The 72,089-nt window shown below is 42.9% G+C and overlaps 1 long non-coding RNA gene across 1 annotated transcript; it reads left to right on the forward strand.

Annotated features, from left to right (window-relative positions):
• The first annotated feature begins 18,903 nt into the window (after window positions 1–18,903).
• Window positions 18,904–28,404, forward strand: LOC141095913 (uncharacterized). The gene is made up of 3 exons (XR_012233496.1): window positions 18,904–19,252; window positions 20,588–20,678; window positions 28,327–28,404. It is a non-coding gene; the product is annotated as an uncharacterized lncRNA (long non-coding RNA).
• Window positions 28,405–72,089: the final 43,685 nt, after the last annotated feature.

Here is a 72,089-nt window from a genome sequence, read left to right on the forward strand (position 1 = left end):
CACCCTGACACTATGTTAGAAATAGGAGCGATAACCACTTACATATCTGCAAATGTGTTCAATGAGGAAGACAGAGGCATTTCCCTTGTAAGGAGCAGAGAAGCTGTCGACACTTCCCCCCCAAACCCTTGAAGTTCTCTTTGTAATATAATGCATTGCCTTGTTTTGAATATTGTTTTATATAGTTTGAGGCCTGCAGCAAAGAACTACCATTGAACAGGGTTAGCTACTGGGCGCCAGTCCATGGTGTGAGCAGCTAAGTCGGCAATAGGAACAAGGTTCCTGTTTGTGAAGCAGAGAGGGAAGAGTACTGTAAAGAGAAGGACTTATGATCTTAATGTTAGAAGATCTGCATTGGAAAGGGTGTTGTGTGCCAAGAAGGGAGACCATACTTGGATAGCACATTCTGAAATAATCACGGATTAAGTGGCAGAAGGATCCTTATGTCAGGCAAGTGGAAGCCTCCAGCAAGCATTATCTATACTAGATAAGGAGACGTGTAGACAAACCTTAAGGTACTGTCACACTTAGCGATGTACCAGCGATCCCGACCAGCGATATGACGCGGTCAGGATCGCTGGTACATCGCTAAGTGGTCGCTAGTGAGCTGCCACACAGGCAGATCTCACCAGCGACATCGCTGGGGACGGGGATCGCTACTTATCTGTCACACCAGGCGATCCTGCGTCCTCCCGCCCGGCTCCACGCGTCGCTCGTCCTCACAGCAGGAAGCGCCACAGGAAGCTGATGACGAGAAACAGTCCTGAACGTTCTCGCGCGATCAGCGATAACCAGCGGGGGAGCGGGTCGTAGGTAAGTATCACACACAGAGATATCGCTAGCAATATCGCTATAACGTCACTAGTTATAGCGATATTGCTAGCAATATCTCTTAGTGTGACATACCCTTTAGTGTCATAGAGGAGAAGATGGCCAGGCTGAGACAGGTGTTATCCCCTATGGTAAGCTGAAGATGCAGTGCCACAACAAAGAGCATGTGGATCACATCAAATGAGCTTTGGGAATAACTGTGAGAAGTAGTAGTGACGCATCTCAGGCGGGAAGGTCCTCACATGAAGGAAAGATAGATATCCCCATTGTGATCTGGTTGTTCATTTTACATGTAACAGAAGTAATGTACCATCATGTGTAACTGTGAAGTTCCTACCCTGACATATAGTTTATATGGTGGCTGTGATGGATGTCTAACAGTCACATCTCTCATACATAGAGTATACTAGCAACCATTTAACTCATACAGTATAAGACATTTATGAGCTTTTCCATACAATAGATGCCATTAGAGTAGGGGTTTCAAACAAGCGACCCGGCCATTAGGCTGTCATCTGTGGTCCACAGTACACCGGATCCACCGAGACAGTCTCAGGATAGCATAAAGGCAACCCGAGGCCAAGTAATGGCCTCAGGGTCAGCCTGCTGCGGTGGCCTGTAAGGCTTTGCAATAAGCAAGGTCTAACAGGCAAAGTATCAGTGTAACACTGACAGATCTAATATCGTGCAGTACAGAAGTATTCCAGAATATTAGATCAGTGATCAGGCAGGTAAATGTTAACAGTCCATATATACACTAGTCAAAAGGAAAAGAAAAAAAAAATAATAAAAAGTATGTAAAAAATAACAGTAAAATATTTTGCAAGTAAAAATGCTGTTTTATGCAACAAAGAAAGTAAGCAAAAAAGTACAGGTTTGGTATCACCGGGTCCAGAACTATCCAATCTGTAAAACTGTAACACAACCCATACAATGAACACCATAAAAAAGAAATAAAAACATGCAAAAAATGTACCTTTTTCATTAAACAAGGCCAAAAAAAAGTTATAAAAATTTATCAAAATGCCGAACAGAAAAAAATAGCACCACTAAAATCAATATCATTATGCAAGGAATGCAGCCCAACAAATTCAAATTATTTTGATTTGTGGCCCAGTTATCGGACCAAGTTTGAGACCCCTGTATTAGAGCATATGGGTATAAGACGCCACGTATCAACCATAGACTATAATGGAAAGTATATAATGCATGCATCATGAAAAGCTCATGAAATATATGTTTAACAGATGCCTTTGGTGGATGCTGTTTAGTGGCGATGGTATCTTTTTTTTTTTTTTTTTTACGGGACTCCAGTGGATGAAATAGTATAGTCTAAATGCTGTTACTTGTTTGTTTTTTTTGCTAATTTGTTTTATACTAGCCAGTCTGAGCCTCAAGAAAACACACTCTTTTTCCTCACATGTGACTAATTAATCCTTATGAATTACATTAGCATGTACATTGGAACTACACATTTTTACCTGTCGCATGCAGAGGCCGCTTTTCCTCTGCAGTATTAGGGTACCGTTACACCTAGCAATGCACCAGTGATCCCGACCAGCGATATGACGCGGTCAGGATCGCTGGTGCATCGCTAGGTGGTCGCTAGTGAGCTGCCACTCAGGCAGATCTCACCAGCGACATCGCTGGGGACGGGGATCGCTACTTACCTGTCAGACGCGGCGATCCTGCGTCCTCCCGCCCGGCTCCACACGTCGCTCGTCGGCACCACAGGAAGCGCCGCAGGAAGTGGCCGACGAGGAATGATCCAGGAGCTTCTTGCGCGATCAGCGATAACCAGCGGGGGAGCCGGTCGGAGGTAAGTATCACATGCAGCGATATCGCTAGCAATATCGCTGCAACGTCACAAAATCGATGACTTTACAGCGATATTGCTAGCGATATCGCAGTGTGTAACGGGGGCTTTAGAGTAGCATGGAGAGACCAACGAACGCTAGATCTAGAGATCTGGACAACTTCAAAGCTGTACTTGCAGGGTCTAAAGCAAATGAAGCCCAATTCACTTTGCAACTTTACCCATTCATGTTGAGATGAAAATAATATTATAATCGAGTTACATAGAACTGATTGGCTGACAGTAGGTCATGTCGTTAACTAATAAACATGATGTCACCATTTCAAGCTTGTCTTATTTGCGTTAATTTACTATTGATTTACTTATCCTGCTACATTTACCTATGTACAGCCATTATAGGTTCCTTTATGCTAAATAGAGAACCCAAGGAGGCAGAAGTCCCATCTTGGCTTGGATTCCTCTGAATTTGGAATCTAGCCAAATAACATCATGCCCTCAAATCAGCACCCAATCTGGGACACTTATAATAGCCATTAGGGAATTTTGATCACCATGAATGATAACTGAATCCATGTCTAAATATTTTGAGGCACAAGTTTTATTAAATAATTAGGCTTGCGTTATGGAATTTGCTAGGTTTATTTTTAACCTTCCAGATGTAAGAGCAATGCATGGAAATGTTAGAATATTTATTAATATATTGTAAAATGGAGCAAACACTGACATCAAGAATAAGGAAACAGAAAATTGGAAATTATAATAAAGATCCGGTACTGTTGACACCATAAATCTCGCTCCTCGGGCTCACAGCTGATTGAGATGCCAGCTTGCAGAATTCATTAGTGTTCTACATGCAAATTGATATTATGTAAACAACATACTCAGTTTAGATTACTTTCTAGAAATGTGCTTGGGATTTAAATAGCCAAAAGCAGATGTAGCTTGTAGGGATTTGGACACAAATTTTTTAAGTAAATGAAAAAAAAAAAAAGATTCCACCCATGCTAAATATTTAACTCTGACTAAATTTAGATGGTGTTAGTTAGATGAAAAATCAAATGCGTCAATGTACTCCCCCAACCTCAATCTAATACGTCCCATGCTGCCGTTAAATAGACCAAGCAGGAATTCTTTATGACCAAGGATGTTGATACTAGAAATGGATCTCAACAGGAGAAACCTTGACAATTGCAGACACATGAAGATACAATTGTATTTATATGTTATTGGCTGGTGTTAGCAAAAATGAAGAACAGTATAGAAGCAAAACCTGATGTAAAAGTGTAATGGGGAGGTTCAACTGAGCAAAAGGACCTCTAACTCCAAAGGGTTCCCCAGCCTTTACCAAGGAAGAAACTGCAGAAATACTTCTAGTCCTGCAATATCAGTGCAGTTTGCAAGGTTAGAAATGTAAAAGGAAACTCTATGACACCATGTTCATGTGACTAAAGGTAGCAAAACAAAGTTTTCTGCTTTTTTTTTGTACTGATTTTGACACGCTTTTTACCTATGGGGCATTAATTGTCATTCAGAGTTTTTTAATATGCATTTTTCTGGCTGAAAACCCAATGGCTAAAAGCAGTATGAGTATTTGAAATGGGTTTTAAAGTGTCTTTCCATTAAGTCTGCACACTATTTTTGGGGTATGCATTGTGAAAACTCTAAATGTATTCGTAGACCCTTTCAAACCGACGCATAGTATGCTAAATCAGTGTCCATTTTGCTGGCAAGTTTTTTTGTTTTCTTTTTTACTGTATGTAGTAGCATAGTAGACTATACTATAGTGTATTATTACTGTACCACTTATTGAGAAAGGACCCTAAGGACATATGACTCTATGTGTTTGGTGTGTAATTCAGGTGTGACAGCCAACTTATCACTCTTCTGTTTGTAACATAATTATGTCTCATTGTCAAGAATTCGAGTAATGGACACTTATTTGCCAATCTCTCTGGCTGTGTCCTTAGTGCCCATGAATGTTGACCTGTGCTAACTCATTCAAGACTCATTTTGGCTCAGGAAATAAAAAGTTCCTGATTTTGGTTGAAACATGTAATTTCCTTGAAGAAGAAATATAAAAGAAGAAGCAACAACCTGCAAATACATACCTAAAAGCATCGTCTACTGCTGAGCCTGAGAAACAACTAAGACTGCTGTCTAGGTTTCATTAGACACAGGTCAAAGAATACTTTTATTATAATGGCCCCTCATGACAGAGCAATGTAGATTATTGAGAATTCAGTGTGGAATTAACTGTACTTAAAATAATATACGGATATTGAAAAAATAATTTCATTAAAAGTGAAAGAATAAAACTGTGGATCATTTGTGACCACTGTGCAACAGTCAATGTCTAAATGGATGATTGCTTTGGTTACAGTTTATGAAAAGTTTTTAACAAAACACTGAAGATTAGTAGAAATAAATCCATCTGGAATAGTATTATTCTACTGAACACATTAATTACTAATATATTGGGTAGATACTAAATCCATAACCCCTTTACTCTCAAGGGTGGTTTGCATGTTAATGTTCAGGCCAATTTTTACAATTCTGACCACTGTCCCTTTATGAGGTAATAACTCTGGAACGCTTCCATGGATCCTGGGGATTCTGACATTGTTTTCTCGTGACATAATGTGCTTCATGAAAGTGGTAAAATTTATTTGATATGGCTTGCGTTTATTTGTGAAAAAAAATGGAAATTTGGCAAAAAAAAGTAGAAATTTTCGCAATTTTCCAACTTTGAGTTTTCATGCCCTTAATTCACAGAGATATGTCACACTAAATACTTAATAAGTAACATTTCCCACATGTCTACTTTACATCAGTACAATTTTGGAACCAAACTCTTCGACCGCTTACGTGGAGCCCGCATCTTCTCGAAGTTTGATCTACGCGGAGCCTACAACCTCGTCCGCATCCGCTCTGGCGACGAATGGAAAACAGCCTTTAACACCCGGGATGGGCATTATGAATATCTTGTTATGCCCTTCGGTCTCTGCAATGCTCCCGCAGTGTTTCAGGAGTTCGTTAATGACATCTTCCGAGATCTGCTGTACTCCTGCGTGGTCGTGTACCTAGATGACATCCTTATTTTTTCCCCGGATCTGGCATCCCACAGGAGGAGTGTTCGTCTGGTACTGCAGCGCCTGTGGGAGAATCACCTCTACGCGAAGCTTGAGAAGTGCCTCTTTGAGCAGTCATCATTGCCCTTCTTAGGCTACATTGTTTCGGATTCTGGGCTGGAGATGGATCCTGAGAAATTGTCGGCAATTCTTCAATGGCCTCGTCCGGTAGGGGTCAAGGCGATTCAACGGTTTCTCGGCTTCGCCAATTATTATCGGCAGTTTGTGCCACACTTTTCATCTCTCATCAAACCCATTTCCAGTCTTACTCGCAAGGGCACCAACTCCTCGTCCTGGCCTTCCGAGGCTGAAGAGGCCTTTTCCAGGTTAAAACAAGCCTTTGCAACAGCCCCTGTGCTCCACCGACCCGAGGCCAACAAGCCATTCGTTTTGGAGGTCGATGCCTCATCCACAGGAGCGGGTGCAGTTCTCTCTCAGAGATCTTCCTCCGGACGACTGGTTTCCTGTGGGTTTTTCTTGAAGGCCTTCTCCCCTGCCGAGTGTAATTACTCCATCGGGGACCGCGAGTTGTTAGCCATAAAATTGGCCATGGAGTGGCGCTATCTTCTTGAGGGAGCGGTCCACCCGTTTACCATCTTTACCGATCACAAGAATTTGGCATACCTCCAGTCAGCCTACAGACTGAATCCCCGACAAGCCCGATGGTCTCTCTTTTTTGGCCGGTTCGATTTTGAGCTGCGTTTTCGTCCCGGACCTAAAAACGTCAAGGCTGATGCATTGTCCCGCTCTCTGCAGTCTCCTGATTTGGTAGAGGAACCAACTCACATCATCGATCCGGCCAAGATCATCACGGTGGCCCCTGTGAGTCTAATCACTCCTCCTCCAGGCAAGACCTACGTTTCTGAGGCAGACAGAAGAGAGGTGCTGCATTGGGGACATTCCTCTAAACTTTCCGGGCATGTCGGAATCAAGAAGACACTGGACTTCATTGCTCGTTTTTATTGGTGGCCTTCACTTCGTCAGGATGTAACTGACTTCACGGCGTCTTGTTCCTCGTGTGCCAAGTTCAAAGTTCCTAGACGGCCACCCTCCGGTCTTCTGCTTCCTTTGCCGATCCCCTTGGTTCCGTGGCAACATATAGCATTGGATTTCGTTACCGATTTGCCTAACTCTTCCGGATGTACGACTATCCTGGTGGCAGTCGATCGCTTCTCTAAGATGGCCCATTTTGTTCCTCTTCCAGCACTGCCCTCTGCTCCAGAGTTGGCGAAGATTTTTATGCAGCATATCTTCCGCCTTCACGGCTTCCCACAGTATATTGTCTCGGATCGTGGTGTACAATTCACTTCTCGATTTTGGAGAGCCTTATGCAAACTTCTGGAGGTCAGATTGGACTTTTCTTCCACCTACCACCCTCAGTCCAACGGGCAAGTGGAACGTGTCAATCAGGTGCTAGCATCATATTTATGCCTGTTCTCAAATGCGCACCAGGATAACTGGGTCCATCTCCTCCCCTGGGCAGAATTCTCCTACAATAATCATTCCAGCGAGTCCTCAGCTAAGTCTCCATTTTTTGTAGTGTTTGGGATGCATCCCGGTATTCCACTGCCGATATCCACTGCTTCAGGTGTGCCTGCAGCGGATTCCCTGGCCATAGAATTCTCCAAGGTCTGGTCCGAGACTAAAGAAGCTCTCAAGAAGTCCGGGGAGCGTATGAAGAGACATGCTGACAAGAGGCGCTTGGACTCCCCGACTTACCTCCCGGGACAACAAGTTTGGCTGTCGGCCAAGTATATTAGGCTAAAGCTCCCGTCTTACAAGCTTGGACCCCGCTACATTGGGCCTTTCAAGATTCTCAGACGCATCAACAACGTGTCCTACCGGCTGGAGTTACCCGCCTCGCTCCGAGTTCCCAACACCTTCCATGTCTCTCTCCTTAAGCCAGTTGTCCTGAATCGTTTCCACCCAGCTCCAAACTCTTCTCCTCCACCAGTCAGCTCTGATGATGTTTTTGAGGTGAGAGATATTTTGGCCTCGAGAAGGGTAAGAGGTAAAACATTTTTTCTCATCGACTGGGAGGGTTTCGGTCCCGAGGAGAGGTCTTGGGAACCATCCGAGAACATCAATGCTCCACGTGTTCTTAAGAGTTTCCTTTCCAGACACAGTAGAGGGGGGTGTAAGGGAGGAGGTACTGTTAGCATCGCCACAATGGGTCCCGCTGTCCCTGCCGTCCCCATACTCACCGCCGCTGCTTCAGCCTCCGGTCCGGGTCCCTCCTGCCTCTCGCTTCCAGCGCGCACCTCCAGTCATCCTCCGTTCCGGCAGGCGGCCTCCCGGCGCGCTCCTCCTCTGCCCTCGGCCGCGCGCACTGTGCCTCTGCGCACGCGCCGGGGGCCTGACCGCGCGTCCCTGCTGTATGGACGCCCGCTGGCCTGACCTGATCCAGACCCACCGCCTGGCCAATCGGGGGATACCATCAGGTATTTCAGGCCGCCCTCCCTTAGGGGAGGCGCCTGACTATCGAGTTCTCCTCGCTGCATTCTGGCCCTGCTTGCTCTTGCTGGTCCCAAGCTCTCGCTCGCTCTCCTGGCTCCCGTAGCTGCTTCAGTCTATGTCTCCCTGCTAACCCTCCAGTGTCTTCCTTTTACAGCTCCCTGTGCCCTGCTTCCGTCTGGTTCCCGCTGCTCTCCTTCACCCTTCCGCAACAACCTCCATTCCCTGGACCCTGGTTACCCTGGATCTCTCATCCTCCTCTCTGCTGCTCACCCTCTTGAGCCGACCCCTGGTCCTGGCCGCCGTGACGTTTGAGCTTCCTGAGCCTGCTCCCAAACGGTCCCTGTATAGGGGTCGGTCCACCTGGTGCGCTCGCTCGGGGAGAGTTCGGCGTCACGGTCCAGTGGGTCCACTCTTGCCCTCATAACCAGCATCGTGACACAAACCTTTTATAGCCACGAGCGTCCGGGACCTTCCTGGCTTCTCGGATGGGCCAGTCCGAACACGAGCAGGACCTGAGCACGTGACCCTTGATCTCCAATGGGAGATAACTCCACAGGCATGCTCAGTGGCCCGACATGGGGACTTAGTCCCTGGAGAATCTCGCTGCTGAGCAGCATGCATGGTCATAGCTGTGCCAGAGATGGCAGCAGCAAGCAAACCCACGGAGCTGGTCTGGGCAGGGCGCCGGGACCGCCGAGTTTGCTGAGCAACCTCCTCTGAGGCTGGAGAGGAATGGGAGACCGCCGGAAGTAAGGCTCGGGATTCCCACTGTTCAGCGACAGGAACCCGACGCCTAACACGGCAGAGCTCGGAAGGGAAGGAGCGCCATTTGACATTTCAATGCAAAATTGCCTGGAATTGAGATCAGAAGCCATGTCGCATTTGGAGAGCCCCTGATGTGCCTAAACAGTGGAAACCCCCCCAATTCTAACTCCACCCCTAATCCCAACCGTAATGTAATCTTAACTTTATCCCCAACCCTAACCCTAACTTTAGCCCCAACCCTAACCCTAACCTTAACGGGAAAATGGAAATAAATCCTTTTTTTATTTTATTATTTTTCCCTAACTAAGGGGGTGATAAAGGGGGTTTGAATTAATATTTATAGCAGGTTTTTATTGCAGGTTTTTATGTTTGGCAACTGTTACACACTAAAAGTCGCTTTTTATTGCAAAAAATAGCTTTTGCATCACCACATTTTGAGAGCCATAATTTTTCCATATTTTGGCCCACAGAGTCATGTGAGTTCTTGTTTTTTTATGGGATGAGTTGAGGCTTTTATTATTACCATTTTCGGGCACGTGATATTTTTTGATCGCTTTTTATTCCGATGTTTGGGTGGCAGAATGAACAAAAAACAGAAATTCATGAGTTTCTTTTGGGGGGGTGTTTATACCGTTCCGCGTGTGGTAAAATTGATAAAGCGGTTTTATTCTTCGGGTCAGTATGATCACAGTGATACCTCATTTATATAATTTTTTATGTTTTGGCGCTTTTATATAATAAGAACTATTTTATATAAAAAATAATTATTTTTGCCTCACTTTATTCTGAGAGCTATAACTTTTTTATGTTTCTGGTGATGGAGCTATATGGTGGATTGCTTTTTGCGGGACAAGATGACGTTTTCAGCAGTACCACGTTTATATCCATCTTTTTGATGGCGCGTTATTCCACCTTTTGGTCGGCAGTATGATGATAAAGCATTGGGGTTTTTTTGCCTTCTTTTTTTTTAATGGTGTTCACTAAAGGGGTTAACTAGTGGAACAGTTTTATAGTTCAGTTCATCACGGACGCAGCGATAAATATGTGCAATTTTATTGTTTAGATTTTTTTATTTAAATATTTATTTATTGATGGAATAAATATTGATTTTTTATTATTTTTATTATTATTTTATTATTTTTTAAAATATTCTTACAATTATTTAAAAAAAAAATTATTTAATTCTTACTTTTACACTTTGTCCCACTTTGGGCCACTCATTTTATGCAGGCTGATCGCTTCTATAGCATGCAGATTTGCATGCTATAGAAGCCGTCAGCACTACAGCTTCTATGCACTTACCTGAGAGACTTGCTGACTTGCACTTAACATGACAGGAAGTCTCTCAGCTTTGGAGACCCATATGTCAGCCCCTCTGCCGGCTGCGGAACGCTACGATCATGTTTGATTGCAGTCTTCCGGGGACTAAAGTGCCCAGCAGAAACCCAGCTGCAATCAGCCGCGCTCGCCCCATGAGTGTGGTTGATCACTCATGATGCACTATCCCATCCATGGGTATTAAGGGCCAAGGCACATGGACAGGATGATACGTCAAATGTCAGAAAGGGGTTAAAGGGGATTTTCGGGACTTTAAAGAAAAATAATGTGCCTAAGAACTAACCGGCAGGTAATTGCTACGGACCTGCGGTCACAGACTTCTGCTGACATCATGTCAATAGAGCTGCTGTTACTTTTTTCTTCTGATCTACCTCTTTCGACAAGCCTACAACCTGCAGTAACCACTGTATCCTCACCCATCCCTTGTAGATTGTGAGCCCTCGCGGGCAGGGTCCTCTCTCCTCCTGTACCAGTCGTGACTTGTATTGTTTAAGATTACTGTACTTGTATTTATTATGTATACCTCCCTCACATGTAAAGCGCCATGGAACAAATGGTGCTATAATAATAAATAATAATAATAATAATAATAGGGTGGGACTACTGGTGTCATGCTGATTGACAGCCGACTCTCTTCTGCCTAACTGGGGAAAGCTAGCTATCAATCAGCATGATGCCAGTAGTCCTGCTTTGTCAACAGGAAGAGAAACTGCTGCTCTGTTGACAGGGAACAGCTGAATCTCCAGCAGGAGCGGTCAATGACCAGCGCAGGGTGCAACATGCAGGTAGTTGCCTTTGTTAGCAACTACATGCCTGATAGTGCTTAGGCACATTTTATTGTTTTTTATCTCGGATATCTCCTTTAATTAATAAAGACTTTTCTGCTGTGTTCTGGACTGAGCACTAGAACAGCTGGTTCCGAGTTGCACATTCTTTCTCATTGAACCACAATACCTTTCAAACTCCTCCATGGTTGTGTTTTTTAGAAGCAAAAAGAGACACAATCCTCTTCCCACCCATTCTCTTTATAGGTTCTGACTTTATTGATCAAAAATGTATGGATAGGTGATAAATGTCTTTTCCGGAATAAAAAACAATTATTAAAGAACTTTTGATATAATGCTACACATGTATGAGATTATTAGGACTATAAATGAAGCAGTTTATCAAAACTGTCTAAAAGAAAAATATAAGAATTTAAAGATATATAAGAAATTACAGCTGTGCTATAATTGGTTGCTATGGGTAGACAGTTTCTCTTTTAGAACATTTCATAAATTGTCAGGGAAACTTTGTCTTCATACTGGAAAGTGTTTTAAATGGAAAATTTACTTTAACAAACTCTATATAAATCAATAGTATAGGCAAATATTCAGGAAGTAATGTTGTATTATATCTTAAATGAGAAATGCTTCTTTCTCCACATATGAGTCGCTTCCTATCCTCCTCCTTCCTCCTCAACTTATCACCCACACTTAAACAACTAAGGGTTCTGCTTCACATAGCGAAACACCAGTGATCCCGACCTGGTAAGGATCGCTGGTGCGTCGCTACATGGTCACTAGTAAGCTGCCAAACAGGCAGATCTCTTAAACGACGCACCAGCGATCCCGACAACGATGCGACCTGGTAAGGACCGCTGGTGCATTGTCACACAGCAGCTATTCTGAACGATTCCAGCCTGCGTCCCTGAGTTCTGCGTCGCCAACGAGATCGCTGGTCGGCGTCAAACACAGCGATGCATGCTGGCCAGGGGGATGCTGACGATGAAAAAATGTCCCAGGACATTCGAGCACGATTAGCGATATCCAGCGGGGGGGGCGGTCGCTGCTGTGTATCACATGTAGCGAGATCGCTGGCGAGATCACTGTTGCATCACAAAATCAGTGATGCATCAGCGATCTCGCTAGCGATCTCACTATGTGAGATGGGGTCTTAAGTTTTGCTCAGGACAAAACAGACTATTTGCACAGTAAGGAGTTAGGAGGTGTAACCTATTAAGCTGTATGAAGAGGTGAGATGGGAGTGAGAAGCAGAGTGAGAAAACAGGCTGAGGGAGATACAAAAAGATCATGCTGAGCTTTATAACAAGTGCTTTGTTTTACCCCACCCCAGAGCTAGATTCACATCTACACCCAAGAGCTAGATTCACATTTATACTGTTCAATACTGTGGTATCATTTAATTGATGCTGTCTGTGTTGTAATTAAGGAATAAATAGCAGAAATCCCTGTCTGTGCGCTATGTTTGTATGGGAAAATTCTATGAAAGCTCTAGGAGGAAATAGCGCAAAAATAGGGTCTTATCTGGGATATAAGTGGCCAATACAATATGATTTCACTCACCAGACGTAGCTTAAATAAGGCATTATTCAGCTTCGCTGCAGCAGATCCACGGGTCCAACAAGTCCGTCCATTAGCTATCAGAAATGGGAGAAAACATGGTTATTGTTCTGCACTGCTGCAGGAAAAGTGACTTTTTTGTGGTATTTTCTGATGAAGGAGTCTCTTGTACTCTGAAACGCGTTGAATAAAGCCACAATTATTAATACATCTGGACTTTCAGTGATTCAGCAGCGCAGAACAATAAAGACGTTTTCTCCCGTTTCTGATATGTTTGTATGGGAGACATCATAGCAGCTCCTCATCAGCTCAGGATCAACAGCAAACTTAGGGCTAGATCATGGAGAGGGGAAAACTGGTGAAAATATGGGAAACAAGTCATATAATGTCTAGAAATAGTGTCATTCTTCATGTGCACACAGAACGGCTTGTTATGAAACGTTAGTTGAAAGTTATCTTTTGTTTTCAAGTATCTCACTACAAGGGAAACAGGGTCTAAGGATTGGGGAGATTCACGTAAAACTGCAAATTACTGTAATTCCAGTTCAGAGTCTGTCCTATCATTAAATACAGAGTAAGGATAAGGTTGTACCACTAAAGTAAAGCTTTACACGTTAGCTAAACCTCCTGTCTTCCATATATGTGCGCACTTGGCTTATCTCCTCTTTGAACAATGGGATAGGCATGCTGAAATTCATCTAGTGGACCCTTCTGTACTCTAACATCTGCCATCAAGGTAGCATTGGCAAACCCCTATTAGATATCTAGCTACTTCCACCAATTCAGACGGCTTTGACAATATTAATCTAATATTTATGGCCAGCTTAATAGGAGTGAAATTACTTAGGCTAGATTTATGCACAGTGTCTTGGTAACATTTAAATGTGGTCCAAGTCCCGGCTGGAGTATGGTTTGAGCAGGTTCTTGCACATCTGGAATGCCTCATCTCCAACCATTACAAAGGGCTGTGGCGGACCTTTGGTGTTGGGAAGAGGCCATGGCTTGGGGAAATTGAACTGGTTGCCATACAACCTCCGTCCCATGCTGAGTTCTTAAAAGCCTGGGAGTCATTTCTACGTCCAAATGCACCAATGTCCACTGCAACAAACTTACAGTCTGCATCAGAAATGGCCAGTAGTACTGTAGAGAAGTACTTTTTATAGTTGTAGTACTCTGATCCAGTTCTCTTGGGTTTTATAATCCTGATGTGTTTCCTATCCACCGCACCCAAATAATTAGGGAAATTGCAGACTGTCCAGAATCTTTCTGCATTTTCAAGCCACTTTTCCATGGTGGGCAGGGGCATAAATTCTGGACAGAGAACGTCCCACAAAGCCCGGCAGGTGTCTGAAACTATTCCAGACAAGGTGGATATTCCAAGACGGAACTGGAAGTGCAGAGAAGAGAGGGTCTCTCCAGTAGCCAGGAATCTGGGACACAAAGAAACAACAAGAATTTATATTTGCATATAGGGATTTTTAACACATTAGAAAAAAAACAAAAAAAAGGGCACACCAATAAATAAATTTGCATCCTTTTCTTTAAAAAAATTCCTCTAACCAATGCATCATACTTTTAGTTCATGGCAGATCAAGAATTCTGCCATAATATACTACTACATCAAAGAACCAATACTATCATGCAGTCAGTGGTTACGTACCGTAATGTGACCAGGAGCCGTTCCGCGGGAGGAATCGCACGACGGAGCTGTGTGTCCTGTCTTCGGATGACATCTTGTACACGACCAAGTAAATACATGAAGCTTTGTTGGGACATCCGTGTGTAATCCGTAAATTTATCCAGGTTTGCTTGTAGCTCGCTGTAGAGGGTGTGGTACGCTCCACGGTTTATCCGGAGTTCAACAATAGGATGAATCCACAAATGCCGCCGCTGCCGTCTTCGCTGGCTCTCTCTCTCTCTTTGTTCATGGCAAGCAACTGCGTAAGCTTGAGCCATACTAATGTCCAGATCCAAGTTGAAGTGATAGCTTTTCCAGCGCAGATCCATGTCTTCATCAAAAACTGCTAGCGACTGGGAAGAATAGCTGTAAACTGGGTCTAGATAAGGAATTCCAATAACACACGCCCACTGCTGTCCAATTGGTGGAGTATGAGTCATAATTGGTCAATGATTTGTAAAATCCTGTGATTGTGACATTATGCGCACTAATCACGCAAACGCATGCAAAACGTTTACAAACGCATATAATCGCTGCATTTTTTTGGCTTACCGCGCACGATTATATCCCAAAAAAACGCTGTGTTTACAAGCGTTTGTAAGCGTTTTTTGTATGCGTTTGATGTGCGCTCCAAACGCAGCGCCAAAAAATGTTAGTGTGAAACTAGCCTTAGGCACTGTATTTTTTGACAACGTACAAGTTAATAAGTATTTCTATATGAATAAGTATGAATAATGAATTGATAGACAGCATAGAGATACCAAACTTAGTCCTCGTGTCTTTTTCTCTTCAACTGTTTCTTCATTAAAGTCGTTTTAATAACAAGCAACACGATTGCTCCTTTAGTGGATATCATTCAGCTTTCCAAGTTTTCTGAGCATCAATGTTGACTAATCATGCAACAATCTTTAATAGGACATCAACTGAAAGGGTTTTAACCAAGTTTTTAAGGAAGTGGTGAGCCCTGTTCTCAGGATTTCTGGACGTCCCAGAGATAAGACCCCCAATAATCCAAAAGTTATCCTTTGTGCTATTGATGGGAAATAACTTTGAAAACTTGGTCAGTGTCTTAAAAAACTTTACTATAGGCAATAAAAGTAAGCCAACTAAAAGGTGGAATAAGTAGGAGAAAGCATTTAAAGCACCACCTTAGTGGGTTTTTTTTAACCCCTGACTTCCAGCCAGTAAAAAAGTAGCGCTCACAAGATGGGGCCGTGGGATTGGAGAGGCGGCGAAAAACGGTGAAGACGCTGGAGGGTGAGATATGACGGGGAGCAGGGGACTTATGTTTAAAAAAAAATCGCTAAAGTGGTGCTTTAACTTCTAGCAAGAGGCGCCAAATGTATCACAGGCATGTAGCATTGTGATAAATTTCCCCCAAATTCAGACTACTTGAATTAAGTTTACACTGTCTACACAGGAATGCATGGCCAGGTATTCTTGTGATCTTTATGAGAGAGCCACTGTCATGTGATTCTACAGAAGCTCTCTCTTAATGAACATAATAATGATCTGCTATGTGTCCCTGTGTATGGGAGAATTGGAAGAGAGAGCTATCTGCCAAATTTTCTACCTGCTAAATTACAGAATCGAATGTTGAATTCCTGTGACGCTAGTCACTTCTCGTGGCCAAGTCGTGAGTCAGAGTGGTCAAGGAGTCGAAGGTCAGAAGCCAGGAGGGTATGTCATAAACTGAAGGAATAAAGGACACTGTATGAGAAAAGAGCACATATAGGGTCTTATCCGATAGAGATTTCAGGATATGCACTCAGATTGCACTCACCTGATGTATCTTTACATTAGAACATAGAAACTCATCTGAGTTGACAGCTGCTTCAGATCCACAGGTCAAACTGGTGACTGAATCATAGCATTAAATCTGGAAAATTTGTGGATACTATCCGCGCTGCCGCATCAGTAAAAGTCCAGGCGAGTTAAAAATAAGGAATGGTTGTTTTTTCTCAACGCGTTTCAAAGTAAATAGGACTTCTTCCTCAGGATATAGCATTCCATTCTTATTTCATTAGACATAGCAGCCCCCAATTCACATTAGATTGTCAGCAGAAGCCATCAAAATAGTTGAATTTAGACAATTGTTATTTAATGTGTTGTCTCAAACATCTTGAAGAACTAACCACAGATAAGTGGATGTCTCTAGCGCAAATCCTTGTGTCTCTTCATATATTTTAGACAGATTCAACATTGAGTGTAGGGCACTGTGGGGCCATCTCATCACTCTCAGGACTCCTTGTTCTTTAGCCTGAATATTTTTCTTAATGATGTGGACTGTATGTTTGGGGTCGTGGTCCTGCTGCATAATTAATTTGGAGCCAATGATACATGATGGAAAAGTGTCTGTCTGTACCTGTCTAACAAATCACACTTTGACTCATCAGTCCAGAGCTCCTGCTGCCATTGTTCTGTACCCCAGCTCCTATTTTTTCATTCATAGTCGAATCTCCTGGCTTGTTTTTCCGTCGAAGGTATGACCTTTGTCTGCAATTCTTCCATGAACACTAAATCTAGCCACACTTTTCCAAATAGCAGATGTCCTTGGGTCCCACTGATTGCTGCCAGTTATGAGATGATAGCACTGCTGAACATCCACCAATTTCAAAGAAAAGTAAGAATGTTGTATGTTTCATCAACTTTTGCTGCTCTAAGATTCCTTGCTCAACCACTGCATCTATAGTCCTCAACGTCGGCAATTTCTTGTTTTCCTCAGTGCTGAAAAATACAGGCAGCTCCTTATCCATCACGCTATACTATCAGGGAGGGATCAGATTTATTCTACGATAGGACAACAACCCCAAAAATGCAGTTAATGTCATAAAGATGTATTTTCAGCTTAAAGAAGAACAAAAACCCCTGGAAGTGATAATATGGTCCCCACAGAGTCCTGACATCTCAACATCAAGTCTGTCTGAGATTACATGAACAGATAGAAGGATTGGCACAAGCTTACATCCACAGCAGATCTGAGGTTAGTTCTCCCAGATGTTTGGAATAACCTCTTTTTTTCTATTCTGAGTTCCTTCAAAAGCAAGTGTAACAAGAAGAATTGATGTTTTGACGTTGTTTTGAAGGCAAAGTGGGATCACACCAAAAGATTGATTTGATTTAGATTTTTCTTTTGTTCATTCGCTTTGCTTTTTGATAATTCATAAAAATAAACTTTTAACACTTTTATCCTTTAAAGCATTTTTACTCTGCAGCATTTTGTACACCTGTTTAAAACTCTTCCTCAGTACTGTGTGTGTATGTATATATATATATATATATATATATATATATATACACATTACAAGTGTTCATATGCATATATTCATATATACATAGATATGGTGCAAAGGCTAGTCTGATGTGGAGATGCGCCATATGTTATAATTATAGATTTATTTAACACATCTGATTGGCATTTTATCTGTGCTATAAAGGAAACATTACAAATGTGTATATTTCCCATTTTTATGCATGACAAATGTTTTTTAGACATTTTTTATTTAGTGAAATTTTTTTTTTTTTACACTTTTGGGGAAGGCAGTCCTATAGGGAAGTAAATGGAGAAAATGCTATACTAAAAAAATCACCGATCTCTCCTACTCCTAGCCTCCTAAAAAAAGTCACTGAAACTTACAAACACTGTTTATGTAGTGCGTTTTCTTTTTCAATTTTTATTAAAAAATAAAAAGTATAAAAAAAAATAAAGATCTGGTTACAAACAAAGGAAAAAGAATCCTTGAAAAATGTGGTGTTTTTCACAAAATTCTGTATATGAACGGGAATATGATTTAAAACAGGGATGGTGGGGTAAAAAAAAAGCTAGAGAGAAGAAGGAGACGGAGAGTTATAAACATGGCAGAAAAGTGAGAGCAACACAGAGAGATAAGTGAATAAGAGAAATGGAAGAACGAGAAAGAGAGAAAAGAGAGTAGCAAATAAATTGAGAAAGAGGTCATTGCCGATAAAGAGGGCTCCAAATAATATTGAAATGTATTTATGTCTCCATGATATTGTGGTTGTGATGTTCACCGTGTGTTGGGGGGTACCATGATGAGGGGCCTGATATATGTGGTCCCTGATTCTTTGAGTTTTTATAGTTACTTTATATTTGTAGTGTAATGAATCAGGTTCAATCATTATTTCTTCTGTCTCCTATTTTCAGCCCAAAACTTGGAAAAAAAACGTAACCTGAAATAATTAGCTGATGATTAACAGTTGATACGGCACCGATTGAATGAACAGAGACGCCAACTTGTGTGTCTTAAACAAGATTTCTCTAAACTATTTTTTTTATTACTTTTTTTTTTTTTTAGAAATTGCATCATGAACAGCAAATGCCTGGAAGCGTATCTAAAGAGCAGTATTCTTACTATCACACTAATTATATTATGCAGATTGCTAAATTGGAAGACCCCCATGACCTGAAAGCCATTACAAACCCACTGACAGCAAATTTACCATGTGATAGCAGAGAACTGAAAGGCATACGAGGAGAAGACTCAAAGACAGCAAATTGTTGCTTTAGGGAAAAAAAACATAATATTAATGATGTTTTTCTGACGCAGAGAAATGAATGCAGAAAATATTTTAATTTTTTTTTTTTTTTTTGCAGTTGGAAGAGGGAAAAGGCAATTGTCATTTGCGACATGCCTAAAGAATGACTTACTTATATAAATGGGAAATTAACCCTTTGTTTTATTAACCAGTTATACTAAAATAAAGACATAATACTGTACTCGGGGGTCTCGGTAAACCTACAGTACACATTGAGATAACAGGATATCTAATGTCCACCTAGATTGGCACTTAGCTCTTTGAAGCGCTGTGACATGTAGCAATTCACATACTGACTGTCGCTTTGGGAACGACACTTACATATCAGCAAATTGCAAAGGTAAGTAACGAAATGTGACATAATATTGAGACAATGTGCAAATTACAGAGGTGATGTTTTTGATACATTTCTGTTTAACTAAAAAAAAAAAAGAAAAAAATAAGCAACACATAAATTAACGGGGACGCTTTCAAAATTTATACATATGTCTTACATAGTAAATGAGCCTGGCTTAATTTATGGTATAGCAATGAATAGCAAATGAATTAATATTAAATGCGCACTGAATGCTAAGCGCTACAGAGAACTGGAAACAACACTTAGTTTCACTACTAGAAGAAAGAAAAAATATATATTTTATTCAGCCCAATAGATCTGTAAAACATACCCTATGATTAAAAAAAAAGAGTAAAAAAAAAACAATAAAAATAGTACATTTTAAATAGTAATATAAAAAGAATCCATCTTGGTAAATAAAAAAAAATATTATTTTAATTTTATAAACATAAGTTCACATCGTTGATATAAGATTAATAATATCTGCTGTACTTTTTTTTTCTTACCTTTTGACTGTTTTTATTTTTTATTTATTTTTTTAACCAACCATCATAAAATGCCAAAACAGCAATTTGTGTAATATTGCTTTCTAGCCTTCTCAAGATAATCTGGACTGCACTCAACCTCATTACAGCATTTATGCACTTAGAGGTAACACATCGCGGCATTTTGTATTTATTATGGATTTATCAAGACGTGAAGGCATAAGTGGATTTAATCAGACATGTAATTATTTTTATGCCTACATCTGAAAATATGCAGAGAGATGAATTTATGGCTAGTTGGCAATCAGCGGAAATAGTATTTAAACATTTTGCAACATCTGCTCGCAAAATGTATTCGCGGAATGGTAAAATGGGCTTTTGAAATGTATTAGCTTGAAAAAAAAAATAGCTTTAAGCCATCTTTTTTTTATATCTAATTTCAGTGTCCAGATTGTTATTTTAGTATTTCCCTTTTAATATTAATATATAAATGTATTGTGTATGGAAGAGGTTAACTGGTAGCAACGTGGATGGTTACTAAATCATAAATCATCTATACTCCACTGAGAAGCATCAAGTCCTAGACTGAGGAGAAGACATTCCTGAAGAAGTACTATCCTACAGTCACAAGGAGTTAAAATCAGCCAGATGGCACTACATACCTATAAAAATTTAAAAAAAAAGCCTGATTTTTAGAAAAATAATACATTAATCTATATTTATAATATGCTATGATGCTATATTTTTTAGTATTTTTATTTTCTATAATTTATTATTTTTGTTTATTTTTTTTATACTTTTTTATCCTTTAATCGTCTTTTCTGTTTTGTTTGCTTTTCTCCGCACAATGAAGGTGTCTTTTATGTTCTCGACTCAGATTACAAGGCTGTAAGGAAAATAAGATGCGCTCTGTTGTGTATCGGAGACTGGTGTACAGATACCCGGTATGTGATTAATTCTATATTACATTAATAGGGGTCCTGATTAGTAGAGGGTACATCCAGAACCGCTATGTTTATTTGGTTAGTACCTGCAAATGATTGAGGAATCAGAACAACGTAAAGGAAATGTTCTATCACATAAAACAGAGAATAGTCTGTTCTATGTTAGCGCCATCTCTTATACTAAGGCCAGTTTTCATCTTGTCCCATAGTTTTGCTCAAAGTTTTTCTGTCCCCTGCCTAACAGTAATATGTTAGGGAAAGCAGAGAATTGAGCTTAAAGGCTCCATCGCTGGCATTGGACAGGTTCACTGAGTCTCTGGCAACGTGTTTAACCGTTTGTAACCCTATCTACAATATCAATGCATCTTGTGTCAAAAACACCATTAAGCAGCCAGTTTAATCATGACACTTGACATAATGCAATAATTACTGGAACCACCCTAAACATTCACGCCGCTTTGGTCGTACTGCGCAAACTTTCATTCGAGACCATAAATATTTAGTTTGTTGTCATCACGTCGCATATAAAAAGACATTGACTTCTGATTTCAACACAATCACAGGGGTTCGGTACATTGAGGTGCAGAGATCCAAAAATTGGCAGCAGAGTGAACAAATCAGAGTTTGGTCAGTCCTGAAATAATTCTCTCCATTATGAAGGACTGATCCTTACACTGTCACAAGCCGCCAACTTCACTTCTGGTCTCAGCTCTTTATAAAACTCTCTGAGCGCCCTCTATTGGCCATACATGGTATCACAGCTAGCGTGTTATACCACACTTCACCTAACACATTGTTCTACTTTATTATCCACCGCCGTCTAAAACAACAATTTGCTGAAAATGAATCGAGGGCACAAAGAGCAATTTAAACAAATGCCACCATATATGTTTTACCCAGATGAAATGCATATATAAGTGTGTACTTACAGCTACAAGTGAATCCTTTAGGATTTTAGTTCCATTCCAAAAAAATTGCTGCTTGTTCAGATGTGAAGCTCGAAAACATAATCAGCGATGGAGAGAATCAACATGAAATTCTGCAAAATACGTAGAAGTTCAGAATCAACCCTACCATCCGTGGTGGTAAACATCCCTGAGGCTTGAGGAAAACATACTCCAGATCAGCCAGCCCGGTTCCCATGTTATCTGCCCATGACACTGAGAAATTGATAGCTTTGTTCAATGCTACAGTATAATTTCTTAACTTACTACAGGCTTGTCAATCCGATAAATCCTATCACAACTTCACAGCAATAATTCACACAGCATTTACCAATCTCTGTGCATCACTCGTAAAAAATGCAACTATTATTTTATTTTGCATGAATAAAAAGCATTTAGTATATGATGCACACATATATATGTATATATATATATATATATATATATATACACATATATACATATATGACAGAGCTGTGCGGATTCTTGAGAAATAAACCCATTAGAGAAGCGCACACACCTATATACCTATAATATTTGGTGTCGGTACATCATCTGTCATTGAATAATATGTACCATTAAATAACAGTTGACATGGAAACAACGCAATGTTTTGTTTAGTCCTATAATTCTTTTTAGTTTCTTGGTTGTCCTATTTTGCAATATTTCAATATAATCAGTATTTATTCAGTCATATATATATATATATATATATATGTATATATATGGAGTATCAGAACATAATAAAAAAAATCAGCTATTTAAAAGTAAATGCAATACCTGACAAATTACATTACGTCATCATTTATTGAACAAAAACTAGATCTAAATGCAGAAGCAGTGGGTGAAAAATTAAGTACACCCCATGAATCAATATCTTGTAGAAGCACCTATAGCAGCAAAAATTGGAAGCACTCTTTTTCTGTAGGACTTTTTAAGTTTCTCACATCGTTCTGGAATCTGGATTGATTTTGTCCCTTTCTTCTTTACAACGATGCTTAGTTTCATTTAGGTTTATGGGAATTTGTTTAAGCGCAGATTTATTAAGGTCCCACCATAGTATTTCTATTTAGTTGAGGTTTGCGCCATTGCAACACTGTTTTTTTTTTCTTTATCAGCCATTCTGATGTAGATTTGCTGGAGCGTTTTGGATCATTGTTCTGTTGATTGACCTATTTTCAATTTTTGGATCTATGGACTCACATGTGACCCTAGATTACTTTGGTCTACAGAGAAGCTCATGTTTGACTCAATGACTGCAAGGTGCCCAGGTCCTGTGACTGAAAATCATCACCTCTCCACCACCATTCTAGACGGTGTTTGTGCTGATTTGCTATGTCTGATTTTCACTAAAATGTGGAGCAGGGCATTATTGTCAAGTAACTCCACTTTGGACCTGTCTAGCCAAAGAACATTGTTCCCGAAGTCTAGTGGCTTATTCAGATGTAACTTTGCAAACTTTAGTGGTGCTGCCATATTCTTTTTAGAGAGAAGAACCTTTCTCCTGGCAACCCATAAAAACAAGGCTTACTTGCTTAGACTTTTTCTATTTGTACTATCACAAACTTGAACATTTAAAGGCAACTTGTCAGCAGGATTTATATGTATATAATTTATATGTATTTATATTTATGCAGTAAAGGTATGACCATAATGTATTTATTTATTTTAATCACTTATATAGCGCCATTAATTCCACAGCGGTTTACAGACATTATCATCACTGTCCACACTGGTGCTCAAAATCTAAATTCCCTATCAGTATGTCTTTGGAGTATGGGCAAAAATGGGAGTACCCAGAGGAGACCCACACAAACATGGGGAGAACATACAAACTCCATGCCGATGCTGCCCTTGGTGGGATTTGAACACAGAACCACTAGACTGCAGTGCTAACCACTGAGCCACAGAGTTGCCTCTTGAATTAATAACTTTGTTGAATGCATGTGGTTCTTTTTTAATCATGGTTTTAATTGTCTTCTCATGACATATTCTGGGCATCTTGGCGGGCCTTGAGGGGTTGGATCTTTTTTCCTCTGCTTCTCTGCCTGTCTCCTGTGTTTCTACAAGCCATTGATTATTCAGTGACCTATCTCCATTTTTAAATTTTGCACCAATGCCATCATTGGGTGGGCAGCGCATGTGCAGTGTAAGATGTGGTCTTTGGGTTTTCAAAAACATTGACAGGAGGTGGCACATGCCCAGATTGAGATCTCTGCTCAGATTTCAGTCTGCACATGCGCTGACTCCAGATCCATTTTATCGAATGGAATCTCACACTGTGCACGCGCCGCCCACCCAATGATAGTGGCAAAGGGAAATTTAAAAACGGATGCAGGTGGAGTGTCAGAGCAGAAGACCTAACCCCCTGGACCACCCGATGTACAGAAGACATTGCGAAAAGAAGAATTAAAACCATGATTAAAACAGAACCTCTGATCGCATTCCTTCAACACAGGTATCAATTTATTGTTCAATATATTTTATTTTTATTAAACATTGCAACTTTTAACACTCATTAGTAGAGTAAAGATATTCAGCCCTCCTCCCCTTTATCAGTTGTATCACCGCTACTAAGATTAACCCATCCCATTTACATCATTATACATACAGTATCTCAAATAGCTATATCAAGGGAAGAGGGAGACAGACTAAGTTAGGTAGAAGAAAAAGAGAGAAAAAGTAGAAGAAAGTATAGAGAAAGAATAAATAGAGGAAAACAAGACAAGATAAAAAAAAAAATTGGTAAGATGTCCAAGGCCCGACACCCCAGTATTGCTTATTCGCTATGGGAGACGAGGTAGTGTACCTTGTGTTAGCCAGGACTGAAAGTGATGTGACTCTTTAAATTGAATCCAAGGATGCCACACCGCAAACCAACTGGTACCCGACCTGTCATCAAAAGCCCTCATCTCCTCCATCCGGCACAGAACGTCCACCGCCTCCACCCAATCAATCCGCCCGGCGCAAACGAAGACCCCCAAAGCCTGGGTATAATTTGACGCATTGCAGTCATGAAATATGGCAACATACTCTTCTTGATGTTGGATAGTGAGCCTGGGAAAATAGATAGCAATGCCATCACTGGGGTCGCCTCCACTTGTTTATTAGCAATATAATTATAGAGTGCGAATATTTCATTCCATAGGGGTCTGACACCTTGACAGATTCACCACATATGTAGCATGGATCCCACTTCCTCATTACACCTCCAGCATAAGTCGGACACATCCTGTGCAATTTAACAGGTGTTCTGTACCATTGTGTCAATATTTTATAGTTCAGCTCCTGGACTCTACAGGACACCTACAACCTATGCGCAGAGGTGAACGCCTTTGCCCACATTTCAGATGTAATTTCTCTGTTTTGTTCCCTTTGCCCCTGGATCGTACATCTGAGAGGCCCAACCCCCATCCCCCCGGACATTATCATACCGTATATCAAAGAAACAGCATGCACCGGCCCCTGTGGTAGGGAACATAGTTGCTCAAAAAGAGGTGGACCAGTGGTACGAGCCCCCCCAAATCTAAAGACCTAATGTGACTCTGAAGCTGTAAAAATTGTAACCAATGCCCCGGTGCCCGCCTCCTATCTCCTAAAATGTCTTCCAAAGACAAGATACCCATCTGGCTAGTCACATCTTTAATACATGGAATAGATCCCTGTGTAGCCAAGGGAATTATAGAGGTTGGATGTTGCAGTTCAGTGGGGAGCCCAGGATTCCCAGTATATTTGCCAATGAGAAGCGTTTTGCGAATCACCTCCAAGCCCGCGCGATAATATATAGTGTATAAGAAATAGACATTTTCCCCAAGTTAATATTGTATGGAAGCCAGAACACTCACCTAGAAAGGTTCAGTGAGAGCTCATGTTCAATGTCCACCCAAAGTTTAGATGTCCTATTATGGAACTGTCAGGAACACCGCACTGCACTTGCTCACTGAGCCAGTGCGCGTGTTCTGTGTACAAAAACTATGCACAAAGATACCTGTGGAGTGGGGCAGCAGTGGTGACGATGCATGCTCCAGGCTCACAGGACCTGAAGCATGTGACTGCTGAGGGCATGGTCTAAACTCCAGAGAGCTAGGAGCTGAGCAAAACTCCTAAAAGGGTAACTACGGGACAATGTTACCAAGGGGCATAGACAGAGACATAAACGAGATCAAGCCGGGGTCAAAGCACGAGAAAGCAGAACAGTACCAAAGGGTTAGACAGAGCGGATAGTCAGGACGTAGCAATAGATCAGAAAACCAGAACAGGCAATAGACGGTACAATAGGGACAAACTGTAACGGCGTAACAATAGTCAAGCCAGGAGGTCAGAACCGGAGACGACAATAGTACCAAAACGGGAGATGGAGTACAGTGTGAGGGGACAGACCGGGTCATACACGGGAAGCAAACAAGCAATGCAGTATACACGCACACCAGGGGTCAGACACACAGCCAGAACAACAGTATAGCTGACAGAGAACACTGGTAAAGAGTGAGTATAAATACTCCTCCCAGATCCAGAAAGAGGCCACGTACACTTAACCCTGTGAGTGCAGGGCAAGAACCCTGTCCAAACCATGACAGGAACAAGTCTAGAACACAGTTCCCAATGGTTGCTGCATGATGTACGCGTAAGTTAGGTAGACCTGCTCCTCCATTTTCTTTATGCCTAATCAATTGGGCGCAACTTACACGTGAGCTACCATTATGCCAAACAAATTTTCTCATCATTTTACGTAACCCCATAAAAAAAGATCGTTCTATGTCCCATGGGATGGTCTGAAAAAAGTATAATATTTTAGGCAAGATATCCATCTTAAGGGTATTTATTCTCCCAAACCACGACAATGGTAAGCACTGCCAAGCCTCCATCTTCTTTTCCAACGAACTCCTAAGCGGGAGAAAATTGAGTTCAAATAATTTCTGGGGTCTGCCGGGATACGGACACCTAAGTGTTTAATGGAATGTTTGTTCCAGTGAAAAGAGAAACTGGACCTAAGCTGCTCCACCTCCTGATCTGATAAGGTTATATTAAGTAGCTCTGATTTCTGTAAATTAACCTTGAATGTTGTGAGTTCATTTTCCCCTTCACCGTTGATGTCTGATGAACTCCCTCTGCTGGTGAAGAGAGGTAGTGAAACTGATTGGGTTGGGTATTGTCTGTTTACTTAGTGTTTGTGTTCTGCCTGCCCTTGTTGGTACAGGCTGAGCTCCATTTTTGTCTCTGGTCAAGTTGATCTTTTGCTCAGTCTTCAGAATATACCTGAGTGCTGATATAGTGTTTTTGAAGTCTAGTGACTTCAGGGTCTTTTTTCCATCAGACGTGTTGGACATTATTTTGGCAGTATTTTTGCGGATTGCAGCCAGCATCTTTTCTGTCCTTTCCTATTTAGTTAGTTGGGCCCCATTGTTTGCTCAACCTGTCTTTCTGTCTGTGCTTGTGTTTTCATCTGCTTTTCACCGACAATACATGTTGGGGGCTGTCTATTGCTTTGGGGTCTGCTCTGGGGCAGTTTAGATTTCCCCTTTCTTTCTTTGGGCTTGTTTAGTTCTCCGGCTGTGAACGAGGGGTCTAGGGCACCGTAGGAACCCCCCATGGCTACTGTTAGTTGTGTGAATAGGATCAGGGGTCTGCAATCCGATGGCTACCAACCTCTCCGGTTTTCTGGACTTAGCTAGTATTTTTGTTTTTTCCTCCTTCGGTGACTCATTCATAACACTTGAAGTTACTCAACCTACTGAATCTTTCAAATTCCTTTAATATGGATGGCAGGCTTCTTCTGGGGGAAGAGACATATAGTAAGAGATCATCTGCAAATAAAGCTATTTTATGTTCTGTATGACCTACTCGGATCCCTTGGATAGATTGATGTTGCCTAAGTGCATTTGCCAATGCCTCCATAATTAGGATGTATAAATAAGGAGATAGCGGGCAGCCTTGTCGTGTTCCATTTTTTATTGCGAATGGCGCCGATAGCTGTCCATTTATTCGCACTCTAGCGGATGGGTCACGGTATAAGGCCATAATCCAGTTCCTCATCCTCTGCCGTATACCTATCATCTCCATCGTAGCCTCCAGAAAGCCCCAATGTACCCTATGAAAGGCCTTCTCAGCATCTACTGATAATAAGCATAAAGGAGTCCCCTCCGCTCGAGCCCCTGCAATTAGTGACACCGTCTTGATGGTGTTGTCTCGTGCCTCCCTACCCGGGACAAAGCCCACTTGCTCTCTATGTATTAAATGTGGGATATGTGGGTTGAGTCTAAATGCTATCATTTTAGAGTATAATTTAATATCTACATTAATCAAAGATAGCAGGCGAAAATTAGAACAGATCGAGTTATCCTTGCCTTCTTTAGGTATCACGGCAATGAGTGCTTGTGTAGAATGAAACGGGAAATGACACGTCTGTGATATAGTATTGAATGCTTTCAACATGAGTGGGGAACACAGTTCTTGACGTGTTTTGTAGAACCTGGGTGTGAAGCCATCCGGCCCCGGGCTTTTTCCTACTTTTAGATTCTGAATTGCTTCCTTGAGTTCTAATTCTGAAAAGTCCTGTTCCAAATAATCTATCGTTTCTGCTTGTAAGGTTCCCGGTTTCTCCAAGTATTCCACTATATGCTGTCTTGGTGCTGATGGCGTGTTCTCTTGTTGGGCTAAATCATATAAACTGGCATAATACTTTCTAAACTCTTCCTGTATTTCAGAGGTGGAGTGTACCAGGGTCCCAGCCGAGGAATTTATACTTAAAATCCTGGTCTGTGCGAGCCTGGGATGCAGCGTTCTAACAAAGGTGTCAATTTAACCCTGCTGTTCTGTTCGCATTTGCTATACACTTGTACTGTTCCCGTGTCAATATGACCCGACCTATTAATTCTTGATTTTTAGCTACTCTAATTGTTTTATTTGAATACTTTTTTCATTAAAATACTGTATGTGAACATGGTTGATCATAAACAAATGAAAAATTTAAATTCAAACTTAATTATTTTTTTTTTTCATAAAAAGGCTTTTTGCAATTATCTTCAATTGTTGACATTCTGCACACAAATAGCAAAGAAGCTTTACATTACTATTACTTAAACATGAAATTTAACTTTTTGAAAACAAATTTTATAAATCAACAAATGAAAAATCATAAAAACTTCAACGTTTTTAGAAAGAAAAAAGAAAAAACTGAACATGTTCATGCGTTTTTACACTGAACACAATAATAAGACACATGTCCTTTACACAGATATTTTGAACATCCAGCACATGTCAGATTAGTCTTATTGTCACAGGAAGATGGACAGAAGCTACATCTCTTCCTTTTTTTGCTGGTAGCTGTGCTGCTGGTAGCTGTGCTGGTGGAGGCCGTGGATGTGGAGTCTCTTTCTTGAGCATGCTGGACACTTTTTACAATGGCTGTTGCTCCATCACTTCTGGGGGTCACTTTTCTGCTCTCAATATATGGCCTCACCAGGGATTTTCCCAAAAATAATCAGAGACCTGTAGAACAGTATAAAATGCTATCGGGTCTTATTGACCCGAACAGTACAAGTGTAACAATCAGCGTGTAGCAAAATGTAAACAAAAAAAAAAAAATGAAAAAATGTAGAGCTCCACAAATGAGGAGAAGTCAAGGAACCACTAGTTTCAAATCCTCATTAAAAAAAATCTGCAGGGTCTCAAAAATCATTTTGGGTCATATTGACCCGAGCAGTACAGCAGGGCTGATGGCGTGTTCTCTTGTTGGGCTACATTATATAAACTGGCATAATACTTTCTAAACTCTTCCTGTATTTCAGAGGTGGAGTGTACCAGGGTCCCAGCCGAGGAATTTATACTTAAAATCGGGGTCTGTGCGAGCCTGGGATGCAGCGTTCTAACAAAGGTATCAATTTAATCAGTGTGATAGCGCCATTATGGCCATACCTTTATTTTATAGTGATAAATACTGCTGACAGGTTCCATTTAACATGCTAACTTAGACTAACAGCATCTCAGCTTTTGTTTTCTTTAGTAATTTATATGAACATTGCATGGCCTGACTTCAGAGTGAATTTACTGAAAAATTATTCAACAGTCTTGAATGTTTTTCCCTTATGAATAATATTTTCTTCTGTAGAATGAAAGACTTCAAATTATTTGGAAATAGTCTTAAAACTCTTCATAGATTGATAGGCAGCGACAATTGTTTCTCTAAGGCCCCCGTCACACATAGCGACGCACCTAGCGATCCCGACAACAATATGACCTTGTCAGGATCGCTGGTGTGTCGCTACATGATCGCTGGTGAGCTGCCAAACAGGCAGATCTCAGCAGCGATCGGGACCAGCGACGACGCGGGTAACAAGCGTACACGTCGCTTAGTTACTTGCTGTGTACCTTAGATACCAGCGTGCTGGTGCAGGGAGCTGGTAACCAAGGTAAACAGCGGGTTTCTATGCTATGTTCTTCTGGATAAATGGACAGAAATTCTCACAGACACCTCTATATCATTGCCTACCATAGTACGCAATAAAAACTCCTGTATTAGGATGTACAGTAAGTGTAAAAATACTGTTGTGCATATAGTGTACAGCCCTAATACTTTCTAGATAACAATTGGCCACAGCATTTTTTTTTCCAATTCACCAGACCCTTCAAAAAAAACCTGTCAAAAATGGCAGGAAAAATGCAGTAAAATGTACGAAACCACCCTAACAAATATATTACATCTGTACCCACATTTGTGAGAGAACTGAACAGTTAGGCTAAGTGCACACGTACCGGAACTCTCGTGGAAATTACCGCGAGAATTCCGGAATTCCAGTCCGCGGGAAAATCGCATTTTAAATTCCCGCGATTTTCCTGCGGAAAAACTAGCATTTTGCAAGCGTAATTAGCTTGCAAAATGCTAGCGTTCTCCAAGCGATCTGTAGCATCGCTTGGAGAACTGATTGACAGGTTGGTCACACTCGTCAAACACAGTGTTTGACGAGTGTGACCAACTTTTTACTACTGAGGCCGCCTATGTGGCATCAGTAGTAAAAGATAGAATGTAAAAAAAAAATAAAAAATAGTGTTATCTCACCCTCCGACGTCCCGCGCAGGCGTTCCCAGTAATCCTTTGCGAAAATGCCCGCGATGACGTCAGTTCTCGCGGGAACGCGACGTCTCGCGGTAATTCGCGATGACGTCGCGCGAATTACCGCGAGACTTCGCGATCCCGCGAGATCGGACGCCATCATGGGCATTTTCGCAAAGGACTACTGGGAACGGGAGCGTGGAGAGAGGCGGAAAGACTGCGCGGGACGTCGGAGGGTGAGAATAACAATATTTTTTATTTTAAATTCTATTTTTTACAGGGATATGGTACCCAAAGCCCGGAGGACAGTCTCCCCTCCTCCGGACCATGGGTACCATCCGCAATTGTTCTGCTTACTTTCCGCATGGTGTGCACAGCCACATGCGGGAAATAAGCGGAACAATGCATTCCTATGGGTGCGGGATCGCCGCGATTCCGCAAAATAATGAGCATGCTGCGGTTTTTACCGCGAAGCGATTCTGCCGCGGTAAAAACCGCAGCATTAGCACAGCATTGCGGAATCCCATAGGAATGCATGGGATGCTTATTTTTCGCGTTTTCGCGGCAAAATCGCGCGGTTAAAACTGCCGCAGAAACGCGAAAAAAACGCCACGTGTGAACTCAGCCTAACTACTGCTTTGTAGGTCAATTTTTAGACTATGTGTTTACCTGCTCCCTTGGCACCAAAAATACTGCATTCAAAATGCAAGGTTTTACTGCATTTTTTGGTGTGGATTGCAGGTTTGATTTGTGTAGAGTACATGTTTAATAAAGTTAGTTTTATTCACAAAAACGCAGCAAATAAATGCCGAAAAAAAACAGCAAAGCCTGTTTTCTGTGGTTTCTTTTACATAATTTTTGCACCTTTTTATTGCTTTCTGTGGGTGAAAAAATGCTACATGTGTGTGCATGAGATTTCTAAAATCTTTTGCTGGTACTGTAAAATACAACTCGACTTTTCTGCAGAAAAAAAACGCAGCAACAACGTTAGATAAAAATTCCTACACACAATAAAAAGCCAACAGACTTTCTGTGAAACAAAATGAAATTGGTCCTTGAGTGAAATGGGGAGACGCACATAGATATGGAGTATAAACTTAATATTTGTACAGTACAAAGGAGCAGAATATACATTGCAGTAAATAATGGCGCAATACTTTTGAATTTCTTATTCTTGAACCTTAGATTTTCTGAATTAGGTTTGCTCTCAAGTGAAGCTATATCAATACATGCGAGTTGGCATAGCATTCTCCAGAATAATTTAACTTGAAAAACAATATTATAGTTTATGAATGGTAACAATTAATCACTGATGGCCTGACACCAATTTTAGTTTACATTTCATAAAATAGTATTCATAAATGTAATTTTTCTTTGTGTTTCTCTTGATTACATCAGAGGTTCTAATTATTACACCTTAGTGACGGCCAATCGCTACTTCCAATGGATGAAAAGGCTCTCTCTTTAACCACATACCCCAAGATCGCGATCATGTGGTCCTGATGGATGCCATGAAAATTTGAAGCCAAGTAATGTCCTTGGGTTCTAACAACTATGAGGTTAACAACATTTTAGTGGAAAGAATTTAATTTTTGATCTTATTTATTCCACTTTTTGCATTGATTCAAGTGAAGTACCTGAAGGGTTAACAAACTACCTGGCAATAGTTTAGAATACTTTAAAAATGCTATCACTTTGGGGGGGGGTTCCAATATATAGGCCACTCAATGTCAAAATTGAATAGGCCTTAAAAAAATAATGCAGGTTTTGTGTAGGTTCCTTTGAAAAAATGAAAATTTGCTGCTACGCTTTTAAAACTTCTAAAATCCTAAGAAAATAAAAGAACATTTCAAAAAATGATGCTCATGTAAAGTTTATATATGGGGAAATGTTATTTTTTAACTTTTTTTGGATAGCATGAGAATGTGGAATAAGAGAAGCAAACAATCAAAGTTTGGAAGTTGCAAATTTTACATACAAAACATATCCAGATCAAAGGGATATGTTGAAATATTCCCGAGTTATTACAACATAAAGTGACACATCAAATTTGACAAATTTGGCCTGATCACTAAGAGGTTTCCATAGTTTTCCAATGTTGTTCTCTGACAATCTGTTATACTGTTTGTAACTTTATTGTGTTGAGGGCCATGGGCAAGACTTACAAACCTGTCTTATACAAAAAATATCTTGTTGCCAAAGCAACCAATGATATTGCAGCTTTCGTTTTGTCTCCAGCATGTCAAAAATGAGAACTGTTCTGCAATTGGTTGCTATGGGCAACAAAATTAAGTTTTCTTTTAGCCAATTTCATAAATCTGCCAACAGTGAAAAATGTGAATTTAGATAGCTTGTGCCATGCTATCCGTTCTGTGGACAAATTGAGGTCTTCATGCACTTGACCAACTATGTATTCCTCAATCCCCTATAGCAAATATTTGAAAACACTATAGCCCTGATTGTGCATGTCAGTCTTAAAGGGGATGTCCTATGAGCAAAGTACATTTTAATCAATAGATCTTGAACAAAAAATAAGTTCTTCAATTGGATGTGCTAAAAAATGTTCCTGTGCTGAGATAATCTTATAAATGTGTCCCTGCTGTGTACTGTGTAATGGTTGTGTCTGACCGTACAGGAACATGGTCTGATCATACAACATCTCCTGCAGGAGCACATTCATAAGATTATCTTAGCTGAATCATTCTAAGCTCTATGTAGAAACAGGAGGTCAATTTTCTGTACACTAGTCATGAGTTACTGCAAAGGTCTATGGCAGGGGGAGGAGCGGAGCAGATGGGTCAGGAGTTGAAGAGGGGAATGTTAACTTCAGGGACAAGATCTTTTCTGTTTCTACATGGAGCAGAGAAAAGAGAATAATTAACTGGGTAGAAGGGCAAAATGGGCAATTGTAAGCACACAGTGCTATATAATATGATTATTGCAATATATTAAGAGGATAAAAACTTTGATGGGAGGAGTGCTTCTTTAATGTCATTTAATCTAGGTCCCCCTTTCTCTTCTTTCTCTTCTTTCTCGCCTGCTTTTGTTTTTTTGTTGTTTCATTTTTTTTTCTTCTTGATGAGCTTTATTGAAACTGACAATTGGTGAATTACTGACACTCCATGTGTTCTCCCTCTTTTGGTGCTTTATTTTGAAAGAACATTTTATTTAAAGGGATATTCAAATTTCCAAGATTGTATCACAATATGTAGTAGGTGTAATAATAATAAAATTAGCAAATATCTCCAATTAGAAATGTAGTATAATTTTTCTGATTCGCTATGTCGCTTTCCTCAAATGGAGGCATTGCAGGACCTTAGGTATTCATGGCAGCTAGTTGGCACTTTATCAGTGGATGTACTGTAGCTATGGATACCTAAGGTCCTGCGATGCCTGCACATGATGATAGGACCTTGGAGATAGGAATACCCCTTTAAGTTTGTATGAGCAGTAGTATCTCTTGCTTGTGGTTTTTCCTGATGAAGAAGTCAGATGACTTAGAAATGCTTTGATAATAAATTGTATCGCCACCCATCCTGTCTCCAGGAATCTTCCTTTGGATTTTTGTCTCTGATCATTGGATAAGACTTTATTGAGATTTTTTGTTCCCCAGTCTTTGCTACATACCCAGCGATAGGGCAAAGCTGTGTTTGTCACAAAATCCAAGGCAGAACAGAAAGGTTGTCCATGGTGGTGTAGCCGGGGCATGTGATGTCAGAAGTACACATTAGGTTGACCAGCAGTAGGAGGAGGACATAGTGTCTAAAACAATACAATGGGAAAATTGGGAATATGTTTTAAAAGTATACATCAACTTAGAGGGAGTTAATACATTCTTTATCACTCCTTTTTTTTAATTAATAGTGAAAGAGATTGGTCATAATGACTTCAATTACATTGGGCTTCAACAGTAGGTAAACATCTGTTCTTTATGTGCAGATCATTTTATGCTAGATAGATAGATTGATTGATCGATCGATAGATCGCAAATGCCTCCTGGCTTGTACATTTGTCCAACATCTCACCATTTCCCCCACTCTCCACCATCCAGCACTATTGTGGAGCATTACAGCAATACAAGAAATAAGATATAACATTTTCTTCTGCTACCGTCACCATAATTAAATCCATGTGTTTCATGATGTTAGGCTGAAAATAGATGACCTAATGTTAATAAATGAGGCTGTCAGACTTACCAAGAGTTTCTCCCTGTCAGCACTTTACATGGCAATAACTAGATGACATTGGCAGTCATCCGAAGTAGCTGCCCAATCCAACCTTTGTGCTGGTAAATAGGTCAGATAGCACATGATGAACTAGTGCTGAAGAACACAAGAAATACATTAAACTTTATTTACAATGAAATTATCCCAAAACTTAGGGTGATAATATTAAAAATGATTATGGCTATGTTTGTCAAAAGTATCAAATTTCTGCTCTTTGTAGAAGATCATGTGGGCAGAGAGGGACAATTTCAAGTGTTCAAAGGGATAAAGGCTATAGTTGAGGTCCCAATTCTGGATGGAGTCCACAGTTGTAGAGTCAGGTGCATTAAAATTGCATGACTGTAAAAATAAAAAAACATAAATCAGATAAAAGTTGTACAATATCATTGTCATCATCTACATTGAAGTGTAAATATTTATGTACTGTATATACATAATTTTACTTCATAAGGAGAATGTATGACAGCCTACAGGTACTGTCACACTTAGCGATGTACCAGCGATCCCGACCAGCGATATGACGCGGTCAGGATCGCTGGTACATCGCTAAGTGGTCGCTAGTGAGCTGCCACACAGGCAGATCTCACCAGCGACATCGCTGGGGACGGGGGTCGCTACTTACCTGTCACACCAGGTGATCCTGCGTCCTCCCGCCCGGCTCCACGCGTCGCTCGTCGTCACAGCAGGAAACGCCGCAGGAAGCTGACGACGAGAAACAGTCCTGAACGTTCTCACGCGATCAGCGATAACCAGCGGGGGAGCGGGTCGTAGGTAAGTATCACACACAGCGATATCGCTAGCAATATCACTATAACATCACTAGTTATAGCGATATTGCTAGCGATGTCTCTTAGGCTAGTTTCACACTAGCGTTTATGAGCGCAGCGACGGCCTGCGCATGGCCGCTGCTAAGCCCCGCCCCCTGCCACGCCTCCACCGGTAGCTCCGCCTACCGGCGCATGACGCTGCATGCGCCCTGCGTCCCCTATCTTTATCGCTGGGGGCGCAGGCCGTGCGCAGTATGCGTTTGGCGGCGCATGCGCCTTTTTGACGGTGCGCCGGCGCAACCAAACTGCAGCAGGTTGCGTTTGGAGCAGGTCGGCGCACCGTGAAAAGGACGCATGCACCGCCAAACGCATACTGCGCATGGCCAGTGATAAAGATAGGGGACGCAGGGCGCATGCAGCGTCATGCGCCGGTAGGCGGAGCTACCGGCGGAGGCGCGGCAGGGGGCGGGGCTTAGCGGCGGCCGTGCGCAGGCCATCGCTGCGCTCATAAACGCTAGTGTGAAACTAGCCTTAGTGTGACAGGCCCTTACCATGTATCTTTTGAGCTTCTTATAAATTATTGTCCAACAATCATCATTAACCAGTATAATCATCGCACGTACATTCTGATCTAACCAATGATCGATCAGCAATTGGAATGTTGGAAAAGGAGCAATTCATTTTGATCAAATGAAAAAAGTTAGAAAACAACTTTTTTATTAAAATAGTGGGTATACTACGGCTGTATTGTGTGTGTGTGTTGTGTGTGCACTATTGCTGTAGTGTGTGTGATATTTTGCCTGGAGTGTTTGTGTGTGTATACTATTGCTGTAGTGTGGGTGTGGTATGTATACTATTGCTGCAATGTGTATATACTATTGTTGTAGTGTGTGTGTGTGTGGTATGTATACTATTGCTGTAGTATGTGTATACTATTCCTCTAGTGTGTATGTATACAATTGCTGTAGTGTGTGTGTATGTATACAATTGCTGCAGTGTGTGTTTATACTATTACTGTAGTGTTTGTGTGTATGTGTGTTTATATTATTGCTGTATTGTGTGCATTTGGTATGTATACTATTGCTGTAGTACGTGTATATACTATTACTGTAGTGCATGTGTGTGTTTGCTGTAGTGTGTGTGTATGCTGTTGCTGCAGTGTGTGTATACTATTGCTGTAGTGTGTGTATATTAATGCTGTAGTGTTTGTGTATACTCTTGCTGCAATGTGTGTGTGTGCGTATGATGTTGCTGTAGTGTGTGAATACTAATGTTGTAGTGGTTGTGTATACTCTTGCTGCAGTGTGTGTATGCTATTGCTGTAGTGTGTGTGTATACTGTTGCTGTAGTGTGTGTATACTAATGCTTTAGTGTGTGTATACTCTTGCTGCAGTGTGTTTGAATGATGTTGCTGTAGTGTGTGTGTATGTGTGTATGATGTTACTGCAGTGTGTTTGAATACTTTTGCTGTAGTGTGTGTATACTGTTGCTGTAGTGTGTTTGTGTATGATGCTGCTGTAGTGTGTGTATACCATTGCTGGAGTGTGTATGTAAGGGGTGTACCGGGACCGTGTAATACTCCACTCCCTTCTTTGATGTAGTTATTGCCTTGTATGATATATACATATATATATTTATCTGTTGCTACTAAGAATATATGTCATATAATGTACAAATGTTGTTAAATAGGGAAAACGTAGTAGATGGGTTACGTAGTGTATATAGTTAATTAGGAGGAGCCAACCGTGTATAAAATAGAGGGTTTTCCCTTTTTAGAGGAGTAGGGCCATAGAGCCCGTTTAGGGCAGACAGCTCCACAACGTTTTAAGCAAGTAACCCAGCCGTCCAGGGTCCAGTGGGTCAGAAGTACAGCCATAGCAGCAATGGTGACAGCAGTGGCGTGACAGGAGCTCTCCTGGGTTCACTATGAGAATGTCGGAACAGATATCTCTGGTTATAAAAGGGATCAGCAGTTTTAAATTGGACCTGCTGGATCCTTATCTCCCCCAATATCACCTGTCGGGGGAGAGTTGGTGGGTATGGCTGACATCAGTCTGATGTGTATGGAGGCCTAAATTCACACCAACTCTTGGTCAACTTACATTGTGCAACTTTTTTGTGCTTACATTTTGGCACAATTTAGTATTTAACCCCTTCACCCCCAAGGGTGGTTTGCACGTTCATGACCGGGCCAATTTTTACAATTCTGACCACTGTACCTTTATGAGGTCATAACTCTCGAACGCTTCCATGGATCCCGGTGATTCTGACATTGTTTTCTCGTGACATATTGTACTTCATGCTAGTGGTAAAATTTCATTCAAATAACTTGCGTTTATTTGTGAGAAAAACGTAAATTTGGCGAAAATTTTGAAAATTTCGCAATTTTCCAACTTTGAATTTTTATGCCCTTAAATCACAGAGATACGGCACAAAAAAAACTTGATAACTAACATTTCCCACATGATTACTTTACATCAGCACAATTTTGGAACCAAAATTTTTTTTTGTTAGGAAGTTAGAAGGGTTAAAAGTTGACCAGCGATTTCTCATTTTTACAACACCATTTTATTTTTAGGACCACATCACATTTGAAGCCACTTTGAGGGGTCTATATGATAGAAAATACCCAAAAGTGACACCATTCTAAAAACTGCACCCCTTAAGGTGCTCAAAACCACATTCAAGAAGTTTATTAACCCTTTAGGTGCGTCACATGAAATTTTTTGAATATTTAAAAAAAAATGAACATCTAACTTTTTTTCATAAAAAAAATACTTCAGGTTCAATTTTTTTTATTTTACCAAGGGTAACAGGAGAAATTGAACTGCAAAAGTTATTGTGCAATTTGTCCTGAGTACGCTGATACCTGATATGTGGGGGGGAACGACTGTTTCGGCGCATGGCAGAGCTCAGAATGGAAGGAGCGCAGTTTGACTTTTTCAATGCAAAATTGGCTGGAATTCAGATTGGACGCCATGTCACGTTTGGAGAGTCCCTGATGTACCTAAACAGTGGAAACCCCCTACAAGTGACCCCATTTTGGAAACTAGACCCCCCAAGGAACTTATCTAGATATGTGGTGAGAACTTTGAACCCACAAGGGCTTTACAGAAGTTTATAACGTACAGCGGTACAATTAAAAAATCATATTTTTTCCACAAAAATGATCTTTTCACCCCAATTTTTATTTTCCCAAGGGTAACAGGACCCTAAAAGTTATTGTGCAATTTGTCCTGAGTACGCTGATACCCCGCATGTGGGGGTAAACCACTATTTGGGCGCATGGCAGAGCTCGGAAGGGAAGCAGCGCCATTTGACGTTTTTGGCTGGAATTGAGATCGGAAACCATGTCGCGTTTGGAAAACCCCTGATGTACCAAAACAGTGGAAACCCCCCACAAATGACACCATTTTGGAAACTAGACCCCCTAAGGAACTTATCTAGATGTGTGGTGAGCACTTTGACCCCCCCAGTGCTTCACAGAAGTTTACAACGCCCGGGCGTGAAAATAAAAAATTCGTATTTTTTCCACAAACATGATCTTTTAGTCACCATTTTTTTATTTTCCCAAGGGTACCAGGAGAAATTGGACCCCAAAAGTTGTTGTCCAATTTGTCCTGAGTATGCTGATACCCCATATGTGGGAGAAAACTACTGTATGGGCACACGTCGGGGCTCGGAAGGGAAGTAGTGACGTTTTGGAATGCAGACTTTGATGGAATGGTCTGCGGGTGTCATGTTGCCTTTGGAGAGCCCCTAATGTACCTAAACAGTGGAAACCCCCCACAAATGACACCATTTTGTAAACTAGACCCCCCAAGGAACTTATCTAGATGTGTGGTGAGCACTTTGACCCCCCAGTGCTTCACAGAAGTTTACAACGCCCGGGCGTGAAAATAAAAAATTCGTATTTTTTCCACAAACATGATCTTTTAGTCACCATTTTTTTATTTTCCCAAGGGTACCAGGAGAAATTGGACCCCAAAAGTTGTTGTCCAATTTGTCCTGAGTACGCTGATTTCCCATATGTGGGAGAAAACTACTGTATGGACACACGTCGGGGCTCGGAAGGGAAGCAGTGACGTTTTGGAATGCAGACTTTGATGGAATGGTCTGCGGGTGTCATGTGCGTTTGGAGAGCCCCTGATGTACCTAAACTATTGAAACTCCCCACAAGTGACCCCATTTTGGACACTAGACCCCCCACGGAACTTTTCTAGATGTGTGGTGAGCACTTTGAACCCCCAAGTGCTTCACAGAAGTTTATAACGCTCGGACGTGAAAATAAAAAAATCATTTTTTTCCACAAAAATGATATTTTTGCCCCCAATTTTTTATTTTCCTAAGGGTAACAGGAGAAATTGGACCCCAAAAATTGTTTTGCAATTTGTCCTGAGTAGGCTGATACCCTACATGTGGGGGTAAAACACTGTTTGGGCGCATAGCAGAGCTTGGAAGGGAAGGAGCACCATTTGACTTTTTCAACTCAGAATTGGCTGGAATTGAGATCAGACGCCATGTTGCATTTGGAGAGCCCCTGATGTGCCCAAACAGTGGAAACCCCCAATTCTAACTCCAACCCGAACCCCAACACGCCCCTAACCCTAGCCCTAACCCTAGCCCTAACCCTAGCCCTAGCCCTAACCCTAGCCCTAACCCTAGCCCTAGCCCTAACCCTAACCCTACCCTAACCCTACCCCAACACACCGCTAGCCCTAACCCTAGCCCTAACCCTAATGGAAAAATGGAAATAAATACATTTTTTTTATTTTATTATTTTTCCCTAACTAAGGGGGTGATAACGGGGGGTTTGATTTACTATTTATGGCGGTTTTTATGTTTGGCGGCTGTCGCACGCTAAAAGACGCTTTTTATTGTAAAAATAGTTTTTGCATCACCACATATTGAGAGCTATAATTTTTCCGTATTTTGACCCACCGAGTCATGTGAGGTCTTATTTTTTGCGGGACGAGTTGACGTTTTTATTGGTACCATTTTCGGGCACGTGGAATTTTTTGATCGCTTTTTATTCCGATTTTTGTGACGCAGAATGAACAAAAACCAGCGTTTCATGAATTTCTTTTGGGGGGGGTGCGTTTACACCGTTCCGCGTGCGGTAAAATTGATAAAGCGGTTTTTTTATTCTTCGGGTCAGTACGGTTACAGCGATACCTCATTTAGGTCGTTTTTTTATGTTTTTGTCGGTTTTATGCAATGAAAACTATTTTATATAAAAAATAATTATTTTTGCATCGTTTTATTCTGCGAGTTATAACTTTTTTATTTTTTCACTGATGATGCTGTATGGCGGCTTGTTTTTTGCGGGACAAGATGATGTTTTCAGCGGTACCATGGATATTTATATGCGTCTTTTTGATCGCGCGTTATTGCACTTTTTGTTTGGCGGTATGATAATAAATCATTATTTTTTGCTTCGTTTTTTATTTTTGTTTTTTAAGGGGTTCGCTAAAGGGGTTAACTATTGGGACAGTTTTATAGGGCAGGTCGTTACGGACGCGGCGATACCTAATATGTGTACTTTTATTGTTTGTTTTTTTTATTATTTTCAAAAAATGAATTTATTGGGGAATATTTTTATTTTTTTTTACTAATTTATTTGGCGATTTTTTTTAATTTATTTTTACACTTTTTTTTATTTTTTTTTTTACTTTATTACATAGTCCCAGGTGGGACATCACTGTCCTGTGACAGATCGCTGATCTGTCACATCACAGATCACTGTGACAGATCAGCAATCTGTCACAGGCAGTGCACAAGGCTTCCTCATGCCTGCGCTTTGCAGGCACTGAGGAAGCCAGCTTCCCCAGGCCCCCGAAGGCCCCCGTCGCCATCTTGGATTCGGGGGCCTGGAGGAAAGGAGCCCCCCGCAGCAGCGCTGCACATTGCGCTGCCGTGGGGGGCTCAGGGAAGCACGGAGGGAGCCCCCTCCCTGCCGATGCTTCCCTTTAACCCCCGGTACACCGCGATCATGTTTGATCGCGGTGTGCAAGGGGTTAACGTGTCGGGGGCGGTCCGTGACCGCCCCTGACACATTGTGCCGGGTGTCAGCTGTGATAATCAGCTGACACCCGGCCGCGATCAGCGGCGCTCACCACGTGGGCGCCGCTGATCGCGGTAGACGTACTATCCCGTCCCCGGTCATACGGGCCCGGGTACCGTGGACGGGATAGTACGTCTCATGTCAGGAAGGGGTTAAGCCACACTTTCTTTTCATCTCAGTCACAACCTTTTGCAGAATGAGCACCAAAAGTGTCTAAATCACATAATAAATGTGTTTAACAGTTGATGTGATAATATGCAACAAATACAATTTTTTTTCACCAATGCCTTGGTCCAAACACAGTAATAAATCTACCTCATTGATATTAGTTTGACTGATGTTAATTGGTGGCCCGGATCATTGTGTGTAAACTTGCATCATAATATTAAATCTCTAATCTGAATTCCTGACACATTTATCAGGAAGTTTTACGATGGTTACTATGTCAGCATGTTATTTTCAATAGGAATTAAGCAGGGACGTACATAGAAATCATGGGGCCCTATAGCAAAAGTCTGAATGTCCCCCCCAAAAAAAAATATATAAAATATAAATTGTAATAAGTGAGGCCTCACTCATTTAGTTGGCTTGTGAAGACATGTATGCATTTCACATACTTGCAGTCACAAGCCTGCCCTCTCTCAGAGAATTCTCAAGGCACGCAGTGAGCATAATGTGAGGATTCACAAGTCTGCAGTCACATAGAGTAACTGCAGACTTCTAGCTTAAGTCCATTAAAATCTGTTATAGTGTCTGACATTACTACCTCTCATGGTCGGGCATTCCACAGTCTGACTGCTCTAACTGTAAAGAACCCTTTTCTATTTAGCCACCGGAATCTCCTTTTTTCCACCCATAATGAGTGCCAGTTTTGTACTGGCCACACATGTATTTATACATGTAAATGAGATCTCCTTTGAGGTGTATTATTTCTAAGATAATCAAGCCCAACTTTTCCAACCTCTCATCATATGAGAGGCCTTCCATCCCTTGTAATAATTTAGTTATCTAGTACTCTGTGCAAATTACAACTAATGGCTTCTGGGCCCTGCGTACAGCTCCTCTCTGGCTGGAAAGCTATGTAAGCCAGGAGGCTTGGCGTGCTTATGCAAATCAAACCAGAGAGTGGAACTGTGAGCAGAGCAGGAGGAGTTCAGAGGACTAGGAGGAGTGAGGCGGTACATGGCAGCGGTGGCTGTACTGACATTTAATTTAGTCACCAGAGCACACCAGGACCCCTCACCCATAGGGCACCATAGCAGTCGCGTGGCCTCCTGATTTTTCACTTGAAAAAGATGCTGTTTCAAGGTTGAATCGTGTTGTGCAAGTAAAAAAGCTATTTAACTCATATTGGTCCAAGGATTCTTTATTATAGCAGCACAGCCGGATATCGTGTTATCTTCCAAACTGGTCAATGTGCTCTCAATATGGTAATTTTTGGCCTAGAGTTACACATATAACTAGTACATTCAGGGGCAGACATATCATAGGTACAAGAGGTATCCAAGGTGTAAGTGGGCACCTCAACACGTCCGATTATCCACCACCCTCGGAACCTTCAAACGGAACCTGAAAACCCATCGTTTCAGGAAAGCTTACAGCCTGCAATAACCATTCTGCCGCCTCATCACCACCAGAGCTGCTGCACCCCCGACCTTCTGTCTCTTGCCCACTATCCCGCAGAATGTAAGTCCGCAAGGACAGGATTCTCTCCCCTCTGTACCAGTCTGTCATTGTAAATTTGTTTAATGTTAACAATATCTATAACTTTGTATGTTATCCCCCTTCTCATGTACAGCACCATGGAATTAATGATGCTATATAAATAAATAATGATAATAATTTACACCTTCAAAGCAAGTGGATTTGCGCATTATGAAGAGCTATTGTACTACTGTAAGGAGATGGCTGGTCCCCTCAATTGCGCCCCCTCCTTCCGCCGTGTGACCCCCTGTGCACTTCCCATGCACATAAGTTATTTACCTGTATGGTTTTATGTGTGTCTTATACCTTGCCATGTATTGTATCTTATTGTATATGTTCTGCTTTAAATGGCTGTATATAGTTAGGGACAGCAATAGTTAATATGATGGGTTGGGTCAGCAGCAGAGAGAGAAAGCTGCTGCTTCTCCAGAACTACTGGGATCTTTGACCAGAGCAGATGTGCAGACAGACGGGGCACTGCCAGACCCCCCAAATGGGAGAGGTCTGTTGCTACGGGCTAAAGGACTGAAGGACTGTAACACATGACCCCAGGATTGTGGGGGTCCTTCGCTGAGGGGGTCTCAGGTGCCCAGATTCCAGCGAGCGGTTTTACTGTGAACTTTGGCTGCTGCGGCTGTAGTGGGTGTGAATGCAGCAAACGTGAGGGAAAGAGCAGGAAAGCCTATGTTGTATTTGTCTTTCATGACCATTCTTCAACTCTGTACAATAAAACAAGTTACTGTTCCCTGTTGGAATATAGCTGCATCCCTGGACTCTTAATTGCCCAGACTGCTGTGACCAGGAGAAAGAGAAGGTAACTCTGTTTGGGGGAATGACTGAATCCATCCCAGATTGCATGTACAAGGGGGCTGGGGTGTCTACAGACTGTATTTAGTGGGTGAGCTTGGTCCGGACTACCACCCCGGTGCCTCTTGTTACACTTGGTGTAGTCGACAGGATGGACCCCCACAGCCTAAGGACTTGTGATTTTGAAGTGACTGCCATGGGAGAAAGATTTATGACTGTGAATTTGGTACATGTGCTTTGTTGCCCCCGTTGCAGCACTGTAGGTGGATGATGGAGACTTTGAGCAGTGGACCGCTGCAAAAGAAGTAAAGATGGTGGATGTTGCTGATTTACAAATGGCGACAACCGCTATGGAGAAAATGGCGGCCATTGGCTCAAAAAATGGGGAAATTGTCGCCTTTTGTGGGCATCATACAGAGAAATTAGTGCCAGAAGAGAGAAGGGCACACCCCATTGTGAAAGATGCCCCGTTAAATGGGTGCGGGCGAAGGAGGAGCTGCCGCCCTTACAGCCTGAACAGGAGAAATCGGTGGAGCGGCAGAAGATGACCCCACCCACGAATGGGCGGAACTCAGAAAAGACAGACTAGCTGGGGTTGGATGAGGCCCATTATCTGCTGATGGAGAGAGACACAACATGTAACCCCACGGCGGTATGGGCCAACAAGACTGGAAGCGATCCAAGGTCCGGGTGGAGGCGGACCTGCAGTACGAGGCCTGGTGGACAGAAGACCCAGAGCAGTGGCCCTTATCCCGACGGCCACCTCTGCTACCCGCGGAGGCCGAGGACTATGAGGAGGAAGGTCCAGCAATACTCCGATGGAAGCCCGCAGGAGAACAGAAGATGCTGGAGGTGGTGCTGCGAAGCATCATGTTGGCCTCAATTGCTGGACCCAGCGGCTGTGCCAGCCAGCTAACATTGGGCGTGGCAGTGAGTAAAAACTCCCCATTGGACTGTCCTGTCATCTTGTCGGCCGCTTACCTGCTTCCCGTTGTCCCTCCATCCTCACCGGAGCTGTCCCGTAGGTCCTCATCATTGGCTTCAACAGCACAGGCCCCAGCTCTTCCTCAGGCCGCACCCGCTCCAGCTGACGCCAGTGGTGAAAGTGTGAGAAGCTCTATGTGGCTACTGAAGCCGAGTGGAAACACAAAGTGATCCGAGAGAAAAGGAGACGGGAGCGCTGCATCCGCAAGGAACTACAATTGCAGGCCAGATGACCCGGGGCCTTATCAGGTACCTAGATCTGCGCAGGGGCTTCGGCTTCCTGCAGGAGGTGAACACTGGGGCCAAGGTCTATTTGAACGCCGGGTCCATCAGGTTCCGTGGGCCTCTCCGACAAGGGGACTACGTAGATTTTGTCAAAGAACAAGGACCCCAAGGGCTCTACTCAGTGGCCATAAGAATGGCCTCTGACTTTGAAACCAGTCCACCACAGGGGACAAAGCAGGTAGGCTGCTGCGGCCGCAGTTGCCCAGGCCACACAGGAGTCAGAGGTATCTCGGAGCAGTGAGGCTGCCAAAAGTGTGGCCATAGAGCAAGAGACTCAAGGGGCCGCAGGACCACAACTGGAGGGAGTGAGGAGCCGGAGGAATAGCGGAGACTTCTCTTCCTCTAGCCATAGTTTTCAGATGACTACAAGCATTGCAGCTACAGTATATTTTCTCATTACTAAACTCACAAATTGAAACTAAACACAAAGAGGTTTTAAGATCTTTAAAGGAGCTATGCAGTAATACCTTTTGTTACAAAATACAGTTACAACCTTTATATACAGAGCCTAAAACTCTAATTTGCTTTTACCTGGTTCATGCTTGTTGGCTTTCATCAGTGTAAAATATAGGGATATATTAAAATGTGCTTAGGATCCAATCAGAAATAGGTTACGGCATAGAAGAACTGATAGACCTCTACTGAAAGATTAGGAAATACAAAGTCAAGATAAAATGAATAGATGAACATACTGAAAAATAGTGTCAATCAAAATGTGTCACATACATGTGCATACAGTATATTTACCTGGTTATAGTACAATGACAAATCAGTAGAGAGACACCAAACCAAAAGATGAAAATTCAAACTATGTACAGGCCAAATTGAAAAGTGGTGAAAAAATATATTAACTTTATTGGTCAAACAATCGGTGTGCAGAAGTCACGCGACAAGGTAAAAAAAGGTGTACATCCAGGTAAAAAGAAATTATGTAAAAAGTCTAAAAACTATGATGCTGTATGCAGATAGAACTGCTAAATACACTGCTCAAAAAAATAAAGAGAACACTCAAATAATTCCTAGATCTGAATGAATGAAATATTCTCATTGAATACTTGTTCTGTACAAAGTTGAATGTGCTGACAACAAAATCACACAAAAATCATCAATGGAAATCAAATTATTAACCAATGGAGGCCTGGATTTGGAGTCACACACAAAACTAAAGTGGAATGTAATGTCCTTAAAACAAGTCAAAATGAGGCTCAGTATTGTGTGAGGCCTCCACGTGCCTGTATGACCTCCCTACTGTACAACGCCTGGGAATTCTCCTGATGGGGTGTCGGATGGTCTCCTGAGGGATCTCCTCCCAGACCTGGACTAAAGCATCCGCCAACTCCTGGACTGTCTGTGGTGCAATGTGACATTGGTGGATGAAGCGAGACGTGATGTCCCAGATGTGCTCAATCGGATTCAGGTCTGGGGAACGAGTGGGCCAGTCCATAGCTTCAATGCCTTCATCTTGCAGGAACTGCTGACACACTCCAGCCACATGAGGTCTGGCATTGTCCTGCATTAGGAGGAACCCAGGGCCAACCACACCAGCATATGGTTTCACAAGGGGTCTGAGGATCTCATCTTGGTACCTAATGGCAGTCAGGCTACCTCTGGCGAGCACATGGAGGTCTGTGCGGCCCTCCAAAGAAATGCCACCCCACACCATTAATGACCCACTGCCAAACCGGCCATGCTGAAGGATGTTGCAGGCTGCAGATCGCTCTCCAGACTCTGTCACATCTGTCAAATGTGTTCAGTGTGAACCTGCTTTCATCTGTGAAGAGCACAGGGCACCAGTGGCGAATTTGCAAATCCTGGTGTTCTGTGGAAAATGCCAAGTGTCCTGCACAGTATTGGGCTGTGAGCACAACCCCCATCCTCATGGAGTTGGTTTCTAACCATTTGTGCAGACACATGCACGTTTGTGGCCTGCTGGAGGTAATTTTGCAGGGCTCTGGCAGTGCTCCTCCTGTTCCTCCATACACAAAGGCGGCGGTAGCGGTCCTGCTGCTGGGTTGTTGCCTTCCTACAGCGCCCTCCACATCTCCTGGTGTTCTGGCCTGTCTCCTGGTAGCGCCTCCAGCCTCTGGACACTACGCTAACAGACACAGCAAACCTTCTTGCCACAGCTCGCATTCATGTGCCATCCTGGATGAGCTGCACTACCTGAGCCACTTGTGTGGGTTGTAGAGTCAGTCTTATGCAACCACGAGTGTGAAAGCACAACCAACATTCAAAAGTGACCAAAACATCAGCCAGAAAGCATTGGTACTGAGATGTGGTCTGTGGTCCCCACCTGCAGAACCACTCCTTTATTGAGTGTGTCTTGATAATTGCCAATAATTTCCTTCTGTTGTCTATTCCTTTTGCACAACAGCATGTGAAATTGATTGTCAATCAGTGTTGCTTCCTAAGTGGACAGTTTGATTTCACAGAAGTTTGACTTACTTGGAGTTATATTCTGTTCTTTAAGTGTTCCCTTTATTTTTTTGAGCAGTGTACATAAATCCACAGATGACTAAGCCAATGGTATGATTATGATAACACCAATGTGCATGCAACTCAGATAGTGCTGTGGAATGGAAGCACTAAATGTGTCCAGAATAAAAAATAAATAAAAGGTCAGTGTAGTGTAATAGCTAATGCAGAGATAATGGTAGGTACAGGTAAATGAAAGTTCTCTAACCTTAGTATCATATTTACCATTCACCGCCTTCATCTCTTCCCGACACCACTCTTGTCCCGTGCCGTCATCTTGTGACCCCAACTTCTGACTTACCAGCAGTCAGAGGTTATGGTCACAAGCTCTTAATTTAAGTCTGGGAGCCTCGTTCTGGCTCTCATAGACTTACATTGAACTGTGACATTGAGATCGCAAATACTGGAGCGATCCGGTAGTTTGTAAGTATGATACTAACCAAGGAACTTAGATTAGCTGCCCTACGGCAGTGGTAAAATCTAAAAAAATTGTCATGATGCTTTAAACATTTGTAGGGTCGGTGGGCCGAGCTGGGGGGTGGTCCCGCTCCTTACCGCGCAGAGACAAAACAGAGACAAGATGGAGGCAGGTTCTGCGTGCAACAGGTCCAAGTTTATTCGTGCTCTCGCCGTCCGTCTGACGGTCCCCACAATGCGACACAGTACCTTCCTCACGGCCCTCCGTGTTCAGGGCCGCTTCACACACCGTACTTTTTCACCTGGGACGTATATGTACGTCCTGTACCTTTTTCACTCTGCGACGCTCCTGTCAGCTCCGTCACTGTGGCTGCCGTAGGCCTGTACACCAACAGTAATTTCACTGGTCAGACGTTGTGTCAAATACGGTGTCCTACACCCGGTGTCTCGTCTATACTGCAGTTCTTCCTGTCAGGACCACCCCCCTGACTTTCTCTCTCCTCAATCCCCCTGGTTCGGTTTTCCTCACAGTGCACAAACTGTCGTAGTCCTCCTGTCACTGGAGCTTCCCCTGGGGACTGGGACTTTCTGGAACCCTCCTGTCAAATTTATATCATTCCCGGTTCCCTGTAACTCCGCCCCGATGACCAACGGTTTCCTAAGCCCTAAGCTGATGTCAAGTCCTTTGCTCACACTCCTCCCTGCCCTCTAATGGTCAACCCAAGGTACTGCACGTCCACTACACTTTCCTAGCTGTTTCCCCACTGTACTAACTGACACCTGTCTAAACTGTGCAAACCTTCCTTTCTCTATTCTGACAAGTCCGTCCGTCCATCAGGTCACCTTCCGTACACAGTGATGATATTCCAATGAAAAATCACTGACATCTGAATGAGGCCTAATATTCCTGATCTTCAACAATCACAGTGAAATTGTTATTGCCACAGATTGACTGGAGCTAATGTAAAGATAGGTTGGCTGCGGGTCATGGAGTAACAGGGGTAAGAAGATGAGCATGGACATATTTTTTTCTAGGCTAGACAGTTTCTTGCTTAAATTTGTTTGTAATTAATTTGCCCTTGTGTTGAGGCAAGGCAAGTAAAGTCAACAGTTAGAAATAATTTTTGTTGTGATCCACTTGATTTGAATAACTGGATGAAAAAATGAAAAGGAGGAAATCTTTAAGGATCTTCCTTACTGGTTAAAAAAAAATGTAAAAAAAATTCACCGCAATAATTTTGTACACAGCTAGCCAAAACACATGACCACATAAAGCTGGAAAAGTCACTCAGCATGAAAGCTACAATCCGTACATGTCTCCAGCCAGTAATGAGAAGTCGTCTCTATCCAGCCTGCTGTTTATGATTTAGAAGTCTAGATCTCTTACGTTACCCGGTAAGAGGGATTGCATAAAAAGTGCAATATTTTCCAAAGCGAGTAATTCACAAGAATTACAGTTCAGGACGTCTCTGTGTACGTCCTATAGATCGAGTCCTTCTATAGAGATGTAAAGAAGGAAGCGATTTCAAAGTATGTGGCGCAGCTCCGTTCTTCCCAATGCAGATCCTGATCTCAATGATCTCCATGGGGTTCTGAACACATAGATGTGGGAATCATTTTCCCTTGAATAGTCCTGCACATGGATTTCTAAACATGCATAATAATTAGCAGAAAAAGAGGATATATGTGACTCTCCCACCGGCACATACTGGGCAGAATAAAAGAACCCATTGTTTCCTCTCAATTTCAAATTGTTCCTTGTGTTTTCTTCAAATGACCGAGCTGCATATGAACACATGGACCTGCGTAATAGTAGCGACAAGGATATTGGCTTATCCTTTCCATCGACAATGACCGCATTGTAAAATCTGCCACAAGAGACCCATAACGCACTTTATTTGCTCTCGCCTCTGGGCTGCCAATTCCTTTATCATTAGGTGAAAGGAGAATACAATCTGCTTCCATAACCTATTTAAAACAATCACTACTTAAGATCTGGTATTTAGATACTGCAATTTAACACAATGATAAGCAGTTTGAGGCAATGAGCTGGGTAACAGTAAAATTCAACTATGATATCATGTGCCACTGACTGGCAGCGTTTAATGGCACATCAAAACAACCAGGGATTAGGCTGTGCTACATGGCGCAGGCAATCTTAGGGCACATGCTAAAAAGTTGTCCTGCCAGGCTCTATTTGCATGTCACAGTAGAACGTAAATTCACAGGATACGCTTTTGTTTTACTAAATCACTTTAAAAAGGCATAAATTATATTATTAGTCCAATAAGGCAATACTTAAAGGGTATTATGGATTTATGCAATAAAAAGTTCAATTTATTTTCTGCACCAATTCCTTATGAGATTTCTGCTCCCAGTCATTCAAAATGAGCCCTTATTGTTCACTTCACCAGTACACAAAAAGTTGTCTATGATCGCATGATGGACACACAGAACTGGTTGAAAAACAGAACTTTAACAAGTGTCATGCTACTGTAAGGAACCAAGCACCTGTGTGCCCATGACGGATTTTTATTCACTGGAAGTGACAACTTGACTGTAAGCAAAGACCAGAAAAGACAATAAATTATATTGAATATGAATTGTTTAAATTTTAATTTTACATAAAAAAAACAGTTATTATTTTATTATTAAAGGCAGTACGAGCATACCCCTTTAAAATGAAAACATATTCTGCATCGTCAAAGCATTTCCACGTCAGAAGATAGTATTAGTGGGACAGTATCAGCTTGGGTTCTCAATAATTATCTTTTTTTAAATTAGATAATTTTTATTGAACTTTTTTCCAACATAATACAGACATCATATAACATATTTCCAATCCCTAAAAACCCACCCTAACCCCAGACTCAGAGTCTAGCGAAAGCATTGCAGAATAATGTTGCGGCTGAATCCAGATAGGTATGTATTGTATCCTCTGTGTAGTAGATGAATTCAAAGAAATGTCCATAGTTTCCTTACCCTTCTCATCACTTATCCACCTCTCAGTCTACAAGGGACATATAGATCCGAGTATCTGTATAAACAGTATTTAATAGTAAATCTTAATACATACATAAGCCTTTACTCCAATACCAAAATACAACTATCTTTTCTGAGTATACAACTCTTTGATATTGTTATCCCACCATCCAATTACAATTTTTACAAAGCTTCTTACATAAGTAGACCACAGAAGCCAGGCATTTGAGGCACATAGAAGTGGAAGTCTATCAATAAAAGATAATTAAAGCGAGCGCAATAGCCTTGACCACGTCAGGGTTAGAAGAGCGAAGCCCGAGAAGTTCAGCCATGGAGCCCATATTTTTTTAAATTTAAGTGGAGTGCCTATTTTTGGAAATGAAAATTTTTGTAGTCAAAGCATGTGATTAATTTTAGGAATACATTACTGTATGGTAGGGGGAGCTTCATTTTTCCAATGAAGAACAATTAGCCTCCTGGCCTGGTTGAGCAAGCTTAAAATAGATAGTTGGTGAGTTTCCTCAACTGGCAAAGTACTGACATAACCCAAAAAAACATACGATAGAGATTGAGGGGGCCCATATGTCATCTGAAATTGAGCCCACATCTTGTTGCCATTAAAGGGGGTTTTACACTAAGCGATATTGCTAGCAATATCGCTAAAACGTCACTGGTTTTGTGACGTTATAGCGATATTGCTAGCGATATCGCTATGTGTGATACTTACCAATGACCGGCTCCCCCGCTGTCCATCGCTGATCGCGCGAGAATGTCCGGCTCCATTTCTCGTCGGGCGCTTCCTGCTGAGACTTCCTGCTGTGACGACGAGCGACGCGTGGACGCGGGCGGGAGGACGTCAGGATCGCTGTGTGTGAAAGGTGAGTATCGTGCGCTGCGTCGCTGCTGCATCGCTGTGAGATCTTTCTGTATGAAAGCTCACTAGCGATCATTTAGCGATGCACCAGCGATCCTGACCGGGTCGGATCGCTGGTGCATCGCTAAATGTAAAAGGACCTTAAGACTTTAAGGTACACCGCTATTTCTAAAGAACCACTCAATCAGATATTTGCAATTTGAAGTAACATTATCACTCATGTTGAACCTTCTGTAACGATGTTATCTAAGAATGCAGTTCCCTTAATTTGAGTGAACAGGTTTTTTTTTTAACCGAAGAAGCATGTCTTAGTTGTAGATATTGATAAAACCTTTTATTCGGAATATTGAACCCCTCCTGAAGCTCCTTAAATGTTCTCGATTGGTTGTTCTGAATTAGCTGCACAATACTACAGAGACCTTTATTCTTCCAAAAGCTAAAACAACTTATCGAATTCTGGATATGCAAGGTTGCCCCGAAGGGCAAATACGTGGAACAGGTTGTGAATCATATTGCTATTTTGGCTTTGGATCAAATTTTTTAAATGCCATTTATAGTTGTGCAAGAGGAGCCACATCTCTCAAAACCACCCCCTCCAGAGCTTCCACCAGATTCCTGACCCACAGGGCATGCCTTATCATTCTAGTGGATGAAAAAGGCAATGCTGGGTTACCCCAGCCTCTAAGATGTTTCAATTGGGAAAAGATAAAGTAAATCAAATCATCACAAATGGCCAGAGATCCAATTCTTCTTCATTGGGTCTCTGTAACGTGTCAAGTCATATTTTTGGTGTGCCTTTTCTCCGTATCAGGTCCCTAGAAATACTATTTAGTTTATAAAAGAATCATAAGGGGAGCCATACCATTGCATTATGTTGCAAGTAAAATATCTGTGGCATTGTGGCATAAGAATCATCTTAATTAAATTGGCTCTCCCCACAACCAATAGCGTTAATTTACACCAGGCCATTATTTTATGCTGAAATTTAGTCAGGAGGAACTGGTCTGTCTAGCGATTGATATGTGGTATTGTTAAAATCCCCCATTATCATTAGGGGGACATGCCGGGGCTCTGCTCGCGAATGTTAGGAATTTGTGGATTTGAGACTAGTATCAATAAAGCATAAGACAATTTCTGTTGGAAATTGGCATGAATCTCACCCCAAATAATAAGATATATAATATAAAGCAATAGGTGGAATATAAAACATAACCTTTAATCTGTCAATTAAAAATACTGATCATGTGTCACCCATGTGAAAATATAAAAAACAGCATACAACTGCTTATCCAGCAGGTGGGCCCTAAACAAGAGAAAAAGAGACCACACCTAGATACAAGGATATAGATGGTCACCTAATGGTTTGTTACATAGGTAGACAAAACATCTGAAGGGTACAGCAATCGAGATACGTTCCACTCATAAATGCCATAAACTAATTGCACATATATGTAAAAATCATGCAAAATTGCCAAAAAGGTCTCTCAGGACCACAAAGTTGACAGTCAGGTGAGAGTAGTAATATAAAAGGAACAATCTCACCGAGTAGAATAATGGGTCAGGAGTCCCGGAAGATCCTCTGTTCAGTCCAACTGGAGGATAAAGTAGGGGAAGACAATACCCTGCCACATCCCTAAAGGGCTAACATCAGCTAATCCCCAGACTCCTGCCCTTGTTTAGGGCCCACCTGCTGGATAAGCAGTTGTATGCTGTTTTTTATATTTTCACATGGGTGACACATGATCAGTATTTTTAATTGACGGATTAAAGGTTATGTTTTATTTTCCACCTATTGCTTTATATTATGGATTTGAGACTAGCCCAGATTGGGTGGGGCTAAATTTAAGGGACAGAGAGGGTTTCCTGTCAGCAAGTCAGATAGGGCCTAACTTGCAACTAGAACCAAACTTTGGTCTGAGTACTCAGCAGAGCCGCATGAGTTAGGTGTCCATGATGTGAGTGGAGACAGCGGCAATGAATAGCATGATCCAGAGGGCAGAGAAGTAAAAGTGTCAGAAAGCCTGACTGATTCTCCAGAGATGAGGTCTGGGGCAAGAAGCCTAGCAAGACGGTATGGAGTTATCAACAGTTGAGTGATGGAGCAACGCTGAGAAGGAAAGTGGGATGAAGAGAGAGTGCCACGTGAGGTAGTTACAAAGCAAGCAGAGAAGGTAAGAAACAGCCATAGTGGCGCAAGTAGCTCTCCTAAGGGAAAAAGGACGTGGAATGAAGGGTTGAAGAATAGGACTTTTGTCTACTGGTTAGTGGTGCTGTTGTTGAAGGCTGCCAGAGTGTTGTGCAGCGGGGAGCCAGTGAAAGAGAGAAGTTAATGGACAGAGAGTGGAGTGAGTTCAGGAAGGAATGGAATGTGTATAGGGATGTTCTATGCTTTAAGAGAAACATCCACGGAGTGTTGTGCCCTCTAGCTACTGTACATATTCCTCCTCACATTCTTATTCAGTAAAAGACAATTTTTTTTTAAGTGGTGGTTTCCCTCATTGAGCATCCAGTCTTGGCCAACCTAAATCACTGGCACCATACGACCTGCAAGGCGAAGCACCATGTAGTTAAAGTTCACACACTCAACCAGTACCTCCATTGTCATGTAGCTGGACGGGGCGTACCTCACCTCACCAGTACCTCACCCATGAATAACACCCCGTGCCACGCTACACAGCCAGGAGTCAAAGAAGAATATTGAGTCCCTTAGAGCAGGGTTCCCCAACTCCAGTCCTCAAGGCCCACCAACAGATCGTGTTTTCAGGATTTCCTTAGTATTGCCCAGGTGATAATTGCTTCACCTGTGCAATACTAAGGAAATCCTGAAAATATGATCTGTTGGTGGGCCTTGAGGACTGGAGTTGGGGAACCCTGCCTTGGAGCAACTCTCAGGCGAGCCAGATATAACATGGAGTATAAGGTTCCCAGCAGTCTTAACTTTTCTTGATCTCTAAGGATTGTGCCCTTCTCTTCTGTACGTCAGCAGAGTTGCCTGGGAACAAGCAAATTCTTTTGTCATTTATGCAAAGTTTCGGGTTGTCTCTAAAGTTTCTCAGGATGGTATGCTGATAATTGTAAGAACTATGCATGATGGACTTCCTTGGGGTAATGGTCTGGTCGGCACCCAGTGTTCTCTCTCTACTGCGAAGAGTGGGTTCAGGATATTATTATGCTTTGCTTATATAGCGCTATCATATTCCACAAACATTATCATCACTGTCCCCATTGGGGCTCACTATCTAAATTCCCTATCAGTATGTCTTTTGTTGTAGGAAACCAGAGTACTTGGAGGAAATTCACACAAACACAGGGAGAAAATACAAACTCCTTGCAGATGTTATGATTGGTGGGATTTGAACTTAGGACCCCAGCGCTGCAAACCAACAGTTTTAACCACGGAGCCACAGTCCAGTCCTTCTCAAACACCTTCAATAACCATGTTTTGAAGAATTCTGTGGCCCTAGCAGTCTTGACTTTCTCAGGGATCCCAACAATACAAACATTGTTTCTGCAGACTCGGTTCTCCATATCATCCTGTTTGAGTAATCTCGTGTGCTGTTGCACGTCCAACTCACTGTAAAGCAGGTGTCCTCTAATTTGTTAATCCTATCTTCAAAGGCTGTGGTTCTTTCTGAAATACTGCAAAGGTTTTGACTAACCAACCATTGATATGTCCTTTTTAATGCCTCCCATCTACAGTACTAGGGATAATTGGGAGCTGCTGTAGCCCCCTATAGCATTCATAATGTCATTAAGAGTAGGTTCTGTAGCGGCTTGCCTATGTACAGGTGGAACTTCAGAGGTTGCTGAACCATGTAATGTCCCCTCACCCATCTCCAGCCAGTCCATATCTAGCAAGGGGGAAAACGGGATAGGATCAATTTGAATCCCGTTCACCATCTTGTCCTCCAGTCCCACTCTCCCCACTCTGACAAACCTTTTGAGAGTAGCTACGAGAAAAAGTGTGCAAAAACCCTGCTGTAACTAAGTAAATAAAAAGCAAAAAGTGCATTTAAATAACGCAGAGTTTTTAGTAATACTTTTTTTAATCAAAAAATAGCATAAAAGCCATCCCACCACGACAAAGTAACTCTGATGGGACAGTCCTACACTGTCTAATATTAAAAACCTTACCATGTGTCAATGTTGGCGTCAGTGTGTGAATAAGGGCAGACAAAAGGACTGGGTCCAACCAGTGGACACCAGTCTTGGGAAGTCTTATATACAATTTCCAGCTCAGGAGAGGGAGACCACACCCCGGCTTGCACAGAATGCAATAAAACAGAAAAAACACAAAAATTGAGCTTGACTTGAGTTGGTACACATGCAGAACATAACCGCATGTTCACATTGGCCACAAAACATATAAAACCGACAAGAGAAAAAGTGATAAAAAAAAAGTATTGCTAAAAACTCTGCGTTATTTAAATGCACTTTTTACTTTTTATTTACTTAGTTACAGCAGGGTTTTTGCTCACTTTTTCTCTTGTAGGTTTTATACGTTTTGTGGCCAATGTGAACATGCATTTATGATTTGCATGTGTACCAACTCAAGTCAAGCTCAATTTTGGTGTTTTTTCTTTTGAGAGTAGCTGTAGCCTCCCACTGTAGCTCACTGTTTCTCCTTGTTTTCATCACTACGCTTGTATCAGCCCCATCTTGTGCCTCGCGCTCCTGACCCTAATTATCTTTCCTTTTTTCATAACCTGTTGTGGGCTGCTTAAAAAGCCGACAAGGATGACATGAGATGTTCAGGTAAAAGTTTACTCAAGTGTCTGATTCGTCCAGCTGAAAAATAAAAGGACAAAATAAGAATTATTTCAGGATCTCTTCACGGAGCTCGCTAGAGGTGCATCCTTTCACATCGTTCTCAAGCCATACCACCAAGGTTCCCAGTAAATCTAACACTGGAGCTTATCTGCAAATAATTGATGCTGTCCTATTTAAGGGCATTGTCATATTATAATGACATCAGATGAGCTATCCTGTATTGTGCTATTTGGCATAAGTTATGATACAGCTGTATTCATGAGTCCAGTAGCCTCCCACCTCACCCCTTTTAATTGTCAACACTGGTTATACATTGCCACATGCGCTTTTCACACTGTATAACTATGCGTTTCATCACAATCTATGAATATATATATACACACACACACACACACACACAGGGGTGGACACTGACAGCTTGGAACCCCTGTGCAAGAAATGTGTCTGGGCCCCCCCTCCTTTTATGGCATGAAAGCTACATGTGTGTGTGTGTATATATATATATATCTATATTAGGCATCAGGTTCCTGCAGCTGCACAGCAGGAACTCAGAGCCTTGCATCCAGCGATCTCCCATCCTCCACTGACGGCTCAGAAGCCTGCACAGCAATCTCAGCATCCCAGACGCTCTGCTCAGACCAGCTCTGTAAGACTCGTTGTTGCAGCCACCTCTGGGTCATCAATAGCAGCACAGGCTGCCCTGCATCAAGCCACTCCAGAGGATAAGTCCTCTCGTCCCGCTACTGGGCATGCTTACGAGACGATCTCCCATTGGAGATCGGGAGTCACGTGCTCAGGTCCATCTCCTGATCTGATTGGTCCATCTCAGAGATCTGGAAGGTCCCGGAAGCGCACGGCTATAAAAGGTTTGCATGGCCGCCCCGCCATGCGCTAGTATAGACTATAATTGCTATCTGTGTGAATGATGATGAATGCATGTGCCTGCGAATCACTCATTAAGATCCCCTCCCTCTGATATTACGTGTGTGGATAGGGATTTAGTCATAGAGTCAGTGCCAGACAGTGGCGCGCTACAGGCCACAGTTCACATCTTACAGAACTAGCGTCCGACAGTGCGCCCCCTCTTGGGCATTATCGTGTTGTGGCTTGGTCGGTCGCCGTGCTGCAGTCAGCAGCACTTGTTGGTGTCCGCGGTAGCGACGCCGCACGCACGGTGGGTCTAGACGGACCTCGCCCTGAGCCTTGGGCTTAGTCCTGTGACCACATACCGTGCGTGCACTTCCCTGAGTCCTGTGAGGTCAACAGGCTCGGCATTTATGTTCATGCCTTAGGCGACTCTGTGAATCAACAGAGTACGCCCAGGGCACATTGGGTGACGTATAACCCGTGTGCGTTATACTGCTATGTAGCGCGTTTGCCATTGTCTAGCAGCAGTTTTAACACCTACTGCACGGTGGACCCTGGAAGGCGAACGCACTTTCTTTTATTTAATATTTAGTGCGTTCCACCATCCCTAACATATATATATATATATATACACTGTGTTCCAAATTATTATGCAAATTGGATTTAAGTGTCATAAAGATGTAATTTTTTGTTTTTCAAATAAACTCATAGATGCTATTGTGTATCAGGACTCTTTGGATCACTGAAATCAATCTCAAACGCTTGTGATAATTAGTTTACCAGGTGAGCCCAATTAACGGAAAACTACTTAAGAATGATGTTCCACATTATTAAGCAGGGCACAGGTTTCAAGGAATTTAGGAAAGAAAAATGATCTCTCTGCTGCTGAAAAGAATCAAATAGTGCAATGCCTTGGTCAAGAGATGAAAACATTAGATATTTCCCAAAAACTTAAACGTGATCATCGTACTGTTAAGAGATTTGTGGTTGATTCTGAGCACAGACATGTTTGTGCTGATAAAGGCAGAATGAGGAAGGTTTCTGCCAGGCAAGTTCATCGGATTAAGAGAGCAGCTGCTAAAAAGCCATTACAAACCAGCAAACAGATATTTAAAGCTGCTGGTGCCTCTGGAGTCCCTCGAACCTCAAGGTGTAGGATTCTTCAAAGGCATGCTGTGGTGCATAAGACTACTATTCGGCCACTCCCGAACAGTGTTCACAAGCAGAAATGGTTGCAGTGGGCCCAGACATACATGAAGACTAATTTTCAAACAGTCTTGTTTACTATTAAGTGTCGAGCAACCCTGGATGGTCCAGATGGATGGAGTAGTGGATGGTTGGTGGATCGCCACTATGTCCCAACAAGGCTGCGACGTCAGCAAGGAGGTGGAGGAGTCATGTTTTGGGCCGGAATCATGGGGAAACAGCTGGTAGGGCTCTTTAAGGTTCCTGAAGGTGTGAAAATGACCTCTGCAAAGTATATAGAGTTTCTGACTGACAGCTGTCTTCCATGGTATAAAAAGCAGAAATGTGACTTCAGGAGCAAAATCCTCTTCATGCACGACAACGCACCATCTCATGCTGCAAAGAATACCTCTGAGTCATTGACTGTTATGGGCATAAAAGGAGATAAACTCATGGTGTGGCCACCATCTTTCCCTGACCTCAACCCTATAGAGAACCTTTGGAGTATCATCAAACAAAAGATCTATGAGGGTGGGAGGCAGCTCACATCAAAACAGCAGTCTGGGAGGCTATTCTGACTTCATGCAAAGAAATACAAGCAGAAACTCTCCAAAAAACTCACAAGTTAAATGGATGCAAGAATTGTGAAGGTGATATCAAAGAAGGGTTCCTATGTTAACATGTAACTTGGCCTGTTAGGATGTTTTGGAGTTAAATAGCTTTTTTGTTCGGTGAATGTGACCTCCTAATGCTGAAAATTCCACAAATGAGCATTTTCAGTTCTTTAAAACGTATCAAATGTTTAGAAATTCTACTGTGCATAATAATTTGGAACAGTGCAATTTGAGTTTTTAGTCATTTTGGAGATTATACTGTTATCATTGGGAGGTTTCTTCAATAAAATGTGATGTATACTCTAACGGGTGATGACTTTTATTAGACTGACTGTCATTTGTACCGACTATTTAGGAAAATCAGAGAAAAATATAATTTGCATAATAATTTGGAACACAGTGTATAGAATCATAGAATCGTAGAGTTGGAAGGGACCTTCTGGGCCATCTGGGCTCAAAGCAGGATTCGCTAAATCATCCCAGACAGATGTCTGTCCAGCCTCTGTTTAAAGACTTCTATTGAAGGAGAACTCACCACCTCTCGTGGCACCACTCATTGATCACTCTAACTGTCAAAAAGTTTTTTCTAATATCTAATCTGTGTCTCCTCCCATTCAGTTTCATCCCATTGCTTCTAGTCTTTCCTTGTGCAAATGAGAATAAAGATGATCCTTCTACAATGTGACAGCCCTTGAGATATTTGTAGAAGCTATTAAGTCTCCTCTCATTCGTCTCTTCTGCAAGCTAAACATTCCCAAATCCTGCAACCTTTCCTCATAAGACAGGCTTTTCTGAACTTGCTCCAGTTTGTTGATGTCTTTTTTAAAATGTGGTGCCCAAAACTGGACACAGTATTCCAGATGAAGTCTGACCAAAGAGGAGTAGAGGGCAATAATGACTTCACGTGATCTAGACTGTATGCTTCTGTTAATACATCCTAGAATTGCATTTGCCTTTTTTGCTGATGCATCACACTGTTGACTCATATTCAGTCTGTGATCTATTAGTATACCCAAGTCTTTTTCACATGTGCTGTTGCTTAGCCCTATTCCCCCAATTCTGTACATGATTTTTTCATTTTTATTGCCCAGATGTAGCACTTAGCATTTTTCCCTCTTTAAAACCATTCTGTTATTTGCTGCACACTGCTCCAGTTTATTTATATCTTTTTGAATCCTCTCTCTCTTCTCTAGTATTAGCTATCCCTCCAAGCTTTGTGTCATCAGCAAATTTAATTAGTTTACCCTCAATTCCTTCATCTAAATCGTTGATAAAGATGTTGAGCAATACAGGGACAGAGCCCTGTGGTACCCCACTTGAGACATTCTTCCAACTGGATGTGCAGCCATTTACAACCGCTCTTTGGGTCCGATCACTAAGCCAGTTATGAATCCACCTAACAGTTGCCTTGTCCATTCCATACTTAGCCATTTTTTCTATAAGGATTGCGTGAGATACTTTGTCAAATGCTTTGCTGAAGTCAAGATATACTATATCTACAGCATTTCCCTGATCCACCCAATCAGTGATTCTGTCATAGAAGGAAATTAAGTTAGTCTGACATGACATATTAGTTACAAACCCATGCTGACTCTGTTTAATCACTTCATTTTTATCCATGTACTTACACACATGTTGTTTAATAATTTGTTCAAAGATCTTTCCTGGTATAGAAGTCAGACTCACCGGCCCATAGTTGTCTGAGTCCACCTTCTTCCCCTTTTTGAAGATATGAACAACATTTGCTCTTCTCCAGTCTTCTGGGACTTCTCCTGCTCTCCAAGAATTTTCAAAGCTTATGGAGAGGGGTTCAAAAATTTATTCTGCTATCTCCTTCAGTACTCTGGGGTGTAATTCATCTGAACCTGGAGACTTGAATTCATTTAGGTTAGCTAAGGCCTCTTTCACACATCAGGTTTTCTGCTTCAGGCGCGATCCAGCGCTTTTGACTAAAACCGGATCCGTCGAAATGCAATGCCGGATCCGGTTTCCCCCCCATTGACTTGCATTAGAGCCGGATCGAGCCGGATGGCCATGCGTTTCATCCGATTTTCGCCGGATCCGGCAATGTGACGCGATCCGGAGTCTGGAAAAAACGGTGACTGTAACGTTTTTTGTATCCGTCGAAAAAGCCGGACACGCCGGATCCGGCGTGTCCGGCTTTTTCATACAATGAAAGCCTATGAGCGCCGCAATGCGCCGGATCCGGCGGCCGGATCCGGTTTCTTTGGTCTGAGCATGCTCAGTAGCTCTGCCCACAGGACATATATAAAAGCAAGACAATGGGACCCTCAGCCACACCCAACATGCCACCCAAGCCAAGAACCAGGAGCAGGAGAAGGCAGCAGACATCTGCAGCAGCAGCACCATCAGCACCACCCCAAATGGAGCAGCATGCTGAACAACGGGAGGGGAGTCCAGCAGCAGATGAGAGACGGTAATTATCAAATCCCCCATTCCTCCAAACTAGGGCTATGGAATATCAAGATATTCATTGGCCCTTTGTTTCTCTTTATTCAACAGCCGCCCAATAGATGCAGCAGCAGCAGCAATGGCAGCAGCAGAAACACCACCCACAGCCATGGAGTCTGGCCATGAGGAAGACAGCACATCTTCTGGGAGCCCTCCCTCGCATCGTCAGCGTTTGACGGTAAGTTTTTATTTCCAAAATCCATCATCTCTGTAATATATGTGTATTCATTGCCTTTTATTTCAAAACAGGAATCACAAGATGAAGAGGAGCTCCCAGAAGAAGAAGGAAGGGGTGGACAGACACTTGGAGTGGGCTCACAATTGGTAAGTTTTTTGCATCAAACGCAGAAACACAACATCACACTACACACAACACATAGAAAACAATGTTCTGCAGACCACACACAGCAAACAAATGCCTACATCCAAAGACATAACATTTTTTGTTTTCTTCTCTAGTCTTCCCAATCTGGTGCTCGGCCAAGAGGTCCTCGCAGTGCCTCCCAGGGTCGTCGGCGACAGCAACGCGGCGGTCACCAGCGTGTAAGTATAAATATTTTTGCTTTGTTTTTTTTGCACTTTTTATTTCATTTCTTTTGTGGAGGCTAATTATGTTATTTTTGTCTTTTTCTTTAACAGCCTTCACAGCGTGCTCCCGACTCTGACGGTGAGGATGGAGGGATTGATGTGGACCGCCTCATCGATCTCGTCAGAGAAAGGGAGCCGCTCTGGAATATGGCTGACCGACGCCACGCTGACCTGATCGTTACCCGACGACTCTGGGAGGAAATCTGTTCGCTCCTTGTGGACCGCTGGGAGGACCTCGAAGCTAGGGCCCAGATTAAAGAGCGTAAGTATATACAGTACCGGTTGCTTGATTTAAACCAGTGTTTCCCGAACTCCAGTCCTCGTGGTCCCCACGGATCATGTGTTCAGGATTTCTATTTACTTTGGAAATCCTGAAAACATGACCCCTGGGGACCATGAGGACTGGAGTTTGGGAAACACTGATGTTGTATACTAACCACTTTGTCCTTTCTCGTTTCAGGGGAGAGAATTGTGAAGCGGTGGCGGTCTGTGAGGGATCGTTTCAAGAAGGAGTTCAATAAAGAGATGCGGGCCCCGAGTGGATCTGGAGGACGCAGGAGCAAGTACAAGTACGCACGAGCCCTGTCGTTCCTCCGGGAGACAATGCTCACCAGAAGGTAAATATTACACACCACATGTGACAAAAAAATGTTTAGATGTAACTTTTTTTTTTCAGCCAGGGCCATACCATGTCACTATTTTAATTGTTTTTTTTCTCTTTATTCCACAGCACGGTGAGCAGCACTCGGGAGCCTGTACGATTGGACCCTTCTGAGGCGATCCCTGAGGAGACCGGCACCGAGGGACACTTCGACCGCCCCGGTACATCTGCACCTTCCCAGCCTTCCCACACATTCGACCCATCTGTCCCATCCACCAGCACAGGAGCATCGTGGCCGCCTACATTACATGACGCTGCTGGTGAGGAGATCGCTTTCCCTTTACCCCACCCTTCTGCCCCTGCCACCTCTAGTACACCTGCGGGTACTGGGCGGCAGCGGCAGAGGGGTCATGCGCCAGAGTTCTTGCATCTGAATGCATCTTTCCAGAACTGTCTAAAAGTCTTGTCAGAGCAAATCTCCGCAGGCTATCAGCAGATCAACTCCAGCATTCTGGAGGTGAAGACACTTCTGCAAACCATGCATTCAGAAGCAAGATCTTCGCCAAACCACACCTTTTTCAGGTCTGTTGTGGAGCGCATGGAAACGCTCTCTCCTGCCCAGCAGATGCATGTAATGCATTCATGCCACGCTGCTCTCCAGCAAGTTACCTCCCAACCTCCTTCTCCCACCACAGTAGTTCCTCCACCTGCACCCCCTCCAGCCACTTTCCATCCTCCCCCTCCTATTACATCTACACCCCCTCCAGCCACTTTCCATCCTCCCCCTCCTATTACATCTACACCCCCTCCAGCCACTTTCCATCCTCCCCCTCCTATTACATACAGTGGGGAAAAAAAGTATTTAGTCAGTCAGCAATAGTGCAAGTTCCACCACTTAAAAAGATGAGAGGCGTCTGTAATTTACATCATAGGTAGACCTCAACTATGGGAGACAAACTGAGAAAAAAAAATCCAGAAAATCACATTGTCTGTTTTTTTTTCATTTTATTTGCATATTATGGTGGAAAATAAGTATTTGGTCAGAATCAAGCAATCAAGATTTCTGGCTCTCACAGACCTGTAACGTCTCCTCTTTCCTCCACTCATTACCTGTAGTAATGGCACCTGTTTAAACTTGTTATCAGTATAAAAAGACACCTGTGCACACCCTCAAACAGTCTGACTCCAAACTCCACTATGGTGAAGACCAAAGAGCTTTCAAAGGACACCAGAAACAAAATTGTAGCCCTGCACCAGGCTGGGAAGACTGAATCTGCAATAGCCAACCAGCTTGGAGTGAAGAAATCAACTGTGGGAGCAATAATTAGAAAATGGAAGACATACAAGACCACTGATAATCTCCCTCGATCTGGTGCTCCATGCAAAATCCCACCCCGTGGGGTCAGAATGATCACAAGAACGGTGAGCAAAAATCCCAGAACCACGCGGGGGGACCTAGTGAATGAACTGCAGAGAGCTGGGACCAATGTAACAAGGCCTACCATAAGTAACACACTACGCCACCATGGACTCAGATCCTGCAGTGCCAGACGTGTCCCACTGCTTAAGCCTGTACATGTCCGGGCCCATCTGAAGTTTGCTAGAGAGCATTTGGATGATCCAGAGGAGTTTTGGGAGAATGTCCTATGGTCTGATGAAACCAAACTGGAACTGTTTGGTAGAAACACAACTTGTCGTGTTTGGAGGAAAAAGAATACTGAGTTGCATCCATCAAACACCATACCTACTGTAAAGCATGGTGGTGGAAACATCATGCTTTGGGGCTGTTTCTCTGCAAAGGGGCCAGGACGACTGATCCGGGTACATGAAAGAATGAATGGGGCCATGTATCGTGAGATTTTGAGTGCAAACCTCCTTCCATCAGCAAGGGCATTGAAGATGAAACGTGGCTGGGTCTTTCAACATGACAATGATCCAAAGCACACCGCCAGGGCAACGAAGGAGTGGCTTCGTAAGAAGCATTTCAAGGTCCTGGAGTGGCCTAGCCAGTCTCCAGATCTCAACCCTATAGAAAACCTTTGGAGGGACTTGAAAGTCCGTGTTGCCAAGCGAAAAGCCAAAAACATCACTGCTCTAGAGGAGATCTGCATGGAGGAATGGGCCAACATACCAACAACAGTGTGTGGCAACCTTGTGAAGACTTACAGAAAACGTTTGACCTCTGTCATTGCCAAAAAGGATATATCACAAAGTATTGAGATTAAATTTTGTTTCTGACCAAATACTTATTTTCCACCATAATATGCAAATAAAATTAAAAAAAAAACAGACAATGTGATTTTCTGGATTTTTTTTTCTCAGTTTGTCTCCCATAGTTGAGGTCTACCTATGATGTAAATTACAGATGCCTCTCATCTTTTTAAGTGGTGGAACTTGCACTATTGCTGACTGACTAAATACTTTTTTTCCCCACTGTACCATCCACCTCCCCAGCACCATCCACCTCCCCAGCACCATCCACCTCCCCAGCACCAGCAACCTCCCCAGCACCAGCAACCTCCCCAGTACCAGCAACCTCCCCAGTACCAGCAACCTCCCCAGTACCAGCAACCTCCCCAGTACCTGCAAACTCCCCAGAACCAGCAACCTCCCCAGTACCAGACATCTCCCCACTTCCAGCAACCTGCCCCGTACCAGACATCTCCCCACTTCCAGCAACCTGCCCCGTACCAGACATCTCCCCACTTCCAGCAACCTGCCCCGTACCAAACTCCTTCCCCATACAACTTGCCATCAACATCATCTGCTCCTACAGTCCCTGCCCAACCCTCCACTCCACCACCCACCACCTCTTCTGCTTCCCACATGTCCACCCATTCTGTAGTTTTTTCCACACCTTCACCTCTAACTGTTCCTTCCCCACCACGATCCCAGTCCTCTCTCCACACTCCCAGTGTCGAAGTGTCCCGCAGCCCCTACAGCAGTATTTCCACCACACACTACACAGATTTATAATGTGTGTATTTAAATAAAAATGACCAGTTTTATGGTTTCAAAGCTTTATTAAACAAGTTTATTAAAATTTTAAAAAAGTTTACTAAAAAAAAAAATTTTTCAATAAAAGTTAAATTATTTTACACTGGTTGTCTGTCATTTCTTTCTACGGCGAAAAAGGTTAAATACAGGGTATTTAAAAGGTGAAATGGTATTCAAAACTAGGTATATAACTGTGGGTAAATTTTAGCTTTTTGCCACAGTTGTGTTCCTGGTTGTGTTTGAAGCAAAGTATTTCACCTAAAAAGTTGTGTTTATTGTTGGTGATTTCATAACAATGTACACAACTTTTGTTAAAAGGTGAAATACTTTGCATAAAACACAACCAGGTACACACCTGTGGCCTAAAGCTAAAAATAGAGACCATGACAAGATAGCCAACTTTGGTTGGCAAAGGTATATACTGTTGGTACAGAAGGTACACAAGTTTGGTTGGGCACAAATCTTTCACACTCTGTCATCCTGCCAGTGTACTCTGCCTTGAGGTGACATAAAGTATAGTGCAAAATTGTCCCTCATTACTGAAACCGCCACAGAACTTCTAGTGGTAATGTCATGGTAATCTTGCAAGGTGGTTTCTTCAGAGGTGTCCTCAATGGAAATGGGTTCCTTGCAGATAACAAAATTGTGGAGTACCACGCACGCTTTGATCACCTCGTCCACAGTTTCTGTCTTGAGGTTGATCGCAGTCAATAGGACCCGCCATTTGGCTGTCAGAATACCAAAGGTACATTCAACCATTCTTCTTGCTCTTGTGAGGCGGTAATTAAAAATGCATTTTGGTCTTGTCAATCCTCTGCTAGAGTACGGTTTCAAAAGGTGTTCTGACAGCTGGAAGGCTTCATCCCCTACACAGACAAATGGCATAGGTGGACCAGATGTTTGCGGCAGCGGTCTAGGTGGTGGGAACTGGAAGGTGTTTCCATACAGTTTACGCCCCATGGCAGACAGTTTGAAAACTTGAGAGTCATTGGAGCGGCCATAGGCCCCAATATCAACCGCAATAAATTTGTATTCCACGTCAGCGATGGCCATGAGGACAATTGAAAAATATTTCTTGTAATTGAAATATTCCGATCCCGATGGCTTTACAATGCGGATATGTTTCCCGTCCACAGCGCCCAAGCAGTTGGGAAACTGACATATCTGTTGAAACTTGTCAGCAATTTCAATCCACCTCTGTTGTGGGCTCTGGTAAAAACTCTTCAGCTAAGGAGTCCCACAGTGCACGGCATATGTACTTCACTATTCCAGATATGGTGGAAATCCCGAGTCTGTACTGGAAATGCAGTGACGAAAGGGATTCTCCAGTTGCAAGAAATCTGTGGGGAATTAAAAAACAATAAATTAGTTTTAAATCACAGCATTACATACCAAAACTGAGCTATAACACTTGGAGATACAAACTACCACCAACAAGATTGCAGTGAAAGTGTGCTCTGATGCGATCACATCCAATAAATGTGGCTTACCTTAAAGTCACCATCAGACGCTCTGTGGGTGAAACAGAGAAGCGGCAATAGGTGTCCGCTTTTCTTATGAGGTGTGCAATGCGCTCCACCAAGTAATCAAAATTCTCCATTTTCATCCTAACATATCCAAAAAATTTATCCGGGTTTCGTCGAAGGTCCATGCAGAGTGTAGAATAGACCCCACGCGTCATTCTCTTGGCTGTGATGGGGTGGATCCACAAACGTCGTCTACGATGCCTGATGCGCTGCTGTCTCGCTCTCTCCTTCTCCAGAACAATCACCCTCAAACGATTCGCCTCCGCTATAAAATCCGCCAAATTCTTCAAAATATTTCCAATGACAACATCCATCTTCGCCAGTAACTTGCTCTTCTCTCCAACCTGCACTTTCTCCTCTACAACCTGTCAAAGAAGGGCTGTAGGAACATGCTATATATAGTTTTCCAGTAGCCAATCCCGTTCGGAAGGCCACAAGGGTCAATTTTAAAAACCGGATCCGGCGTAATCCGTCGAAAAACGGATGAACCGGATGAGACGGATCCGGTTTTGTCTGTCAAGAAAAAGACGGATCCGGCAGAAAACCGGATCCGTCACATCCGGTTTTACTAAACATTTGCCGGATCCGGCGTTCCGGCACGACGCTGGATCGCGCCTGACGCCGAAAACCTGAAGTGTGAAAGTAGCCTAAGTGTTTCATCACTCTCTTTCTGTTTATAGATATCCTGGATTCTTCTATTCCCTTAATAGGACAGTGAAGAACAGTCCTATTAAGGGAATAATAATAATATTGATATTATATAGCCACACACACACATGCATGTATATATATTACATAGTCTCCTTTATTATGTATATTGCTGTCCCTAAGGCTAGTTTCACACTAGCATTTCTGCGCACGGCCGCCGATAAGCCCCGCTCCCTGCCGTGCCCCCTCCTGACATCACCACCTATTATCGCACATGGCCGCATGCAATCTGCACACCCTATCTTTAATAAAGGGTGCACAGACCGTGCGCTAGTAGGATTTTTGAATGCGCTGCCCACTTTTGAAGGTGCGGCGAGCGTGCCAAAATGCAACATGCTGCGTTCGGCGCACACCGGCGCACCTACAAAAGTGCGCAGCACACTCAAAAATCCTACTAGCGCACGGCCAGCACACGGTCTGCGCACCCGATATTAAAGATAGGGTGCGCAGATCGCATGCGGCCATGTGCGATAATAGGCGGTGATGTCAGGAGGCGGCGCGGCAGGGGGCGGGGCTTATCGGTGGCCATGCGTAGACTAGCCTTACACAGTGTACAGTACCATCCCTTACATATTAAATTATATAAAACCCTGTTTTTTATTAGATACCGTCCTGTCTTGTTAGCTGTATAATGCAATGATGGCTAATGAAGCATGGGAAAGCTTCCTTTCTAATGGAGGAGCTGATGGACTGGTAGTTTGGTCACCGGCTCCTCGATCAGCAGTCATTTTATATCTAAAAAGAGAGGGGACTATATAATAAAAGAGGGCACTGTAAATAACAAAATTAACAATAATACACTATGTAAGAGACAGCACTATACATAACAGCTGAGGAAGCTATATAAGTAACGGCACCATATATAACTAGAGAGGATGGTACGTAATAAGGGATGGTGTTATACATAATAAAAGAGGAAACTATGTAACTAAGGATGGTGTTATACAGAATTAGTGAGTACACTCTATACTTAGGGACTGTGTTAGACATAGTGAGTACACTATATACTAAGGGACTGTGTTAGACATAGTGAGTTCACTATATACTAAGGGACTGTGTCAGACATAATAAGCGATAATAATGTCTTCCTCCACCTCCCCCTGTTCCTAAGGCCATCATAAGTCCCCCTTCCTCCCATCCCAATCCCCCACACCCCTCATTGTCCTCCTCTCCTTGCATCCCATTATTGTCCTCTCCCCCACCCCATCATTGCCCTCTTCACCACCTCCATCATTTTCTTCTCCCCCCACCACTATCTTTGCTTTCTCCCCCACTACTCCCATCTTTGCCCATTCCACCACCTCCATCATTTCCTCCTCCTCCACCACCCCCATTTATTGCCCTTTCCACCACCACCATCATTGCATTCTCCCCCACCACCCCATCATCATTTCTTTTTCCCCACCACCCCATCATTGCCCTCTCCATCACCCCCATCATTGCCTTCTCCCCATCACTCCCATCATTGCCTTCTCCTTCACCACGTCACTGCCTTCTCCCCATCACTCCCATCATTGCCTGCTCCATCACCCCATCATTCCCATCATTGCCTTCTCCATCACCCCATCACTGCCTTCTCCCCATCATTCCCATCATTGCCTGCTCCATCACCCCATCACTCCCATCATTGCCTTCTCCCCATCACTCCCATCATTGCCTGCTCCATCATCCCCTTCCTTGCCTGCTTCATCACCCCATCACTCCCATCATTGCCTGCTCCATCACCCCATCAATGCCTTCTCCCCATCACTCCCATCATTGCCTGCTCCATCACCTCATCACTCCCATCATTGTCTTCTCCCCATCACTCCCATCATTGCCTGCTCCATCACCCCATCACTCCCATCATTGTCTGCTCCATCACTCCCATCATTGCCTTCTCCATCACCCCATCACTGCCTTCTCCCCATCACTCCCATCATTGCCTTCTCCCCATCACTCTCATCATTGCCTGCTCCATCACCCCATCACTCCCATCATTGCCTTCTCTGCATCACTACCATCATTGCCTGCTCCATCACCACATCATTGCCTTCTCCCCATCATTCCCATCATTGCCTGCTCCATCACCCCATCACTCCCATCATTGCCTTCTCCCCATCACTCCCATCATTGCCTGCTCCATCATCCCCATCCTTGCCTGCTTCATCACCCCATCACTCCCATCATTGCCTGCTCCATCACCCCATCAATGCCTTCTCCCCATCACTCCCATCATTGCCTGCTCCATCACCTCATCACTCCCATCATTGTCTTCTCCCCATCACTCCCATCATTGCCTGCTCCATCACCCCATCACTCCCATCATTGTCTGCTCCATCACTCTCATCATTGCCTTCTCCATCACCCCATCACTGCCTTCTCCCCATCACTCCCATCATTGCCTTCTCCCCATCACTCTCATCATTGCCTGCTCCATCACCCCATCACTCCCATCATTGCCTTCTCCCCATCACTCTCATCATTGCCTGCTCCATCACCCCATCACTCCCATCATTGCCTTCTCTGCATCACTACCATCATTGTCTGCTCCATCACTACATCATTGCCTTCTCCCCATCACTCCCATCATTGCCTGCTCCATCACCCCATCACTTCCATCATTGCCTTCTCCCCATCACTCCCTTCTCCCCATCATTCCCATCATTGCCTTCTCCATCATCCCATCACTGCCTTTTCCCCATCACTCCCATCATTGCCTTCTCCATCACCCCTATCATTGCCTTCTCCCCATCACTCCCTTCTCCTCATCATTGCCTTCTCCATCACCCCATCACTGCCTTCTCTCCATCACTCCCATCATTGCCTTCTCCCCATCACTCCCATGATCACATCAGTGCCTTCTCTCCATCACCCCCATCATGGCCTTCTCCCATTACCCCTCATGGCCTACTCCCATTACCCCCTCATGGCCTTCTCCCATTATCCCAGGCATCATGGCCTTCTCTCCCCATCACGGTCTTCTCCTCATGTCCCCATCTCCTCCAGGGCCAGGCTAACCTACACACACACACACACTCACATACATACATACATACACACACAAAGAGACAGACACACACACACACAGACATACACACACAGACATACACACACAGACATACACACACACACTCACAGACATACATACACACAGACAAACATACACACACACACAGACAAACATACACACACACACACATACATATGCACACACACAAACACCACCACTCTCCTCTCACCTGTCCGCAGCATCACCCACGCTTCCTCGCTCTGGCACAGCAGCGGCCGCTGAATGATGATGTCATTCAGCGGCGCTCCTCTCTGTGTCAGACAGGAAGCGCAGGTGGCGGGCAAGAAGCAGGACGGGTCCTTGCAGCTCAGCTCCTGCTATTCCCTCTTTCAGGCAGCGGAGCTGCTTGGATCGCTCCCTGCCCGCCGCTACACATGAGGAGCCTCGGGCCCGGAGAAAATGGCCAGATTGCCCTCATCATTAGCCGCCTTGAAGGGCCCCCTGGAGGCTCTG

This window comes from Dendrobates tinctorius, unplaced genomic scaffold (genome assembly GCF_039654945.1).
Source record: "Dendrobates tinctorius isolate UK_male_01 unplaced genomic scaffold, ASM3965494v1 ptg000070l, whole genome shotgun sequence".
NCBI lineage: Eukaryota > Metazoa > Chordata > Amphibia > Anura > Dendrobatidae > Dendrobates > Dendrobates tinctorius.